Source organism: Nicotiana tabacum, chromosome 19 (genome assembly GCF_000715075.1).
Source record: "Nicotiana tabacum cultivar K326 chromosome 19, ASM71507v2, whole genome shotgun sequence".
Classification (NCBI taxonomy): Eukaryota; Viridiplantae; Streptophyta; class Magnoliopsida; order Solanales; family Solanaceae; genus Nicotiana; species Nicotiana tabacum.
In genome coordinates, this window is record NC_134098.1 from 78,967,564 (window position 1) to 79,039,652 (window position 72,089).

At 39.4% G+C, this 72,089-nt stretch overlaps 3 protein-coding genes across 6 annotated transcripts; 2 read left to right on the forward strand and 1 right to left on the reverse strand.

Annotated features, from left to right (window-relative positions):
• The first annotated feature begins 717 nt into the window (after positions 1–717).
• Positions 718–6,903, forward strand: LOC107765479 (tyrosine--tRNA ligase 1, cytoplasmic-like). 2 transcript variants are annotated; one of them, XR_012702643.1, is made up of 11 exons: positions 718–920; positions 1,001–1,087; positions 1,433–1,580; positions 2,794–3,083; positions 3,171–3,267; positions 4,223–4,328; positions 4,428–4,510; positions 4,676–4,821; positions 4,920–5,047; positions 5,543–5,636; positions 6,594–6,903. XR_012702643.1 is itself a non-coding variant. In NM_001324879.1 (11 exon segments), coding segments are annotated over 11 exon segments (1,227 nt in total). In that variant the 5' UTR covers positions 801–837; the 3' UTR covers positions 6,615–6,881.
• A 10,152-nt stretch (positions 6,904–17,055) lies between these two features.
• Positions 17,056–20,244, forward strand: LOC107765480 (putative 1-acyl-sn-glycerol-3-phosphate acyltransferase 5). The gene is made up of 4 exons (XM_016584134.2): positions 17,056–17,285; positions 17,674–18,366; positions 18,495–18,625; positions 19,785–20,244. The coding sequence occupies exons 2-4, from the start codon at positions 17,807–17,809 to the stop codon at positions 20,192–20,194; spliced, it is 1,101 nt and encodes a 366-aa protein (XP_016439620.1). The 5' UTR covers positions 17,056–17,285; positions 17,674–17,806; the 3' UTR covers positions 20,195–20,244.
• Positions 20,245–21,196: 952 nt separating this feature from the next.
• On the reverse strand, positions 21,197–26,078 carry LOC107765481 (UPF0496 protein At4g34320). Of its 3 annotated transcripts, none has more exons than XM_016584136.2 (2): positions 25,978–26,078; positions 21,197–22,499 (listed from the first exon to the last, which is right to left on the reverse strand). In XM_016584136.2, exon 2 carries the CDS (start codon positions 22,459–22,461, stop codon positions 21,349–21,351), a length of 1,113 nt encoding a protein of 370 aa, XP_016439622.1. In that variant the 5' UTR covers positions 22,462–22,499; positions 25,978–26,078; the 3' UTR covers positions 21,197–21,348. The 3 variants fall into 3 exon arrangements, with proteins under 3 accessions (XP_016439622.1, XP_016439623.1, XP_016439621.1); XM_016584137.2 differs by lacking the exon at positions 25,978–26,078 and adding an exon at positions 23,602–23,867; XM_016584135.2 differs by lacking the exon at positions 25,978–26,078 and adding an exon at positions 23,253–23,864.
• Between the last annotated feature and the right edge of the window lie 46,011 nt (positions 26,079–72,089).

The following is a 72,089-nucleotide window of genomic DNA, read 5'->3' on the forward strand; positions in this document are numbered from 1 at the left end:
TCATTTTTATTAAGATAGAATTAATTGCTAATAATTCTATGACAAGGAGTAATTTAAACCTACAACAAATAATAACTATACTTTTTACTCATTCTCGAGAAAAAGTCTTATGTAGTGATAAAAATAATTAGACGTCTAATATCAAACAAATGGATAATTTTGTTATCTATTATATCCTTGTTTGGATTAGAAATTGACAAATTAATTACCTATTTTTTTGTCTTAGTTTAATAAAAACTTTCAATATAAAAAATACGACTTTGAAAGTACATGTCTAGTTTGTGCATATTTAAATTTTATCGGATGCAAAATATAGTACCATATTTATAAGTAGAAATACATTGATTTTGAATTCCTAAATATTAAGATTTTCTATCTAGTTCAAATAAGGAAAAAATTATTAACAAAAAATTTCGTTGAAATCAAAGTCCTAAATATTAGAAAAATAATTAAATAATTATTCTTAAATATTAGATAATTAATGATATTTCGATAAGTCCCTTCCTGCGTTGTGAACTCTATTTTTAAAGTATAAAAAAGGCGAACGACATTTCTCTAAGATATATAAATATATATATAAATTAGACAAAATTAATATTCAACTCAAAAGATTGTATCATAAGGTAGAGTTAAAATTGGTAAAATAAAATACTTTTAGACAAAAAAATGAAAAAATATAATTAGACAAAATTTAGTTGTTGACCGATCCGCCATCGTTGCTGCGCATGAACGTGGCAAAATGCTATTTGTTCTATCCATCTTCTTCTTCTTCAGAACAGTTGTGCCACTCCTAAACCCTAATTCTTCCTCTCCGCAGAAAAATCCCAGTTTTGAAAGATGGATAACAAAGAAGCTTCAGAAGCCATTAATGCACTCTCCTCACCGCCTTCTTCAGCTGACACTCCTATTTCCACATCTCAGTAAGTCTCTCTCTCTCTTTATACTTATCACCAGCTAAATAAAGATCAGATAAAAGCCTAATTATATATCGTTGGCGCAGGAATATGGATAATCAAGAGACTTCAGAAGCCATTGATGCACTCTCATTGGCAGCTTCCTCATCCAACCCTTCCATTTCAACTTCGCAGTAAGTCTCTCTCTCAACATGCTCTCAGGGATGATGTAGTTTCTATTTGGAGTACTTTTGTCTAATTTAATTTCCGATGAGCATGTTAAATCTGTTAAAACATGTATTTATTTTTTGAGATGGTAACTCATGACGAATTATTGAGTATTGGAATGAATGACACCGAATAAACAGACATGGAAGATTCATATAGCTGCCCCAATTTACTCAATTAGTTTGGGATAGGGGATTAGTTGATTAATATAGCGAGATCTCTGAATTTTTTTTTTTTTCATTTATGAAAGCATTTTTTTTTTTTGTTTTGTTCGAATGTAAGATTAAATTTGTTGCATATTCTGATTTTAGGATGAGCTTGGAGGAGAAGTTCAAGATTGTTAGGAGTATTGGCGAGGAATGCATACAGGAGGATGAGTTGATGAATCTTTTGGCAAAGAAGCCACAACCGGTTTGCTATGATGGTTTTGAGCCTTCTGGTCGAATGCACATTGCTCAGGTACATAAACCTGAATTCCACCCACATTCTAACTTACAGGAACGAACATGATAAAAATTTGCCACTTGCCAAGTGTCTGGTTTGCACAATGGATGTGCTTATTTGCCTTTGAATTCTAATTGAACATGATTGTTTTTCCATTTTGTCGTGATTGGTAATGTACTTTGTTCAGATGCATCTTTGTACACTTGTAAATAAAAAATAACCGCCAACAGCACCCCCCCCACCCCACCCCACCCCACCCCATCCCAAATAAAAAACCATGGGTTGACTTAAATTGGTTGCTTCCAGCCCATTATTAGCTGAAAGCACTAGTCAATAAGAGACGGTGGAAAGTGGACAGTAGTAGCTTTAAACTTTTCTGGACACCAAAGTCTCGCACGTCTGGGATCTGTGATTGACAAATGAGGAAAAATGGGGGCTTGAGGAAAGGGAAGGTACAATATATAGAGGGTTTGTTCTTGAAATTCTATGATGCCATTACCAAAAGAATAACCAAAATTCTGATAACTGGACGATCAAATTTATTAACTAACTGTTTTGGCAATAAACTTTGGCCTGCATATGGAAGAAAATATAATAATGGAAAGGTATACAGAGGAAAATCTGGTAAATATTTGACAATTGTTTGGGAACCATTTCTCTTTGTTTTACCATGGAATAATGTCGAGAGATGCATCATTCTGCATGAAAGTTTCTGATATAAGCTAATACTTTGGAAATAAAAGTATATGCGTTAAAGGGGTATTTTCACCTTTGAGACTTAAATAAATCAAATTTAGGCATATCCATGACTAGATTCCAGGTATGTTCAAAATAATTATATCTGGATGCTGACCAGTTGTAATGTAGACCATTAGGGAAAACAACGGAGTTGGATCTTTTTCTGGTTAAGAAAAAGTGAAAAGAAGGGGAATAATTTCCCCATTTGTATGTCCTTGCAGGTATATGTGTGAGATCAGGAGAACCTCTAGTTTTAGATAACCCCCAATTGCTTTCATAAATTATTTATTATTTGCTGAAATAGACTTGAATTAAATTACCTAAGTGAAACATTGTTGAATAACTTGTCAGGAAAATTTATATTTTATGCCATTCTTTCATCTTACATTTGTACAGGTCAGATATAGTGGGGGGGCTTCTGTGCAGTTATATGTTCTTTTTAGCATCTCATGACTGGTTCGTTCTCTTTTACAATTTCTTTGCTAAACAGGGAGTTTTGAAGGCACTAAACGTCAACAAACTGACTTCGGCTGGCTGCAAGGTGAAGATCTGGATTGCAGATTGGTTTGCGCAGCTAAATAACAAGATGGGTGGTGATCTGAAGAAAATTGAGGTTGTTGGTCAGTATTTGATTGAGATATGGAAGGCTGTGGGAATGAATCTTGAAGGGGGTCATGTGGAATTTCTATGGTCTTCAAAAGAGATTAACTCTAGAGCTCATGAGTACTGGCCACTTGTTATGGACGTAGCTCGAAGGAACAAGCTTCCCCGGATTTTAAGGTAAAGGATAAAGCAAGTAAAACTCTCTTGCTTCTCCTGAAAAGGACAGTCAGTTATTGCTTACATGTTTTTTTTCTTCATTATAAGGTGCTGCCAAATTATGGGTCGGTCTGAGCAAGATGAGTTGACAGCGGCCCAGATTTTTTACCCATGCATGCAATGTGCTGACATATTCTTCCTTAAGGTAAGCTGTTTTATAACTAACTATTTGTAAATAATTTGTTGTTCAGTTAGCTGGATAACTTAAATATAAGCATCTTTTGTGAGACTTTATTAGGAATAATAGAGGCACCTTCACATGTTGTTGTAAGAAGTACTAGGGAGAGGTGATTAGGCAGGTAATGACGTTGCTTCAGCTCACCGAGGACATGACCCTAGATAGGAAAGTGTGGAGGTCGAGAATTAGGGTTGAAGGTTGATAGGGAGCCGAGGGTGTCTCTTAGTGTTACCAATAGTATTAAACTATTAATAATATTCTTATTTTCTGTTCCTAGACCTTTTTATTATATGTTGTTTCTTTCTTACTGATAGTATTAGTAATATTTTCTTATCTCTAGATATTTGTTAGTATACGTGAGTCCTTGTTTTCTTTTTTCTTCTTTTTTTGTTATTGTTATGGTTGGTTGCTTCCTTGTCACTGTTCCTTGAGCCGAGGGTCTATTGGAAACAACCTCTCTACCTTCACAAGATAGAGGTAAGGTCTGCGTACACACTACCCTCCCCGAACCCCAATTGTGGGATTACACTGGGTTTGTTGTTGTTGGTACCTTCACAGTTATTCTTGTTTTAGGCATGCAAGTTACCCCTATAATGTCACTGAACAATTTACTTCTTGCTTGTCTGGGTCAACATTGCAATGTCACTTGACAACCTAGTTCTTGCTTGTCTAGTTTACCAAATGAGTAAAACACGCATTTCAGTTGCTACTAGGCATATAGCTGGATTGCCTTGAGTTTCTAGTTTCAGTGGCATATGCTTCTTGATATGGACAGATATGAGAGCTGCATACATTTTGTTTCATTTGTAGCCTGTATTTTTATGTGTGCTTGTCTTCAATCTTCCATGGTCTGTGCCGGGAGTGGTAATTATTTGTTTAAATTATGATTCTACCAGCTAAATAAGAATTTTCTTGTTATTAGGCTGACATATGTCAACTAGGTATGGACCAGCGAAAGGTTAATGTACTTGCAAGAGAGTACTGTGATGACATCAGGAGGAAAAACAAGCCTATCATATTGTCCCATCGTACGATAATCTTTTTTGTATTCTAGAATTCAAATTCTCTTGTTTCTCAGCTAACTCTTTTGTTTGATATGTTTGTTCCCTTATGATTTTGGCGTGCAGATATGCTCCCTGGTTTGCAGGAAGGTCAAGAGAAGATGTCCAAGAGTGACCCCTCTTCTTCCATCTACATGGAGGATGAAGAGGTATATAGCTATATATATTAATCACCTGTAACATAGTGCTACATTTGTTTTTAGGTTGATGGTCAGTGTTCATAGTAGATTTCTTAACAGGTGGTTTTCTTGCCTATGAGGTTCTAGTGTAGTGACAGTATTTTTTTTTTCCTGTGCCATGCTTGAACATCAAAGGCAGAAGTAAATCTCAAGATAAAGAAGGCTTTTTGTCCACCAAAGGTCGTAGAAAAGAATCCATGTCTGGAGTACATCAAGTATATCGTCCTCCCTTGGTTTAATGAGTTCAAAATTGAGCGAAGTGCTGAGAATGGTGCGGACAAGTGAGTCATTTCATGCATTTCTCATATCCATTCAGCTGGTTTGTTAACACAGCACAATTTTTTAGCTCATCTTTTGGTTTGTTCTTTTTCCACACTAGGACCTATAAGAATTTTGAAGAATTAGCGGCTGACTATGAAAGTGGGAACTTGCATCCTGCAGATCTGAAACCTGCATTGTCAAAAGCAATCAATAAGATATTACAGGTAGATGACAACATCTTACTAAGCTGCTGGTAATTGGTGTTTGTGCTAATCTCTTATGTAGTCCTTGTTTTTAGTATTACATTGATGCATTTGCAAATTTGCCATTTTGTTTTGCATTGACTCTGCATTTTGATATTCTACTATTACTTTAGTAGCTTTAATGTGAGAAGTAGTCTTTTGATTGTTGGTCTTATTACCTGTAGTTCTTTGATATATACAACTAATTAGCCCCAACACCCTATAGAATAACTTCTTTGTTTGTAGCGTATTCTCATCTCTTTAGAGTATCTTTTACATTTCAAGGTTCTTATTTTAAAGACTCAGTGTAATCAATCATATATGCAATTTAATATCAACAAATAGTAAATTAAGTTATTGCACACTTGATGGCTAGTATCTGATGCACTTCAGGTTGTATAGTTAATATCGAATAGACTACTGTCACTCAAGATCAGGACATCACAAATTGTTTTTATTTTTTTATAGTTCAATATATTTGTGATTCCACCTTTTTTAGTTGTCCTCCTGACTTAGTTTTCAATGTGATGCAGCCAGTGCGTGATCATTTTAAGAATGATCAGAAAGCCAAAGACCTTATGAAAAGGGTGAAGGTATGTATTCTTGAATTGCCCAAATGTTATGTGTTGGATAAAATGTCTCATCGTATTAGCTAGACTTTGTCACTTGAGCTCAGGGTACAATCATTTACTTATCAAAAGAATTACAAAGGGGAATATATTTTCCTGATTCTAGAAAGGTCAACTACTGTTAGTTTGTTTAAGTTGCTCTATTTATCAAAATGAAGATTGTCAAAGTAGTTATTGTGATTGAAGAATAGATTCTCAAAGTTTTTCATGATTTTTGAGAAAAGTAATTCTACTTAGACCATCTTGAAGTTGCGGTTCGGGTTACAATGATCCCCTTGTATCATTCTTTCAATGCTTAAACCCACCTTAACCTGTACTAAGCCAGAAATGTTTTTTGTGTTTGTTGATGGAGTTAAACCAGAGCTGAAATTATGGTGCTCTTGCCTCTTATCTCAGTTTTCTCCATCCTCAAACAAGAAGTACCTTCATCTCTATCTTTTTCACCTTTTGCCTTTCCACTTGATTGCTTTGCTTACTGAATTAGTGAGGCTTCTTGATACAAGAAAAGAGAAATCTGAATTATGGGCTGAGTTGGAGTCAGGCTTTACCCCTTTTCCAAGAGGGATGATTGATTGTCTAATCATATGGCTCCAATTGAATATATCGTATCTCCTAGACTATTGGGGTTGCATTTCTTCCAGTGCAAAACATACTATTTCTAATGAAAAAATGAATGATAAAGCGTACAATTCACATCAACACTGTTCCACATAGTCAAATCCACTCAAACATTTTAGTATAGTGTAGATATTCTGTTAGCAAGCTTAAAGGATTATTTGAAAATTGGACATTCAGAAGTCAGAACAATATCATTAGCATATTCATTTTGTCGCTCGTCTTGACCATATTCAAGGGGCAAGTGTTCAAAACTAGTGTTATGGCAACTTTCTGATCTCAGTTTTGCTGTCTTCTGTTGTGCAGAGTTTCAAAGTAACGAGGTGAGGTCTAGCTGAATGAAGTGACGTGGATTAGGAGATGGTGATGGCTGTCTGGAAGTTCCATCCCATTTTTCTCCTGTTTCAAAACTTTACTACCTTGGTTTTCCAAGAGACGTTAACGTCATAGACATCCACCATTTTGATCGAATACTTCTTATTCTTGTGTTATTGAAATGTCCGAATCATAAGACTAGATTTTGTAAACCGTGATTTCACAGAGGAATTGCCTCTGATACATTTGTTAGAATTTAGCAACATGGTAATTTCCATATAGGAAGTAATGCCTTTATCAATTGCCTTGCCTATCTCTGCCAATTGTGCGCTAATTAATTTATGTGTGCACCTCTCTGGAGTAGGCTCATTTACATTAAATGATTAAAAATAAAAATAAACTAGAAGTGGCAGAAAAGGATGTAAGTTGCTTTGCAATTTGCATTCAGAAGAGAATGTGACATGTTGGTTCTTGCTGGAAAGCTTCGAGAGGCCAATATTGAGTTTATCCTTAATTTTTTGTCTAATAATTGAGTAACTTTTTCTAGTTAAATATGATCTACGGAAATTCTGAAATTAACATCATCAGCGGCAGCAGTTAATCTTTTTTTTTTTTTTTTTAAAAAAAAAAAAAAAAAACTATCAAATAAACACAATTTCGAAAAACAAAATCATCTTGTTTTCGAAACAAAAGGACTAGCAATTTGTGAGTGAGTGAAAACAAGTAATATTTCATCCGAGATATTCAGAAGTAACTTCAAGTTCAAATATTGAAGTACAATAATTGTAAATACTCATAATCGAAGTAGTATATGCAAATAATGAATTTCACAAGCCTTTAGTACACATTGGGAAATAAGTTGAGTGGAAGTTGAAAACAATAGCATTTGGTTCACGCTGAAAGCTGAGGCGGATGGATCTGAGGCTTATGAGTTTCTACCGTAATTTCAATGTAATATGCAATAAAAACCGGGTTCACTGTTAGATATTTACAAATGTTTAGTAATTTCTTAATATAAATGCAGAATCTACGCAAAAGTTACTGGGTTCCCGACAACCTGTATTCAATGCTCTAGGTCACGCTGAAAGTAACTTTTCGACTATTAACGTTATGCTGAAATGAATAGGATTTCTTTATTCTTAACTAGACATCCCATCTAGCCTTCGGTACTTTAGTCGCAGAATATAAATTTATGTGTAAAATTTATTACAATTGTAACAAATAGTAGATGTGAACTCACAACTTTAAAAATATACTAGATTAATTGCTAAAAATCTTAAAGGTTGAACCCGTAAAATTTAAATCCTGAATCCGCGTATGGATCCCAATACCAATAACTAATGAAAAAAAAGAACTTCAGGACACATGGAGTCACCGTCCGGAACCTAAATGTGGTCTTTTTAGACTCAAATGACCGAAATGAGTGGAAAAAAAATATTATGACCAAACTATATATAGCGCCCTTTTAAAAGACGTTATATATGAAGTTGATTAGACGTCTAGGTATAGCGTCGTTTATTAAGGCGCTATATGTATATCGCCTTAATAAACGACGCTATACCCCTTCAAATATCCGTCCCTTCCCTTTCCCCCGATACAGAAGCAAAACAACCCCCCCTCCCTCCCCTCCCCCTCCCACACACATTTTTAAATCAAACCAGCGGTCCCCCCATTAACGACCGAAAAACACTCGAGTGGACCCCCACCCGTCCCACAAAAAGTAAAGATTATTGGTCCAACATCCTAACTAAGCCTTCTCTCATTGTGGGTTGCTCGTTTCAGATTCAAATCTTCAACTTTCCAAAAAACATAAATCGAGGTATTCCGATTTAGTTTTTGTCGAAACTCGTATAAAAAATGCATATTAGTTGTTTTAAATGTGTTCTATGTTGTTTTGTATTTTTTTTGCGATTAAACTGGTATGTTATTTTTATCCGGACTAAGATATTAGTGTGCTAAAAAAATATATAAAAATTGAGAAATTATTATTATTTGTTAAAAAAAATGTTAATAAGTTACTTTTTACTGTTGTATATGTATTTTCGTAAATGTTTTGTGATTAAATGTATTTGTTATTTTTATCTGGTTTAAATTATTTATTTGATTAAAGACTAGTAATATAGTGTTATTTTAGCGTAGTAAAATATAGTGCATTTTAGCGTAGTATCCCTGTAGTTATTGAAATTAATCATTTAAGTATCTATTATACCCAAAAATACGTCAAAATAGCTGATAGATCAAACACAAACTCTGTCCAATTCTAGTCAACGATCGTAAGAAAATAACAAGAGAAAATAACAATATTTTCCAGATATCTTGGTGCTACTGGGCCTCAAATATCGAGCCCGGAACCTATTTGTGAATATTTAATAATTAAATCTTGTATAATTATAAAAATTAATTATTTAATTTTATTATAGTCAAAAATAAGTGAGTAACAAACAAACGTATAAAATAAAACATGCAAAATAATAAAACTATATATAAATTAATAAAACTAACACATACAAAAATTCAGGATATCTTGATACTATTGGGCCTCAAATATCGAGCCTGGAACCCATATGTGAATACTTAATATTAAATATAGTATAATTATAAAAATTAAGTATTTTAAAATAAAAGACATGTTGAGTGATAAATCGAGAAAATTTTCTCATCATGAACATAAGAATTCAGGATATCTTGGTGCTACTGGGCCTCAAATATCGAGCATGGAACCCATATGTGAATACTTAATAATTAAATATTGTATAATTATAAAAATTAAGTATTTTATTTACAAACAAATATATAAAATAATAAAACTAACATGTAAAATAATAAAACTAATACATACAAGAATTCAGGATATCTTGGTGCTACTGGGCCTCAAATATCAAGCGTGGAACCCATATGTGAATATTTAATAATTAAATCTTGTATAATTATAAAAATTAATTATTTAACTTACAAACAAACATATAAAATTATAAAACTAAAATGTAATTAATGTTGTTTAATTTACAGTAGACGACATGGAGGTTCCGCCTATGCATCCCGGACCTTCCAGCGATGAGGTACTGTCGTTACAGGGCGATCATAGGTCCTCCCACATATGGGAGGGAGAGTTACTGGCCCAGACTCTCCGCGTCAGGAGAGTAGATGACATGTGGGACTTTCTGAAGGGCAAATTTCTCCATCCTCATGTAGTCAGATGCCTGCAGGATACATGCTTCTATAGGATTTTGGAGATCGGGCGGCTGCAACTCGATTGGTCTTTGATCACGGCCCTAATAGAGTGGTGGCGACCGAAGACGCACATATTCCACTTGCCCATTGGCGAGGCCACCATCATACTGCAGGACGTGGAGGTTATATATGGGCTGCCCATTGATGGACACCTCGTTGCTCTGCCGCAGGCCATGAGAGAGCTGATAGGTGGGCAGTACCTAGACATGCTGCAGCAGCTCACTGGTTTCCGGCCAAAGGAGGAGACTGCACTGGCTAGGGCCAGTTGTCTGCAGCTGACGACTATCCGAGACCATTTGGAGGTATTGCACCCTGACATCACAGGCGATACACCAGAGCTGCATATTCACCGGTACATGAGGTTGTTGCTGCTCCGTATGTTTGGAGGGGTCTTGTTCCCGAACACTTCGGGGAACCTAGTCAGCTTGAGATTTCTTCATCATCTTGAGCGGCTAGATGATTTACCCCAATACAGCTGGGGTGCTGCTGTTCTCGCCTACTTGTATAGGCAGATGTGCCGGGCGACCATGGGCACCAGCGTGATGTTGCTGGATTTTTGCCGCTGCTACACGTGAAAACATATTCGAATACTCTATTCATTATAACATACCCGTAAAAATATATCTTAAATTTTACGTCCACTTTGTATGTTAGGTTTGGGCCTGGGAGCGGTTCATGCAGTTGTAGCCACCTCTACCACCATTAGCTCCGGGTGTACCACCTCCGTTTCTCCCTCTAGCTAGGAGGTGGGTTCTCCGGCGGGGATATGGACGAGAGTACGAGGCTCGACATAATCTCCCCTTGTGCAGGGATTTGTTAGATTTGCTGGAGGGCGCACAGGTAAATGTATACCTAAGTGTACTTAGCCTGGCTTCACATGTGTTGCATATACTCACGTTTTTTGTTGTTTACTTAATAGTTCATCTGGACGTCATACAGCGATGCGCTGATAGCTGGCTTGCCCGATTATTGCTCGGCCGGCCGACTTATTTGGAGCTCTTCCGTCCCGTTGATGTGCCTTGATATTGTGGAGCATCATGCCACCGAGCGGGTACTTCACTAGCAGACCACACATTTCTAGCTAGATGATCGTTCCAGGGTGGACCAGGCATATGTGGCATGGCTAGAGGCGCAGATCGATACTTGGGACCGACGACTTGACCTGATTCCTCCCCCCTCACCGCGCCGGATGGATACTAAACATGATTATATGGGCTGGTACCACGGCGTTACCCGACTTTTTGTCGGGAATCCCATTCATCGCGCTGGCGGTCGGTATGTTCCATACACCGGGAGGCACGAGGCACTGGTATGTTATTTGGTATTCTTACTTATAACTATAACCTAGCGTTCCGTAATTTATATTTTACATGTTGTGCAGGCTATTGGCCTACATTTGTTCCACCAGTTGGGACTTCAGATGCAACAGCATGCCGGCGAGGGAGCGGCCACTTTGCACGAGTATGGCCGGCAGGTTACAGAGTTGGCTGCCCGAACACTGCGGCGAGCCCGAGAGGATGAGCGCTTAGGACACGACCCTGCTTATGTGGCGCCAGAGCAGTACCATCGAGGTAGGGTTGTCCCATGAGGCAGGGCTGTCCCACGGGGTCGTGGGGGCCGACGAGGAGGTCGTCCCCAGCAAGGGGGCATTGAGGCACCTATTGAGGATGTTGGACCTGATCAGCCGGGTGACCTCCTTGAGCCAGACTACTATCACAGCAGCATGCCGTCATACAACCTTCAGCTTAAGCTCACTCCAGGGACTTCGCAGGTGACCCCGTCAGATCCATTGTTGATCACGGGTACGAGCATTACATGAGAGGATTGGGATCAGTACTTTCCAGGCCCATCGACCGCTGCTGATGATCGGCCGACCCGAGATGTGGATAGTGTGCGCCGACTGAGTTGTGGCTCCTCATCGAGGGGTGCTGGGGATCTTTCACAGGCGCAGGTATGCTTTTATTACTATTAAATTTAAATTTATTTTTATCTCATTAATTAGCCATAAATATCTTTATGTTTTTCTTACTAAGGCTTCATCCTCGCCCGTCACGGAGGTCACTCTGTGCGATGCTGACCTGACGGTGACGGATGATTATATTCAGGAGCTCGACGAGACCATGGTTAGACAATTTAAATTTTTTTGACTTAACACGTACATTATTAATATATATTTTCATATACTGAGCTGACTTATTCTTCTGTAGGTTACTGCTGGACCGACAGCCCGCTTTTACCGATCCTGCTAGCACTACTGACGATCATGCTGCAGCGCATCCTGCGATAAAGAGGCAACGTGATGAGGATGATCTTGATAGCGTAGCCGGGCGGGATGGGATGCGCCTCAGGCCAGCGGTTGCATTAAAGCACACAGGTTGTGGGATGCATTGAGTTTTGTTTTTGTATTTTATGTAAATAATAGCAACAATTTTTATTATTTACATTATATGCGCATTATATTTTTATTTTTTCGGTTCTTCGTTATTTTAATACTACAACACAAACACAAACATAATAACTTAACATAATTTAAATTCAGTACAACTAATGAAAATACATGACACGAAAAACATAAAGATAAAATACTACACTCAATACATACATGTCATTGTTTAGTCATTACCGCCTAGTATTCTCTGCTCCAACCACTTTAATTTCTCTTCCAGCCTATTTTTTTCTTTTTTCGCCACTTTTAGTTTCTCCTGCAATGCCGCAATTTCTCGTTTCATTTCAGACTCACGGCGTTGGTATTCACAGTTCATATCCCAAATATACTGCAAAGATCGTTTGTAGCATTCCTGCTTAATGGGTTAATCAAGCCATACCTAAAAATGCAATAATTTCCGTCATTGCCTCCAAACTTGTTTACACACATCTAGTATCTTCGCCCAACATGACCATCGGACCAACAATCCTTCACCATACAACGTTTGCCATAATAGCACATTGGTACATAATTGCGTCCAAACATTTGTTAATGCAAAAACAAAACCCTGCTTTTATGGAAAGTTTTGCTATTTGTTTTGGTTAAGTGCATATAATAACTAAATTGCGCTAGTTATTTATAGACAAGGCAACACATATAATGTATTTAACCGCGCTATGCTTCACGTGTTAAATATTTTTTTCGGTACAATAAAGCTTTTGCAGGTGGGCAGCTTTTCAGGTAGACAAGACAACACACATAACGTAGTATTTAACCGCGCTATGTTTCGCGCGTTAAAGATTCTTTCGGGTACAATACACCTTTCGCAGGCGAGCAACTTTTCAGGTCGACAAGACAACACACATAACGTAATATTTAACCGCGCTATCCTATTACATACGGGACTAGGACTAATTGTTTTATATATATGTATTCACAATATTATCAAACATCTTCCTCCTCCGACAGTGTAGTTTTCTAATAATTTTAGATTGAAATTCGAAAGTCAACTTAATAAGTTTGGTTTTTTAATCCAATATTATTTTTGATAACATGAACGGGAGGGAGAAATTCATTAATTTACTCCACTGATAAAGTTAAATATCAATAAGATTTAACAACAATGAAAACATAATTTTATTTGATACATTTTACAACATAAACAAATACATACACTTATTACAACCACATTACGGAAATAAAACACTACGTGTATCCTTGATAGTTGGGCACATTAGATGAACTTCCACCAGGAGCTGGATTACCACCGCCACCCAAACCAACTGAAGGAAATTTTTGACGGTCGTGTCCTGTTTGCGAGCATATACCACATTTGCGCGCATAAACGGTATCACCAACATTCATTTAGTTCCATATACGCGTTCTTTTTTCACACTTGTATTCGACGCAAAAACTCCTTGTTACACACCATTTTAAATGGTTCCGGCGGCCAATAATGCTCAACACCCACTGGCTGCAACTGTCCACTATAGGTGTTTCAGTATGCAATAACACTATATTGTTTATCAACGTAGTTGGTTGGCCCTAAACCTGTATATTGAAAGTACTTGATGGCATGTGAGCACGACATGTGGTAGATGGACCATTTCCCATAAGAGCATAACCTTCTAGATTCATTTATGGTATGTACACTATTCCCCCGATTTTGATGGATAGCGGCGCGAACTTCAAAATTATTTCGATCGTGATCATACTGTAAAAATGAATGCCAATGTGCTCGCTACCTGTATTTCTCAAATCTTTTCATTGGTAGTGGCATAAATTCAACACCCATTTCCATCAATGACGTTGCAGCAGTAGCCCTTTCAACAAACCTCTCTGCCATTTGCTTGAATGACATTCGGACCATGGCAGTGACAGGCAATCCCCGTGCAGACTTCAATAACCCGTTGAAAGACTCAGACACATTTGTAGTTAGAATTCCCCATCTTCTGCCACCATCTGCATGCAAAGTCCATTTTTCAGGCTTATGTCGTATCAATCAACGATAGGCTGCCTCGTCTTCCTGCCTGATAGATTTCATGTGCCTCCGGAATTTATGCTCTTGGTGATTTGTTGTAGTCATCCACATTAAATCATGCAAATCCTTGTCGGGATGTGTCTTCTGGCAATTGGCCTTCAGGTTCCTCACACAGTAACGGTGGTAGGCATACGGTTCTTGCCATGCAGGCAAATTCTCTACAGAACTTATAATACCACCATGCCAATAAGATATTAGACAAATACGTGAACGCTGTTTGACAACGTGCTCTTTTAAGTGGTTCAAAAATAGTGTCCACGTCTCTTGGATTTCATTGGCACAAATAGCAAAAGCTAAAGGAAATATACTTCCATTAGCATCTACTGCAACGGCGATCAACAACTTAATATCATACTTTCCATAGATATGAGTGTCGTTTATGGATGTTACCGGCCGGCAATGCAGAAAACCATCAATTGATGGTTTAAACGCCCAGAACATGTATTTGAATATATATTCTGGTATTTCCGGACTCCGCTCAAGTTTCCATTCAACAACGGTCCCGGGGGTAAAGTATTGCAATACAGCCATGTACTTGGGTAGAGATGAAAATGACTTATCCCAGTTACCATAAACAATTTCAAACGCACTTTTGCGCCCGAAAAATACCTTTCTTTTGGTAATGGTACAACCATATTCCTGGTGGACGGATGTAATGCACTCTTTGATCTTGTACCTTATAGACGCTTCAATGTGTGGAATCAGGACAAGAGAAATCAAGTCAACATCCAAGTTGAAGTGATTCCCACTGAATATGTCCATTTTACAAGTGTGGGCGCCAATGTATTTACCCATTTTCCACATACCTGTTTTCTTCTTGCTCGCATGCACCATCCAATAATAACCCACAAACCATCTACGACAAACAACCTTGTATACATCCGGAGTTGACTCTCATACCGTCATCTCACGATACTCTTTTACGCTGTATATTTTCGCCGCCCTGCTTAGGCGCGTTTTATCAGGAAAAAACATGCCCTTTGCTAGCACCGTTGGTCTAGACTCATCCCACATTGATGTCCGAATTTCGTCAGTATCCCTTGTGAGGGCATCCACATCCGGCATACTTGGCAAATGATCAAGGTAGGGAATCTCCCTTGAATGAAACGACACTTGGGACTCGTACACTCTTGGTTTAACGGGGGGTGGAGCATGCTCCCTCGTCAAATAAGGTCCAACATTCTCTTCCTCCTCATCACCACCCTCATCAGGGAAGGGTGTGTCATCTCCGGACTCTTCGACATTGTTGTCATAATCACTGTTCTCTTCCTGACTCTGTGCATCTGCCAGATCCCGATTAAATATGTCGTCTTCGGAAAATTGAGTCAGGACAAGAGGTTCAACTTGCTCGTTTTCACTGCACAAACAACAAAATAATGAGCTACTCAAATTGATAAATACTTTATATATAGCTATATCACTTCACTTATAAGTCGTAATGTGTTGACATCCCATGATGGACATTATCCTATCGGTGATGACTCCCGGATGGACCACCATGATCCAACACATCAGAACTACGCATATTTCAACTGGGCGTGGGTTCATAACTTGTAAAATTCATATCTGGCTGGTACCCCCTGTGGAATATATGAGTGTTAATACAAATTCGATATAATAAAAATAAACATCGTAACACAAAGGAAAATTGAAGTTTATCACTCGTCTTGTGGATTATGTAAAGAAGGAGAGAAATTTCCTCGCTCCTCATTCGCCCATGGAGATAAGTTTAAATCAGGCCAAACTCTTTCAGCCGGAACTTGTTCGGCAAAAACTGCTCCAGAATAACCACCCGATGACTGAGGGTTATCCCTGCTTTGCGCAACCTCATTATTGCGAACGTCTTCAATCTTCACGTACATTTCCAACATTTTTTATCAAAAGAAATTCCCGATATTCATTCGGAGTCCTCAAAAAATAACTCAAAGTTTCATCATCCTCGATGTTAAACTCAGTGTAACAAGCAACCCCCTGCGGAGTGACAAAATACAGATATCTTCCGGTTACTTTAAGGTTCACCGAACGTTTTCTCACACTCATTTTGTTACACAACAATGATACCAGTCTATCGTACTCTATTGTAAGTGGCAACTTAATATGACACTGTGGAGATAAAATATAGCTCACTGAGTTATTCGCCATCACAACCTCACCCCCCAATATAATGAAACCCTTACTTTTCGCTCTTCAAACATTATGACAAAATGCTTGAGAATTTAACAAGAAGAAAAATTTAACAGGAGTTGAGAATATTTCTGAATGGATTTTTGTAAAATCCTTAACGCCTTTAAATAAGTCAATGCCCAATCTCGGGGGTCGAATTTTTTGAGGAGGTATAACGCCTTTTTAAAGGGCGCTATACTCATTTGAATTATTGTTATGTGAGTTAAGCGCAGAAGAGTTATTGGTGGGCCTAAAAAATATGTATAGCGCCGTTTATAAAGGCGCTATACCTGACAGTCTTGTTAAAGTCAGACCATAGCGCCTTTATAAAAGGCGTTATACATATAGCGCCATTTTAAAGGGCGCTATACCTTAATATCCAAAACGGACGTTAAGGTTAAAGGGCGCTAAATATAGTTTGGTCACAATATTTTTTTTCACTCATTTTGGTCATTTGAGTTCAAAAAGACCACATTTAGGTTCCGGACTCGTCAAGAGAATTCGGTTGAAAAGAGAAGGTACCCACCCATCAACATCATTGATGACCACACAAGGACTAAATAAGAGCGCAATTATGAGACCTATGAAAAGCTGCTAGTAAATAGGGACATAATTTCCCCATTTACGGGCTGACCCGGCCCGAAACCCGAACCCCGAACCCCGTATACACTGTGCTTGCACGACCATTTTAGAAGTCTCTCCCTGTCTTAGCTAAATAAAAGTGTACGTTTCTGACAATTGAGACTTGAGCCACATTGGATCCTTCAACTCTAATGAAAGTTTTCAGCTAAATTTCTTAGCTCTTGTTGCTTCACTTCCTTAGGTATCCTCCCGATTTACATTTCTGAGTACTTGTTCAGTTCACGAATTTGTGTTTGTGTTCTTGAATTCGAGGTCAATGGGTCTCTTCTTTTAATATACAAGTGGACTGTTTGTTCAAGATTTTACCCTTAAGTTTAAGGTTGCTGAATTGTGTGTTTAAATTAGGAAAAAGAAGTAGCTTGTTTCTCATAGTAACTGTGTGTTGCTTGAACTGAATAATGTACCGTATTTGTTTCTTAAAGCCACATTGATCTAAAAAGCTTGAACTTTTTGTTTAAGTTCTAGCAGTATTTTACATCAAGGTTTAATTTCTGATGAGTTTATTGCAAGTGTTGAGCTGTCCCTTTTGGTTTTAGCTAACACAACAACTTTTTGTTCATGTTTTACAGGATAATAGAGGCAATTAGGTCTTTAATCCCATTTGGGTTGATTGCCATTTTGATGCCTAGTAATATTGGAGTTCTGTATTAATTATTGGATTGGTAATTGTACTCTGTTGCCTGCAACCTCATTAATGTTCAAATGGCTGATGATTCTGGAAAGCAACCAAGGCACCGAAATCTAACCCTGTTGAGGATAGTGAGGGGTATTTTCTGTCTAATTGTGTTAGTACTCTCTGCATTTGTGCTGTTAGTGTTCTTTGGCTTTTGGCCTGCTATTGGCATGCGAACTATCAGTGTCCATTATAGCAGAGTGGGAATATCCTTTGTTTTCGGATGTTGGTTAGCTTTGTGGCCCTTTTGGTTTGAAAAAATTAACAAAACCAAGGTGGTGATCTCTGGAGATTCTGTTCCATCAGCGAAGCGAGTCTTGGTTATTGCAAACCATCGAACTGAGGTTGATTGGATGTACTTGTGGGATCTTGCTTTGCGCAACGGATGTGTAGGTTCGCTAAGGTATATACTTAAGAGCAGTTTGATGAGATTGCCAGTGTTTGGATGGGTTTTTCATGTCATGGAGTTCATACCTGTTGAGAGGAAATGGGATGCTGATGCATTGAAGCTGCGTCAGATGCTCGGGACCTATCAAGATCCTCAAGATCCACTGTGGCTCGTTGTTTTCCCGGAAGGCACTGATTTCACGTATGTTTTTACTTTCGAATTCTATGTATATGTATTGTGGGTGTGTCCTTGTGGCATGATAATTAGTGATTTCCTCTTTATTACTAGCATTAATTAATTGAATTAGTGGCTTCATTGCTTTAATACAGAGAACAGAAGTGCATCCGTAGTCAAAAATATGCTTCTGAAAACAGATTGCCAATTCTGAAGAACGTACTTCTTCCAAAGACAAAAGGTTTTTGTGCTTGTTTGGAGGAACTGAGAGGTTCCCTGGATGCAGGTAGCACTTCTTTTACCTTCTTCCTTGTGTAATTATTTGGACGATGTTAGTAATTAGTTTTCCTATTTTTGACTTCCATAATGTAGGAATAATATTTTCTGATGCTAAATTGGATTACTTTAGTGGCCTATGTTCTCTATTTACTCTGAGTATGGATTCCATATCTTCAAGATCCAATATCGTTCCTCCATGTTCTCACCCAGATGATGCAACTTGCAAGTATTTGCTATTACTTCCTCATTTGTCTTGCCTAAACAATGAGATGCATTTAGATGGAGTCTGGTTGTGGACTAAATTTGATGGCAGTACAGTAATTAATTGCCTTAAGATATGGCTGTGTTTTGTTGCATTTGGTTATCAGTAGTATTATGAGGAGGAAAAGGAAAAAAGAAGGGGGGGGGGGGGGGTTCTTGATTGTTGTGGTTTCCAAGACATCTGATATTCTTTTAGCAAGCCAGATTGCATCTGCTACAGGTATAAATTTAGAGGTAGAATATGAGTCATGTTTTCCCCTTGTGAAGTTAGAATGTGCTCATCTTAATACATGGATATTCTTGGGATGTCTGGTGGACTCGTGTATTAGAGGCCTGTTAGTTGTCATGTCAAAGCGGACCGCAGTGGACAAGGATGTCTGATGTGGATAGATCTAGTCTTTGCTGTTTCCTTTTCCTCCTGATGTATGTGGCATTATTGCCTCACATATAAAAATAGAAGTTCTTTTCCTTTTAGATATGGATAGTCGCTGTCCAATTGAGTGGGAGCAGAGTACCGTCAAGCACAGATGCCTGTCTTATTATCTATACCAATATACCATTCTTATAGTTGCAGAAACATTAGAGTGAGAGCTTCACCGATATATGCTTTGTTCATTATGGTCATGCATTATTGATTTTATTATCATCATTAAAATTCAAATTAAATAGAGGTTCTTCATACAGTTCTTTCTCAATTATACTTTCATTTGGTTGCTAGTCCATGAATGGCCATTCAATGAAGCTACCTTGGTGTACCTCAAGTTATAACATCCTAGAAAGAAAATAACAGAGTAATGGCAAAGATTATCAGGACTTATTAAGTTTAGTTAGATGCTTAAAAGATGTCACAGTTTCGTAATTTTTCAATTAGGCTTCTTTTGACTGTCCATTTCGTGCTCTTTCAGTTTATGACATCACAATTGGCTACAAGCATCATTGCCCTTCTTTTTTGGACAATGCCTTTGGGGTTGATCCGGCTGAAGTTCATATGCACGTCCGCTGTATTTCTGTTGCCGAGATACCAGAATCTGAAAATGAGGCTGCTTCATGGTTGATGGATACATTCTGTGACAAGGATAAATTGTTGTCTGATTTTCATTCACAAGGTCATTTCCCTCGCGAAGGAATAGAAAGAGAGCTGTCTATGGCCAAGTGTTTAGCAAACTTCATCTTTGTGATGACATTGACTGCGATTTGTACTTATCTGACTCTATTTTCTTCAATTTGGTTCAAGATATATGTTTCCTCTGTCTGTGCATTCTTGGCAACAGCTACATATTTCAATTTTCGGCCTTCGCCCATTGTATCTTTATGAATGTAGTTGCCTTTCAAGATTTGTTATAAGCGAGCCTTAATTTGGCACAACTTTCCCTGTTCTTTAAATTTATTTTCTGTTGCGATCCCTTTAATTCCTTTTCTATATCATACATCTGGCTCTACTATTTTTGTGATTATGTCTTAATGTTCAGTTTAATGGTTCTCATAGAATTTGCCAAGGAATTATTCACATTTGGTAATGGTAGATATCTCCCCGCGCGCGCACACAAAAAAAAAAAAAAAAAAAGACCCCCCCTCATTTCTCAAGCAAAATTTTGATATTGTAAAGCTTAACGTGGAATTTTCTTTTTTTCCTTTTTGTGACCGAACCTTTGATTATTCCACTTGTCTTTTGACGTTAACTTTGACATTTTCTCTCATTTCTGGACCTCTTCCTGCTAGCAACTTTTATAATCGTGTTAGGTCATGAAATTTCCAAGAGTTTAGGACCAACACCAGACTCATACGCGTTAACAAGGGTCCTAGGAGGTTGATTCTGAAATGGTCTGAAAGGTACAACTGGAGGTCATTCAAGAGATTATTATTTTCAGCCAAATGAAGAGAGATAAGAGGGCAAGAAAGGAAAGTAGAGACTAGATACTCTTTAGTTTAATCATTTGGTATTAGAAGCTCATTGGTCCGACCAATCTGAATACTTACAGGGTAAGCCAATTAAAGGTTCTTTATTCTCAGGAAAGACCAGATTTTGTTGTTCCAACTGAGGTGTGGCTTTAGTCACCCCTGGACTTAGCCAACATTACTGAAGGGAAGCAAATATAGGCATATAGCAACTGAAAAGTAAAAATTTCTACTCTCCTATTATAACCTTGATGCCATAATGAAATTCAGAAAAGAAAGAAAAACATTGACAAAATCAGCCTCGGCATGTACCAGAAGATAAACTTACACGTAGAATTGGGAAAGTAATTTAATATATTTTTATTCACGTAAAAGAATAAACGAATAACAAATAAAAGAAGTACTTAATTGATATACCTTATAAAAGAATCCAATAAATTTATTCTTCATGGTGTAAAGGTTAAAGAGTCCTTTAACCATGATATATGTTTCAGATTAAGTTTCACATATTTAACATCACAAACTATGAAAAGCAGATAAATGTTCACTGCTGCTAAGGCAAATTTCAGCACTTTAGTGGTTTGGGGGTTTGATGATCCTTTGTAAGATAACAGTCCTCGCCCTACGAATATCCCTGCTACAAACATCAGCCTGCACTCCAAGATCTTCAACATTCTTCATAAAAACATCAAGTTTTTTCCTGATCTCTTCTATACCAATCTTAACTTCATTTTCATCAATAGCAAACTCAACTTTCTTCAAGAGGGACTCGATCTCGATTTCCAGTCGATCAATCAGCACCCTGATACTGTCCAAATCCTTAATTGTTATAAAAGTACCAACATGCATTGTGTTGATCAATTCTTTCTGCCCTTTGACAGCATTTTCATAGTTCTTGAGAAGGGAATCTATCCATTTGCCCATTGAGCCCAATGGAATCGATGTTGCAGCAGCCAGAGCAGATGCAACTGGAGGAGCAGCTATAGCAGCAGCCACTACTGAGCAAATCAAAACAGCTGCAAATGTAGCCACAAATATAATGTTTGACACTTTCCTCCAAGCATGAATGTACTTAAGCCTCTTATCAAGCTTGTTCTTTTTCAGCTGCAGCTTTTCGAGCATCAGCATTTGCTGTGTATAAACAGACTGGAATATTTGGAAAAACTCTTCTGTGAAAGGATCCCCTGCAGCTTTGAAATTCTTCAGTTCCTCTAAAGTTTTAGTGTATCTATTCCCTTCAACCCCACTCTCCTCTTCGAATTGTTGAAGTGCTACAAGAATCAGCAATTGGCTATCCCGAGCTCGTTTTAGGCATTTCTCTAAAGCAGCCAAGAAATCAAGAGTTTTGAGGCTATTGTCAAAATACTCCTCAACCAGCTCAAACAATTCTTGATTCTTCCATATGTCTTTCTTGCAATCCAATATCACCTTCACAACTTCCTGATTCATCTCCAAAAGGCAACCAGTGACTTCTTTCAAAGAATCAAAAGAAAGTGCTCTAACTTCAACCCCATCAGCAAGGGTATTGATAACATGACTGGTTCTAGCTTGTAGAGTTGTATCAAACGACTGTAAATCCGTGTCAGCCCTGCACGCGGCTTCATATGAATTCAGCTCGATTTTGTACTGCAGATTGTCGATTGCAGCTGAAGTCTCACCAGGCTTTTTGCTCAAATGTCCTCCCATATTGTTCTCAATATGAAACTCAATTCACTTATAAATCTCTACACAAGCATAAAAATTACAGCTTTAGAAATATTTCCAGAACTTAACTATGATGCTTTGCAAAGAAATCCCAAAACAAATAATCCTCTGATGCAAAGAGGATTGATTCAGTTCTTAAGGTTAGTCAACTAGAAGGGATAATTGATATTTGATGAGATGGGAACAAAATAATGAATGCCCAACAACAAAGTTCCTACAAAAATATCACTTTCATACGCATAACATCAAGCAAAACAAACAAGAAACTGCAACAACTTAACAAAATAGCCAAAAAATATGCAGCGCCCAAAAATAGAAAAAAATACAATTTTAATCCAGCAAAATAGTACTTCATAAATTCCCCATCTTTGTAGCAAGAGATTAGTCAATGTTGCAAATGGACAACAGATACATGTAAAAAATTGCAATTTCAGCTTTAGAAAAAAAGAAGCTTTTAAATTTAGTGAGATAGGAACAAAATAATGAATGTCCAAACAACAAGGTCCAACCAAAATATCACTTTCATACATTTAACATAAAAACAAAACCAGCAAGAAACTGCAACAACTAAACAAAAAAGCTCAAAATATGCAGTACCCAAAAGAAGAGAAAATCCAAGCTTTATCTAACAGAATCCTACTTCATAGATTCCCCAACGATGCACCAAAAGATTGATCAAATATTGCTAATGGGCAACTTATAAAAGTAATTTTCAGCTAAAAACATAAGTTTAACTTCAACAACTGAACAAATTAGCTGAAAATAAGCAGTACCCAGAAATAGAGAAGATCCAAGCTTTATCCAAGGAAATCGTACTTCATAAATACCCTCAACTTTGAAGCAAGAAATGGATCAAAGATTGCAAATAGGCAACTGATAAAATGTAATTTTCAGCTAAAAAAACAAGCTTTAAAACTGTTACGCTCTGATCAAGAATGGAGTTAGGAGAAAATCAAAGTGGGGTAAGCAGTGGGTATATAAAAAGGTAGGGGAGGTGATGATGATAAATTAAGATAAAGATTGAGGCTGAGGATAAAGGAAGAAGCTTAGAGAGAAATGAAACCGTTAAGAACCAAGAAAATTGTTTCGGTGGCGTTGGTATTGACACATTACAACAAATACCTTGCACGCATTAGTTAATTGAGATTTTTTTTGCAGATGGAAAACACGGGAAGCAATGTTCTTCTGGTTTGAGCTTAATTATGAGTTTTTTGGAATATATCTTCTTCTGATTCAGAGCTAATATTGTTCTGTAGATATAAAGAAAATTTTCTGGATATATAAAAGGGAGGTGTAAATGCTAAACAGTTTAACGCGGAAAGCAAGGAAAGAAACTGTGAAACTTCAGCTTAAAGAAAAGAAATGATTAAGTCAGAGCGCAGAGGAAAACATGGGTCTTTTCCATTGTGTTTCGATAATATTTTTCTATATAACGGTAAAGATTAAGGAAATCACCAAAACCTGCACAAAGATGCCGTCTTTTTTTTCTTCTGAAATGACCATAAACACCCTAGTTACAATTACTTCGTTTAATATTTATTTGACTATAAAAGTTATTACTAAAGATAAGATTAAATAAAAAATTTAAGTTAAATTATTTTTAAATAAAAATTTGGCATTCTTATCGCCATGGATTAAAAAGGAAAACGTACCAGGACATAGGAAGTACAGTAATTTTGTTGCGGGGTCCTTTAGTTTACATAGCTACACTTATTTGAGGATTATAATTCAGAAATATTTATGAGATTAGTAATATTGAAAAGATTGTTATACATGAATTACTTATTTTTTAAAATATATTTTTATCTTTAAATATGTTAATCTTTGTATTGCTAATACGTGAATTATTATTCTACATTTTGCCTCTCATAAAATAATAGATGTAGTTTTTGCATAACATAATGAAAGTAGTATTTAATATCACCAATCAAATAATGCATTACTTATGTGGTGATTTTTTTATGGACCAACCAAACACCTAAGCAAGATTTAGCTTGGATTAATTAAGTTAATACAAACAACCAAACGACAGCTAACCGTTATGCGTTTACTTTTTCTATTAATAAATACTCTTGTTTTGACAGATTATATATGGAATTAAGGTAGAAAACCAGAACAAACTTATACGTGGACAGGGTTTAAGTTAGAAAATGATTGATAGACTCAATCACGATGGACTTCTTGGCCGAGGATTGAAAAGTATAATTTGGACCATAGCTTTTTAATAATATCATCAAGTCTTTATTCAAGTGCGAGGGAAGAGTAAAAAGTTCTTTAAAATAGTAGAATGGAAATGAAGAAAACAAATTATAAAATTTCCTTGGGAGAAGTTGGTAAGTCGCTCTTTAATTTTTAAAAAAAGTGAAAATTGTATTTGAAAATTAGAGTTGTGTTTGACATGAATACAATTTTGGGTTGTTTTTGAATTTTGGTGGGGACCTGAAGTGAAAATTTTAAAAAATAATTTTTTGGAAATTTTCAAATTTTCGAAAAATTCTAAAATTCATCTTCAAGTGAAAATTGAAAATTTTATGATCAAACACTAATTTCGGAAAAAAATAAAATAAAAATCGAAAAAAATAAATTTTTTTTATGGCCATACGGCCCCTTAATAGATGCAAATGAGTGCCTAATTAATACAGCTGGTTATAACATACAGGTATAGCATATAAATCAGATAAAATGGAACGATCCTCAGAAGTTGAAGCAAGATTAAAAATGCAGTATCCCCTATGTGTACCTCTTCTCAATTAGACAAGGCCTAATCAAAATACCATTTATTGAGATAGGGATGACTCATCACTCATCCCTCATTTAATTAACACAAGCACTCCAGTTACATAGAATAAGCAATAAAGGCGTGTTAGCACGTATAGATGATTCGATTATTCTATCTAAAAATGTAGTTCTTTCGTTTCAATTTAGATGACACACTTTCTTTATTAGTCCATTCAAAAAAGAATGATATATTTTTATATTTAAAGACAAATTAACTTTAAAATTTTCATTGTACCCACGTTACCTTTAATGAGAAGCTTTTATAGTCATCGAAGAAAACTACATTTTCTGTCACAATCATTTTTTCTAAAGGCCTCGTTTCCACTAGTAAAATTGATGTGATTAATTAATTGAATGCTTCATTGCTTGCTGCTTAATTCAAACTAGTTTCTTGGTTAATCCTTTCAGCTTAGTATTCTCTAGTTGGTAAAACTTGGATAAATATCTTTTGTTAGGTCTCGGCATCTTTATTAGTATGATATTACCAAGGAGCAAAAGGTGAGAAAGAAGATGAGACGAAATCCTTTGAATTGTTGGTTCTCCCTATTCTTCAACTTTGATAATTAACTTTCGTCCACTAAGCAACTGAATAGTAATACTAATGCTGTATTAATGCATTTTGCTAATGGGAGATATCATTCATTAATTCATAACTTACTAAAGAATAGAGAAGTTAAATTATAAACCTACATTTCACAAAGAATGGAGAATTTAACTTACCGGTGATTTCAAAGTGTTGTTCACAAACTTGCAATCGTACTTGAGAAGTAGCTTAGTAGGAGAGCTTTAATTTGCTAGCTGTAGTTTCAGTTAGATTATAGCTTTGGGTAAATTGTGATGGTAGCAGTAATATTTATAGGCAAATTTGGACCAAGACAGTGACTTGCCATGAAAGTAATTGGTTGTTGCCTTCTTTCTTCTCTTTTTGGTCTTTCTGTTTAGATAACAGTTGTCATTTGTTACAAAGTGTGTTGAATGTGTCAAAGTAACTCTTCTTTATGTGTAGCTAGCGGTCACACACTCACACTAATCTCAACCTATGCTTCCTGTTCTGAACTGAAGTTACAATGCAAGGGCTTTAATAATTTAGGTAGAAAGGGTTTAATATATTGCATCATAATTGCCTCAATTATGCAAAATGAAAATTTGGTGTCACAAGATAAGAAGTTCTATTATAAAAAAGATTTAAGTTATATATGATGATATTGTATAAATTCTTTAAAAATAAAAATAATCAATGTAAAACAAGAAAGGACTGAAACAGATGAAACATCTAGATATTAAACGACTTGCCCCAATAAACTTACTAATTATAATACAAAATTTTAAAATTATTTAACACAATTAAAGAATCATTACTTCATTAATACCTTATATCGACTATATATTGAGTTATTTACCCCTCTTTTTATTTATTTACACTTATGGGAAATTTTGTTTGCATAAAAGGTCAAGAATGGTATATCCGTCATTTGGAGTAAAGTGGAGGGGTATTTGAATGGAGGAGAGTGGGTAATAGGAGCTAAAAAAGTGGATAAACGAGAAGCAAGTACGTTATCTTACAAAGCAGCTCCGCGTGCTTTAACATACTCCTGCGTTATTTTCGGAGTTATTAAACCGGCTTTCAGGAGGACACGTCATCTGGATTGACGCGTGTCACCAATTCAGTGGTTGCCGCCACTACGAGGATTCAAAAGGATTCCACGCTACGTCAAATACACAAAACCAATCTTTTGGATTATTTCTTATCCCTCACGTGCTTCGTTACGGTTCTTGGCTGCCCATTTTTCTCGTTATTTTTCCAACTAATTAAATCAATCTTCCAAATAGTGAGTAGGGAACAGTAGACATCCAACTGGATTGCATGTATTACTATACTAAGGTTAAATTGTCGACGTTACGTTGAAGAGCGAGGGGTATGAGTCAAAATCCGCTTTAAAATATTTGAAATAAGGTAATACATAAGAAAAGAGTTTTCGAGCCGCCGTTAATCGAGGTGGATCAGGAAGCAATAAAGCTCATAGCCGAAAAGTCAACATGAGTCGTGGTTGAGGTGCCAATTATGGTCGAGGTCGAGCACCAATAATGAAGCTGTAACGGCTAGTTTTCGAAATAGGGTTTTAAAGAGAATATTCTCTGGGCATGTACTATTAGGGTTTACTAAGAATATATCTCATCATTTTTCACTACGATTCTTGTAAGATCCAAGGAATCCTCAATCGTTTGAGGATCTATCGTTCAATCATTGTCAGTGGAAGGTTCTTTTGTTCCACCTCTTATTGATTAAATTATTTCTCTTAATTACATGAGCGTCATTATATTGTCATTTATTGAATATCACACACATTGCTGCTGTTCTTGATAGTAAAAGACATTTATTACATAGAATAATTATTGTCCTCATAAACGACATTCAACCACCTTTTCTGATTTACAAGATCCGAGGATATTATTCTTAACTAAAATTGACCTATGTTTAACTTAAATTAATTATTTGAACCAAGATTTACGTTTTTGGGTCAAACAATTTGGCGCCGTCTGTGGGCATTTCTTAGCTAAACTTTTAGTATCCTCTAGATCTATAACTAACATTGTTCACTAACGTCACAAAGCCCAAGATCTTTTCTCTTTCCTAGTGCAAAATCTAACATGGCAGGTAACCGAGAAGAAAGGGTGAGGATAACAAATGACTTACCTACCAACCTTATAATCGTCCTCAACGAGAGCTGCGAAACAGATGGTGAGGATACGACGCCGAGTGCGTCCCCTAGGCGAGATGTGTCGCCACCCCCGCACTGCAGTATAACAAAACCTCATGGCAAAGGAGTCTCTACATCTGCGGAGGAAGGTGCACCGCCAGCTGTCAAAAAGCTTCTCGAGGTGTGGTTGACCGACACGCTGACGAGCATCCTCAACAAACCCACCCAGGCTCAACTACAGGAACCGCAGGGGCTACTACGATCCAACGAACGAACGAGCAGGGCAATCAGCCACCCCGTCCAATGACAGGTACAACTCACAATGCATTGATAATGCAGGTGATAACGCCCTTACAACCATCCTAAAAAGGATGGAAGAAATGGAGAATGAAAATAAGGCGCTGCGAGATCAAATGAAAGAACATCAAGAGTGGGTCGATAAAATACCAGACGCCCATAAATTTCTACTGAAAAGAGACGCCGATTGTTTCATAGAGAAGTCGTACGGTGATGATGCAACTCCTTATGCCATACCAAAAACTTTCAAAAATGCCGCTCTACCTCAGGATATACGATGACACGACCGGCCCGGAAGATCATGTGACCCAGTATGTCACCGCTGTGAAAGGCAACGGCCTCTCCAAAGAGCAAGTGTCCTCCATTTTGATGAAAACATTCGGCGAAACCCTCACGGGAGGAGCATTAACATGGTATTCACAACTATTAGCACGCTTCATAGAAACTTTCGAAGAGATGGCCGACAAGTTCGTAGCGGCCCGTGCTAGGGCCAAGAAGGCCGAAGCGAGAGTGAACAACATATTTGCCATTAAACAGTCCGTAGGGGAAGGGCTGAGGGACTTCCTCGCCCGGTTCAATCGAGTGAGGATGACTTTACCGAACGTATCCGAAGGAATGGCGGTTGCAACCTTTCGGAACGGGCTGAGCAGGGATGGTTCGAGAGAAACCAGGAAATTATTGAGTCGGCTGATGAAGTATCCCCAACCACTTGGGATGAAACATACAACGCTTATTATGCCGAGGTTCAGGCAGATGAGGATGACCTCAATGGACCCACTCATCGACTGACCTCGATAAAGGACGAATCCAGAAAAGATTGAAGGAACTATGCCAGAAGAGATCTCGCAGCTCCGCGACCTAACAGGGAACAACATTAGCCATATGTCAGGATGGCCGTTGCGGCCTCCCCCCACGATGAAGAGGGCCCGTCCAGACCAAGGGCAGGGATTCACCGGAATAAAAGAGATATGCCCCCATTACTATCCGCTCATAATTTTTGTGTGTCACCTACAGAGATAGTCTATGCTTTGTAGAAACTCGGACCGAAGGTAAAGAGACTGCAGAAGATGAGGTCAAATCTGAGTACTAGAAAATACGACGTCCTCTGCGAGTTCCATCAAGAACGAGGGCACAAAATCGAGGATTGCATTGCCCTAAGGCAGGAGGTCATAAACATGTTGCGACAGGGACACATCAAAGAGTTGCTAAGTGACCGGGGTAGGACCAACTTTGCTAGAGGATACGACACCAAGGACCGCCAAATCCACCCTCGCCAGCCCGTACCATCCACATGATCATCAGCAACAGTGACGACTCATCCATCAACATCGTGAAATTCACCACAACCCATAAGCTCAAGCGATCAATCACCCGCGAAAGGTATGACAGACTCGAAGAAAGTATCATCTTTGATAAGTAAGACACCAATGGTTTGACCTTTCCTCACAATGATGCCCTCGTAATTACTTTACGAATTTTAGATACCGATATGGGACGCATTATGGTAGATGACGAGAGCGATGCGTGCATTATCCATCCTCTAGTACTTGCACAAATGAAACTCGAAGATTAGATAGTGTCGTGTTTCATCATGCTAACTGGTTTTGACAATGTAGTTGAGCGAACATTTGGAGAAATCACACTCCCCGTTCTGGCCGGTGGCATCACTCTGGAAACCACATTACACATCATGGACCAAGACACATCGTACAACGCCATAGTAGGGTGACCATGGATACACACCATAAGAGCCGTCCTTTCCAGCTTATACCAGGTCATCAAGTTCCCAACTCTGTGGGGAATATTCAGTATACGAGGGGAACAACACACATCCCGAGAATGCTACTTCATCGCCCTAGACAGATCGACCACCTAACAAAAGAGGGATAAAGAAAAAGAGGCATAGCAATCAGCAGAGTCGCGGTCGACACATGATGACAATGGGGATGACATCAGAGACCCAGATTTGGTCGAAGTTGCAGGATCGACCATATAAGACCTCGACCCCGTTCAATTAGACCTCAACGATCATAGCAAAAAGGCTTACATCGGCTGCAAACTTCAGGAACCAGGTAAATTTCGTCAATTCTTAGCAGCTAACGCAGATTTGTTTGCTATGAGCCATGCAGATATGCCAGGTATCCCAAAGGAAATCGCCACGCACAACCTGAATGTCGACCCATTCCACCCCAGTAAGACATGTCAGACGTAAGTTCAACTCCATAATTAATGATGCGGTACGTGAAGAGGTGGAAAAACTATTGGAAAATGGCTCCTTCAGGGAGTTAAAGTATCCCGAGTAGGTCGCCAACATGGTCATAGTGAAAAAGAAGAATGAGAAATGGCGGATGTGCGTGGATTTCACAGATTTGAACAAAGCATGTCCCAAGGATTCGTTTTCATTACCCCATATCGACCAACTCATCGATGCAACGGACCGGTGTGAACTACTGAGCTTCTTGGACGTTTATTCAGGTTATAATCAAATCCTCACGGAAGAAGAGGATCAGGAAAAAACCACATTCATCACCCATAAGGGGAAACTTACCAAAGGTTGGTGACGAGGATGTTCAAGGACCAGCTCAGCAAAATGATGGAAGTCTATATAGACGACATGTTGGTCAAGTCCAAAAGGAAAGAAGATCACATCGACCATCTTAGAGAAACATTCGACATACTTAGACAATACAGAATGAAACTGAACCCCGAAAAGTGTGCGTTCGGCGTGGCCTCAGGAAAGTTTCTAGGTTTCCTAGTATCACAACGAGGGATCGAGGTCAATCCTGACCAAATCAAAGCCATCGAGGGGATACTGGAACACTTGACCACCAAAAAGCAGGTTCAAAGGTTGAATGGCCGTATCGCCGCCCTATCAAGGTCCATTTCATGATTGTCGGATATGTGTCACAGATTATTTGGTGTACTTAAGAAGGATAACGACCTCCAATGAACTTCTGAGTGTGTCCAGTCCCTGAAGGAATTAAAATCATACTTGTCGCCGCCACCATTGCTTTCAAAACCAGAGCCAGGGGAACGTCTCCTCATTTACCTTGCTGTTTCCGAAGTGGCCGTGAGCGTAGTCCTAGTTCGAGAAAATAAAGGTACACAATCCCCCATTTATTATATTAGCAAAACATTAGTCGACGCCGAAACAAGGTACCCTCACCTTGAAAAACTGGCCCTTGCCTTAGTCGTAGCTTCGCGAAAGCTTAAACTGTATTTCCAATGCCACCCCATCTCGGTCGTCACGACTTCCCCCTAAGAAGTATTTTATATAAACTCGAGCTATCGGGAAGGCTGGCCAAATGGGCCATCGAGCTGAGCGAGCCCGATATCACGTACCAGCCACGAACAACAATAAAGTCACAAGTGCTCGCTGACTTCGTCACCGACTTCAGCGCAAGAGTAATGCCCAAAGTTGAAAGAGAAGCCGTCCAAACTTCTACCCAAACACAAGACCTCTGGGTCCTGTACACCGATGACGCGTCCAATGCGTCAAGGTCTGGATTGGGACTCGTACTCGAGGTCCCAACAGGCGAAGTAATTCGCCAGTCCATAAGGTGCCCGGATATGACTAACAATGAGGCCGAGTATGAGGCCGTAATTGCAGGATTTGAGGCTAGCACTCAAGTATGATGCTAAACTGTTAAAACTACGATGTGATTCCCAACTCGTAGTCAACCACGTCATAGGGACTTTCCAAATCAAGGAAAAAAGATTGCAAAAATATCAGACCGAAAGTTGCAAGTTGCTGCCCGAGTTCGACGAATGTCAGCTCGACCAAATTCCACGAGCACAAAACCCTGAGGCTGATGGCCTCGCTAAGCTAGCCGCAACCACCAAAAACATTATAGCCAGAAACAGAAATGTGGTCCACCTCCTCAACTCGTCGCTAGACCAAGTCGAGGTAAGAACTATAAACTTAACTTGGGACTGGTACAATCGTATTATTACATACTTGCAGGATGACATACTCCTAGATGATAAAAAAGAGGCCAAGAAATTGAGAATGCAAGCGGCCAGATACAGTATCATCCGCAATGACTTGTATAAGAGAACTTACGGTGGCCTTCTGGCAAAATGCTTGGGCCTAAATCAAACTCAACGCGTCCTTGAAGAGGTCCATGAGGGCCATTGTGGAGCTCACTCCGGCAATCGGGCTCTGGTCAGATGCCTCATACGGGCATGATACTACTGGCCCACCATAAAAAAAGAGGCCGCATACTTCGTAAAAATATGCGAGCAATGCCAAAAGTACGCCCTAATGATTCACCAGACAGGCGATCACCTCCACTCGGTCACCTCACCCTGGTCATTCATCAAATGGGGAATGGATATCGTGGGCCCCCTCCCGGCAAGGCGAGGTAACGTACGATTCCTTTTGGTTTTAACTGACTAGTTTTCTAAGTGGGTGGAAGCAGGAGCATTCGCCCAAATACGAGAACAGGAAGTAATCACCTTTATATTGAGAAATATTATATGTCGGTTCGGCCTCCCCAAAGAGATCAGCTGCGACAACGGACCCCAGTTCACGGGAAAGAAAACCACCGAGTTCTTTGAGAAATGACATATCAAAAGGATACACTCGACGCCATACCACCTGGCAGGCAACGAGCAAGCAGAGTCCTCCAATAAGTCGATACTGAATATCATGAAGAAAAAACTTGAAGACGCCAAGGGACTGTGGCCGGAGGTATTACCGAAAGTACTGTTGGCTTATCGAACAACTCCGAAAATGAGCACATGAGAGACGCCCTACTATTTGGTCTATGGGACAAATGTAGTAATACAAGTCGAGGTCGTAGAACCTAGCCTAAGGTACTCCCATGAGAGAGGTACGGGCAACGACGAAAGCAGAAAGTAGGAGCTCGACGAAGTCGAAGGACTAAGAGATTTGGCCTATATAAGAATGATCGCCCAGAAACAACAAGCAGAACGCTATTATACAAGAAAGCAAAGGTTAGACCACTCAAAGTCAGGGACTACGTGCTTAAAGCTAAAACACAAAGCGAGCTTTAAACAATGGAAGGAAATTTACTACCAAACAACTGGAATATCAGCCACCTCAAATACTTCAACTTTTAAAAGATAAAACGTCCCCCAAGTCGTACTCTTTTTCCCTCACTTGAGTTTTGTCCTAGTTGGGTTTTCTCAAGGAGGTTTTTAACGAGGCGATGAAGGGAGCACTTTAAGTCAATGTACGCGAGGACGACGCCGTGACTACTATTTCATTGCTCGACCTCTCAAATACTCTCCAAGTCAACCAATGAAGGGACTAGATAGACTGGGACTGGGACTGGAACGCCAGCCAGGGCCCGAAAAAATTCTAAATTTCTCCAAGTGTGTAACCAAAGCAACAATACCAAGGCAATAAACTTTACGGTTATCAGCACATCTTTCTAAATTCAGGTTATGTTCGACCTTGTTCGAACTAACACCTACTGGCCCTCGGCCATCATTAAATTCACGTTATGTTCGACCTTGTTCGAACTAACACCTTGTCACGACCCAAAATCCAACTAGTCGTGATGGCACCTAACCCAACCCGCTATGTAAGCAAACTTTCAACTATCCAATTCCAATAACAATTATTAAAGAAATTTAAGTAAATAATTATCTTAATCTTATACATTTCCTAAGAACTGGTAGTACAAATCATGAGCTTCTAAGAATAGAGTATACATGCGAAAATGAAACAAATACATAGTCTGTTTGAATAGTATATAAACAGAGCTTTTATAAATTTAAGGCTACCATGAACAAGAGGCAGCTACAACAGGAACGCATGTACATCTTCATATCCCGCAACCATCGAGCACAACAACAACAACAGTCAATATCTGCACGCAATGTGTAGAAGTGTAGTATTAGTACAACCGACCCCATGTACTGAGTAAGTAACAAACCTAGCCTTAGGTTGAAAGTAGTGACGAGCTTCTACCAAGGCCGGGTTCAAATCCACTAATCCACAACAGTTAATAACGACATAAAATAAATAATACCAGAAGTAACTCACAGATAAAATACTCAGTCACATCATGATTTAAGCAATAATAGTTCTTCCTTTCAAGTACATGAGTGAAAACCCAAATCTTTTGCCAAAGTTACCAAAAATGTGAATAAGTTTAAAAATAAATTTTCCAAAATCCTTTCAATAATAAATAAAATATCTCATTTTCTTTTCAGATAACCATTGTAAAATAAATGCATCACTATGCCCATCTATCAACATGTGTGAGAAATCATGAATAATGTGATACCGTACAGTATGAGGAAAATACATCTCTATGCATATATGTCATGTGTGCATGTCAATGCAATGTATCTCAGAGATTATACTCATGTACTCACACTCTTAGAGTACTCAATCTCACTATCTCGCATTCTCTCTCAATGTGCTCAGCACACTCAATCACTCAGCGCTATACAATACCTGCTGCGGCGTGCAGCCCGATCCCTGTTAATAGTCGACTGCGCTCACTAGGGGTGTGTACAGACTCATGAGGGGCTCCTACAGCCCAAGCACTATAAGCACGGACAAGTCACGTGCCATAATATAAATGTCTGGATCCGCACGGCCATCTCACGTGCTGCACGACCAACTCACATGCAATAGTATAATATATATAAAGCCAACATGGCCTGCTGCGGCGTGCAGCTCGATCCCCAAAATATCCTAACAATCAGGCTCTCGGCCTCCCTCAGTCATCAATCTCTCCAGTCTCTCTCTCATGGGCTCACAATGTCATGAGAACAACCCAAAATAATGATATGATGTATCAATAAATAATAACAGAGACTGAGATATGATATGTAATGACATGAATATAATTGAGTATAAATTTTCAATTTAAAATAAATAATTCACAACAATATGACCTCTATGGGTCCCAATAATACTGGCACATAGCCTCAATATGATTTTTAATATGCTTTTCAACTCAATTAACTACAAAATTCCACAAAAACAATTATGTCACAATTTCTATAGTGCTCGCCCACACGCCCGTCACCTAGCATGTGCGTCACCTCTCAACAATTCAAGAAATACATATATTCAGGGTTCAAACCCTCAACTCCAAGATTAGAAGAGTTACTTACCTCGAACAAGCCAAATCCAATGTCGAACTAGCTAAGCAATGCTCCAGAAATTCTATTCTGCGCGTATCAACTTCCAAACGGCTCGAATCTAGTCACAATTAATTTGATTCAGCCCACAAAAATTATAGGAATTAATTCCATATCAAAATACTAATATTTTCCAAAAATCTAAAATTACGCCCCGAAAATCACTTGTGGGGCCCACGTCGTGGAATCAATATTAACGCCATCCAACCATGAGTCCAACCATACAAATTTCACCAAATTCCGACATCAACTCGACCCTCAAATCTTCAATTGAAATCTTTGAAGATTTCTACCATTTTCAACCCAATCTTTACCCATTTGATCTCAACACTCTTTCCATAAACCTTATTGATACGTATAAATAATACTATTACACCCAAGAATCATACTCTTAATCACCCATCATTACCCAAACTCGAAATTGAAGATTAGGGGTTAGAACCTTACCTCATTGCTGAAGAACTTGAGGGATTTCTTATTGGATTTCAAGGCTTGGACAAGAATTTGATGAATAAGACACTTTATCTACTTCCTCTCTCTAGAACATTCTCACTTCTCTCTAAAATTATCAGATAATTGCCCCAAAATAAGCCCCAAAGCCTATTTATTAAAATGGGGTCGGGTTATGAAAATAAAAAAATTAACCCTCCGAAAGCAGGTCTGCGGTCACATAATGGACCGCAGAATGGGCATGCGGGCCGAAAAATTGATCGCAAAATTGGCGCCCAAAACTGGGCTCTTCTGGTCCATTCTGCGACTAGTTTTGCAGTCGCAGAAGCAGTTTTGCGATCGCATAACTATTTTGCGATCGCATAATTGGTCGCATAATTGTATTTTTCCAACCTTTGGTAATTTGGTCATAACTTCTTGTAGGAATGTCCAAATGGCGAACGGTTTGAAGCGTTAGAAACTAGACTCAAAGATATTTCATTTGATAGGTAATACAACATATAACACTTCGTATCATGAGAGTTATACTCATTTGAAGTTAAGTCTTGTGCGAACTCACTTGAAACTTTAGTCTTATGAAATTTCCAACTTTTACATTCGATGCCGAAACCTATCGAATCAAGTCCGATTGACCTCAAATTTTGCACACAAGTCATAAATGACATAATGAAGCTATTCCAATTTCCATAATCGAATTCTGACCTCGATATCAAAAAGTCAACCCCCCGGTCAAACTTCCCAAAATTTCAACTTTCGGCATTTCAAGCCTAATTCTACTACGGACATCCAAACAATTTTCCGGACACTCTCCTAAGTCCAAAATCACCATACGGAGCTATTGGAATTATCAGAATTAAATTCCGAGGTCGTTTACACATAAGTAAATATCCGGTCAACTTTTCCAACTTAAGTTTACAATTATGAGACTAAGTATCTCATTTCACTCCAAATTCCTTCCGGACCCGAACCAACTAACTCGATAAGTCATAAATATTGTGAGGCATAAATTGAGCAGTAAATGGAGGAACGGGGTTGTGATACTCAAAACGACCTGTCGGGTCGTTACATTCTCCCTCACTTAAACATACGTTCGTCCTCAAACGTGCCAAGAGTTATTCTTAACCTACAAATCTCTATTCCACCTTACAACGTACATACCTGGGGGTGATCTCACGTCACCCAATTTTATATAGGCATGACCACACAATATAACTGAAAATCATTAATTCAACCTTAGCCCAAAAACCATGGAGCCAAATTTCTAACATCCATAATTCTTTTCAAGACCCGAATCTCACATCTACACACTGTATAAGCCAGAACAAGTTGTATCCAGCCATAACCATAATCCCAGATATAATCACATAACATACTACACAACTCGCATACTCGTAGCACCATTTCTGATCACAGTAACTACTCAAAACCAACCAAGTACTAGTATAAAATTCCGCATTCAACAGGACCTCATTCCGAAACCTTCGTACACTGCCAATGATGAAAGAAATAATCAAAACTCATAACCACTCATCAGATAAACTAGCCATGGAGCTCTCTCATCCCAAACAGAACCATAATCCTCTCCTAAGCCGACTTTCAATTGTGAATACTTAATTTTTGTACTATTTTAACACCTCCTAAAGTCATTAGTGTTTTGTTGATTTAATTATATTTCTCAATTTTTGTGTCTTTGATTGCATATTTCCTATCATAAAAATACCAAAAAATAGTTCTTTCTTTATTTGTGTATTTTAGGAATTAACTAACTATTCAAATGGTGAATTAATATAGTTAATTAATCATTTGAATAAGTTACTTAATTAATTTATTTGTTTGTGTAAATTTAGTTTAATAAGTAGGATTAAGAAAGAAATTGGCCCAAATTTGAAAGAGAAAGTGGCCAAAAGTGCAAGATAAGGGGCTGCCCTTGAAAGGGTCCGAAACGACGTAGTTTTGCCTCAAAACTACGTCGTTTCATTAAGTGACCTAGGATCAAATCTCACCCATTGATCACCCCTTGATCTAATGGTCCATATTTGATCTCTCAAGAGGTATTTAAAGCCTCAAAAATCTGAAAAATTCCCTCATTTCCCCCATAACTCTTTTTCTCTTCTCTCCGCCGCCGCCGTCGGAAATCACCCACCGGCGGCGGCCAACCTCCAAACACCCCCAAATTCACACCATGTAATCTCTACAACCTCCTCTTTCCATATCTCCAAACCAAATCCTTCAAAACCCCCTCAAACGCCTTGAATTTTAGATCGAGGAAACTTTAGCCGCCACTTTTTTGCCCAAAATCTTGAAGTTCCGGCCACTACCACCCCACAATACCTACATCAACGGATAGAGCTCATCAAGACCTACTTATTTATGTCAATTCCATTCCGAAAATCCGGCAACTAAAAGTCCGGCCAAATTCCGGCGACCACCCCGAACACCCTCGTTTGGTATACCCCTATTCTCATTTCCTTTGTCTATTTTTTCTAATTGTATTGTATTTAGTTTATGTCTAGCATAATTTCTGATTTTTTTATTTATTTATTTTTATTATTATTATTATTTATATTTTTATTATTAGTTGTGTTTAATCTATGTTAGCTTAGTCATTCATAGTTATTAATCACTGATAATTAGTTATTTATTAGTTTTAAAATAGCTATTTTCTTAGTCATGATAGTCTATGATAGAAGTTTCAAGTGCTTAGTGAATTTGTTTTTATTGAATTTGAGTATTTGAATTTTTGTGTTGATAAAAGCTGAAATTAAAGAAGGAATAGTACAAGTTTGGTTGTTTTTACTGTGCAAAGACTTTGGAGTGCAAAACTCAAAAGTCATTGTGTGGTGACAAGTACAATACTTTTTGACAGCTTTTGAACAGTGTTTAGCACACAAAGTCAGTCTTTTGGACAGACTTTTGGTGAACCAAAATCTGTCCAAAAAATCTGATTATACTTAGAATGCAGAGGCTTACTCACTGAAAAGGAGGACACTCTATTACACACTCTATCTTATACTGAGACACATCTTGGAGAGTTGCTTAAAGACATATATCTTTGAGAAAAATCAGCAGCTTAATACATATAACAAGCTGAAATTTCAGAGTTTTGTGAGGATTATTTGAGTGCAAAAACCTCGAGAAAAATAGAAAGATCCCTTAGGCAATTTGTGAAGTTGATAGCTACCAGTTTCAAGCATCTTTGTTGAGTTTTCTGGGTTGTCTTAACACTTGAGTTGCTGCTGTTTCTACTTTATTTGCTGTGAGTTTTTTATTGCTGCACTGCTGTATTTTATTATTCCACAAACCAGGTAACTTTCAAATTCTTATATTGCAGATTCTTGATGATAATAAGAAGGATTTGATCCCGGTTTGGTTGATGGAACATATTAGATCTGATTTTGTTTCAAGATGAATGTTATATTAGTGTTATCATCATGTAAATCTGTTAAAAATTAGTTAAATTATCATTTTCTTCTTTATATATGTGATTGAAATTGCATTTTGTTAAGATTACTTGTTTAAGAAAAAGATAAAGACCCCACTTTTAACCATGTTTGTTTAGTTTGGGCTCTTTTCCGTGAGTTCCTTTCATGGTTCATGTATAATTATCTAAGAAAGACTTCTAGCTTCAAATGTTTTGATGCTTTGAATTATAGTCAACATAATGTTATACTTAATATAGTTCTTCTCTTTAGCATTGAAGTATTACCGTTTTTTGTAGTTTTTATATTTAGTCGTGGGTTTTTATGTTGTTAATGAGTGTAGTTTGATTAGTGCCATGATTGGTGTAGATGAGTAGAAATATTATGTTAGTCCTTAAGAAATAGTTGGTTAAGAAGATAAAAGATAATAATTAGCATGTAAGTTTCTTTTATGAAAAAAATAATTTTTAGTTTGGACATCAATGTAAGAAGCAATTTGGGCTTAGAAGAATAGTTGTTATTTTGTGTTGTCTTGGTCATCGAGGCTCTTAAGCAACATGGGCCAAATAAGCTAAAATTCGTAGGCCCAATGACAATAGAAAGTAAGATGGACATTTTCTTTAAAACCAATAAATTATCTTCTGTTAAATAAAATAAGTGGCCCAATACCATGATAGTTTAACATAAGCTTACCCGGGTTTAATGTATAGCATTAGTGATTTTTTTTTAATAATAATATTTTTTTTTCATTCGAACAAGTAATAAATAAAAAAGAAGCGCTTTTTAATTAATTTAAGCGATAGGCAATTTTAGGCACGTTTGAGATGTAGACCATGTGTTCATACACGGTCCTTGGTCGATGTTTTTTTTAATAAAGTAGTCATGTGTGCATTCCCGCTCCTTGACTTTTCAATATTAATTGTATTTAAACCATGTGTACCGATACGTTCTTTGTTTTAATACATATAATCAAGTAAGGACTTTGTGTGCTTGCACGCTCCTAGGCCAAAATTATTAATTATTAAGCAGCACTAGACAATAGTAACTTAAGGCAAATAATACACACTTTATCCAAAAATTATTCAAGCCAAATTTTAGTCAATAAAAGCGACCGTGCTAGAACCACGGGATTCGGGGAATGCCTTACACCTTCTCCCCGGTTAACAGAATTCCTTACCCGGACTTTATTTTTGCAGACCAATAATAATAGAGTCAAATCTTCCTTTGATTAGGGATTCAAATAAAAGGTGACTTGGAACACCAACAAAATCAATTCCAAGTGACGACTCTGTAAATAAAATAATCCCTACTCAATTTTGTCACTTTAATTGGAAAAATCTTTTAATCCACATAATGTTATTTTGCGGGTAGAAAAAGGGGTGTGACAGCTCTGGCGACTCTGCTGGGGACTTCAAGAATTCGAGCTTGTATATTGACTTTATTTGGCTTTATTAATTTTTGTATATATTGTGATTTATTTGGGCCTAATGTGTTACTTGTCGAGTTTTTACCGTTTTGATATTGTTGAACTGTACATATAAATTGTATCTTCTCTCGCATCCCTCTGAGTCTTCTGATAATTAGTTATGTTGTGTTTGCCTACCGGCATTACAAAATTTCTGTCTTGAGATAAAGCCAGTTAGCCTACCAACTTCTGGTGAAGGATTTAGTCACACATGTTTAGGCGGGAGAGCCGTTAGCTAGCCAGTGCTGTTCTACTACTGGTGACGCTTGACGCTCCTCGGTTCGGGTTGTCCGCCTGGGTAAGCCAGGTCTACATACCATCTCCTTTAGGATTTACAAACTTAGAATAACAAGCCACATGCAATGAATATCCTTAGTAAGCTACGCTTTATTTGTATTATGTGCATTTGACTTAGCATCGCTCGACGCAGGGGCCGAGTTCTGTTTTAGGACAGGTACCTTGTTGAGACCATTATGTCATGTTATGTGCTACTTATTGCATTATTTGGGAGGCTTGCATGTCGACCGACTTCAGCATAAATCAGTTTGAATGAACAGAGAAAAAATGATGTGGTCTAGTGCATATAGTTTTTAAAGATTAATTTTCATAAAAAGAAAAAAAAAAGTCGGTTTTGACCGAACTACGCGGGTCTGATTCTCACCGGATATGAGATACGTAGGCAAACCTCATCGGTTCCGGCCCCCAATTTTCAAAAATCCAAAAAGATATCTTCCTTTAATTGCTTCTTTAGAAGTTTCTTTTTTTGAGACCAAAAATCCAAAAATATTTTCTTCTTTTTTAAAAAAAAAAAAGTCTTTCTCCCAAAATCCAAATATATATATATATATATATATATATATATATATATATATATATATATATATATATATATATATATATATATATTTTCTTCTTTAGAAGTTTTTCTTTCACCAATTCAAAAAAAATAAAATTGAAAAAAAAATTGAAAATATTTTCTTTGGTAGGAGATTTTGTCGGATTAATTGTATATGAAAAAAAAGAGTTAGTTTACCTTTTTGATTTCTCATCCACCGAACTACGCGGGTCTGATTCTCACCGAATATGAGATACGTAGGCAAATCTCATCGGTTCCGGCCCCAATTTAAAAAAAAAAAATTCAAAAATAGTTTCCCTTTCCTTGATTCCCTCTCTAGAATTCTTTCCTTAGAAAATCCAAAAAAAAATTAAATCCAAAAATATTTTCCTTCTTTTCCGAAGCCTTTCATTCGAAAAAAAAAGAACAAAAAAAATCTTCAAATCAAAATCCAAAATATTTTCTTCCTTCTTTAGAATTCCTTTTTTTTTAAAAAAAATTTCAAAATTCCATAAAAAGAAAAAAAAAAACTCAAAAAATATATTTAAAAGTCTTTATAAATAAAAAAAAAAGAAAAGAAAATGAAAAATGGGGCAGTATATTCCTAATCTTCCTGAACTACGCAAGATCTGATTCATGCGGCGTCATGATACGTAGGCAATCCCTATCAGATTCGATTATTGCATCAAATAAACTGAAAAAAAGAGAGAAGAAAAAAAAAGAGTGACAAAAATAACAAAGAAAAAAAAAGAAAAGAAAACAAGAGTAAAAATCCAAAAAAAGAGAACTCTGTGTCCAGTTTGACAAAGAAAACGGCGAAAAGTTTTCGTGAATATGCTGTCAAATGGAGCGAACATGCCGCCATCGTAAAGACGTATATGGACGAAGCAGAAATGGTTACGGTCTTCCAATAGGCCCAAGAGGCGGACTACTTCCAGAACACGATGTCCGCTATGGGTAATCTGTTCGCCGAGGCTGTCAAATTTGGGGAGATGATCGAAAATGGTTTTAAAAAAACGGGTCGAATCTTGAGTTATGCTGCCTTTAAAGCCACATCACAGGTCGTTGCACTGCCTCCCTATGCAGTGATGAACGCGCAACCTTACATACGACCACTGCATTATACACAAAACCGAGATTCACTTTCCAGAAATGCCCGTTCTTACCAAGTTCCATATAATCCCCCAACCAAATGATCCCCAATACAATCCTTGCCCAAGAAAGCCTTTCAGAAAGAATCAGTTCACCCCTATTGGTGAATCATACTCGAACTTGTTCCAAAAGCTAGTCAGGCTAGGTCTGTTGCAGCCAGTGGCCCCGAACCGGCCAAGCCCAGAGTCCCCCTCGCACCGGGCTAATGCTAGATGTGAATACCACTCTAGAGCAGTGTGACATGATATGGAAGACTGTTGGAATCTTAAGAGAGCAGTGGAAGACCTCATTGAGGTCAAGGCAATAATGCTTAGGGATGAGGATGCCCTTAATATGATGAACAATCCTTTGCATGTTCACACCAATGAGCCAGTAGTTGGAATGATCCGTAAAGATGAGGAATTTGATCCGGCATTGAAATCCATTGCATGCATTGCCGAGACAGAAGAAAAGCAAAAAATGGTCGCCAAACCTGAAAGTCCCCATCAGACGGGAGACTCGGTAGCCAGTTTTGTTATCCTTTCTGCGTCCAGATTATTTCAGGGTGTAATCCGGATGTTTTACATTATTGTCTTACTTTTCGATGAAAACCCTTATATCTTTTAAATGAAAAAAAAATCAAATTAAAAAAAAATCAATTAAATGAAATTAATATTTCATTGTCTAGGAATGCTCTCTTTTCTTAATCTTGTCACCTTTCTTATTCTCTTTTTGAAGTTTTGTTAATGCAGATTTTAATAACATGATATGCTTGCGGACTTCATCAGACCTTGAAATAATGAATCAAGAAGCAGAATTTGTTAAAGATAAGGCTTGTGAGAAAATAAACAAAGAATTGGAACACTAGGCCTAAGCCAAGTCCAAATGAAATCAGAAGAAGTTGAAATTCCCTCTCTTCGGATCATTGTTGAAACCGAGATTAAGGATAAAGATTGGGTCAAGAACTGGCTTGGAACAATTGACTATGATTGATGAAAAACGTATGGCCGCAGTTTGCCACGGGCAGTTGTACCAACAAAGAATGGCCCGTGCCTACAACAAGAAAGTGCGGCCCGGAAAGTTCGAAGTGGGGCAACTCGTCCTAAGACGTATCCTCTAGCATCATGAAGAAGCCAAAGAAAAATTGGCTCCAGATTGGAATGGTTCATACATTGTAACAAGATTACTGCCAAAAGGGAGCATTGTATTTGGGAGATATCGAAGGAAATGTCTCCGAGACAACTGTCTATACAAACACTGCCAAAAGGTATTATGTTTGACCCTTTTTACGCATCTTTAATGTTCTCTGATTGGGATGACGAAGGCTTTCATTCTCGCTACCCAAACTCTATCAACCCTTTGCAAACCTTCTTGAGCCAGTTACTTTTCTTTGATTACCCTCTTTGGATCCTAGAAGTTTGTATGAAAAAAAGAGAGAAAAGAAAATGAAAAAAAAAGAAGACAACAACAACAAAAGAAAATCAAAACAAAGTGAATTGAACTACGTTCGACTTGATTCCAAAAGGATACGTAGGCATCCTCTCTCTGGGGTTTAGTCACACCAAAATAAAAATCAACATTTCCAAAAAAAAAAAGAAAAGAAAAGAAAAGAAAATGAAACTAGGGCAGTTGTTATAGATGGTCGAAGATGGTTTCGCTTTAAAGGTTCCAAAGTTGTAATTCAATCCAAATCTTTTTTACCCAAATCCTTTTCAAGTCTTTCCGATCAATCAACGAGAATGTTCAAGAATTGGAGGATACAGTTATTTGGATCTGATACAACCAAATGAGAGAAATAAAATAAAAGAGTCTTATTGGTGAAAATTCTCACGGGCATCGTAGGGCGTTGCAGAGCAGAGAAAATGTAAATGAGAGAATCTTGTTAGTGAAAACCCGCAAAGGGCACTATAAGGTGATGGTGAGAAGAGAAATGAGAGAGATTAGCTGGTGAAAACCCGCAAAGGGCACTACTGATCGAAAAGAGGATCTTCACAGCCATTGGTATTGACAGTCCTCGGCATTATTTCTCGGTTTCGAGGCAAAATTTTTGATGAATTTCTGAGAGTCAGACAGTTTACACAGATCATACATCCAATCCAAAAAGTATGTCATGTTCATTGAAATCTGCATGTACTCCAGATAAGTCCTTCTTTCCTTTCCTCGAAAGGGATACCTCTTGTCTAAATTCATTCTACATTCTACTGTTTGTTTTTCCTTGAATCCCTTTTGGTCTAACTCTGTTTTGAAACTAAGGCAAAGAATGGATAGCAAGACTGATTTACAGGACTCCGGTTTGATACAAGCTTATTTGCAAAAAAGCACCCAGACTCGGCATGAGCATCAAATTGACCTCGACTGGCCATGGCGGTCGATGCTTCAAAATCAAAAACTCTTGTAAGGATGAAATCAAATTGAAAGTGCCTACAAGGGCAAAATGAAGTTGAAAAGGTTAAGTCTCAAGTGACTAACCATTTTAGCAAAGTTTGAAAAGCCAAAGGATCCCCCAATGCTCTGAAATTGAAAGTGTTGAAGAAAGAAGTCGAAAGTGAAATGCCACAAAGTAAAAATAAAGTTGAGAAGGTTAAGTCCCACGCGACCAACCGTGGTATTCAGGAAGTCATCATAAAAAAGATGGGCATAAAGCCAATCTGCCGAAGACATCAAGGCCACAAATCGACCACCACTTTTTAAAACTCACATTTTTTCTTTGTTTGTAGCAGGAACAAAGCAGTGCAGAATGTCGATTCCTAAAGGACGAATTTCACCAAAGGTAAGTTTTCACAAAATCTCCATTTTCTTTTATTTTCAGCATGCATCACTATTGTTCATACAGATCATTTTGGTAGCTTAACCCAGGTAGAACCTTTTCGCCTTGGGTGATCCAGCTCACAGTTCCGGGTAGAAGTACTCTTCGCCCAGGTTATTTTTCGTAGCTTAACCCAGGTAGAGCATTTTCGCCTAGGGGGATCCAGCTCATAGTTCCGGGTAGAAGTACTCTTCACCCAAGCTTGTTTTTCGTAGCTTAACCCAGGTAGAACATTTTCGCCTAGGGGGATCTAGCTCATAGTTCCGGGTAGAAGTACTCTACGCCCAAGTTGTTTTTTTGTAGCTTAACCCAGGTAGAACCTTTTCGCCTAGGGGGATCCAGCTCATGGTTCCGGATAGAAGTACTCTTCGCTCAGGTTATTTTACGTAGCTTAACCCAGGTAGAACCTTTTCGCCTAGGGGGATCCAGCTCACAGTTCCGGGTAGAAGTACTCTTCGCTCAGGATATTTTATGTAGCTTAACCCAGGTAGAACCTTTTCGCCTAGGGGGATCCAACTCATAGTTTTCGGGTAGAAGTACTCTTCGCTCAAGTTATTTTACGTAGCTTAACCCAGGTAGAACCTTTTCGCCTAGGGGGATCCAGCTCACATATCCGGGTAAAAGTACTCTTTGCCCAGGTTGTTTTTTCGTAGCTTAACCCAGGTAGAACCTTTTCGCCTAGGGTCATGGTTCCGGGTAGAAGTACTCTTCGCTCAGGTTGTTTTACGTAGCTTAACCCAGGTAGAACCTTTTCGCCTAGGGTCATGGTTCTGGGTAGAAGTACTCTTCGCTCAGGATGTTTTACGTAGCTTAACCCAGGTAGAACTTTTTCGCATAGGGGGATCCAGCTCATGGTTCCGGGTAGAAGTACTCTTCGCTCAGTTTGTTTTACATAGCTTAACCCAGGTAGAACCTTTTCGCCTAGGGGGATCCAGCTCATGATTCCGGATAGAAGTACTCTTCGCTCAGGTTGTTTTACGTAGCTTAACCCAGGTAGAACCTTTTCGCCTAGGGGGATCCAGCTCACAGTTCCGGGTAGAAGTACTCTTCGCTCAGGATATTTTATGTAGCTTAACCCAAGTAGAGCTTTTTCGCCTAGGGGGATCCAGCTCATAGTTCCAGGTAGAAGTACTCTTCGCCCAGGCTTGTTTTTCGTAGCTTAACCCAGGTAGAACATTTTCGCCTAGGGGGATCCAACTCATAGTTCCCGGTAGAAGTACTCTTCGCTCAGGTTGTTTTACATAGCTTAACCCAGGTAGAACTTTTTCGCCTAGGGGGATCCACCTCATAGGTCCGGGTAGAAGTACTCTTCGCTCAGGATGTTTTACATAGCTTAACCCAGGTAGAACCTTTTCGCCTAGGGGGATCCATATCATAGTTCCGTGTAGAAGTACTTTTCGCTCAGGATGTTTTATGTAGCTTAACCCAGGTAGAACCTTTTCGCTTAGGGGGATCCAGCTCATATTTCCGGGTAGAAGTACTCTTCGCCTAAGCTTGCTTTTCATAGCTTAACCCAGGTAGAACCTTTTCACCTAGGGGGATCTAGCTCGTAGTTCCGGGTAGAAGTACTATTCGCTCAGGTTGCTTTTCGTAGCTTAACCTAGGTAGAGCCTTTTCGCCTAAGGGGATCCAGCTTATATTTTCGGGTAGAAGTACTCTTTGCCCAGACTTGCTTTTCGTCGCTTAACCCAGGTAGAACTTTTTCGCCTAGGGGGATCCAGCTTATAGTTCCGGGTAGAAGTACTTTTCGCTCAGGCTGTTTTTTGTAGCTTAACCTAGGTAGAACCTTTTCACCTAGGGGGATCCAGCTCATAGTTCCGGGTAGAAGTACTCTTCGCTCAGATGTTTTACAATAGCTTAACCCAGGTAGAACCTTTTCGCTTAGGGGGATCCAGCTCATATTTCCGGGTAGAAGTACTCTTCGCCTAAGTTTGCTTTTCGTAGCTTAACCCAGGTAGAGCATTTTCGCCTAGGGGGATCCAGCTCATATTTTCGGGTAGAAGTACTCTTCGCTCAGGCTGTTTTTTGTAGCTTAACCCAGGTAGAACATTTTCGCCTAGGGGGATCCAACTCATAGTTCCGGGTAGAAGTACTCTTCGCTCAAGTTGTTTTACATAGCTTAACCTAGGTAAAACTTTTTTGCCTAGGGGGATCCAGCTCATAGGTCCGGGTAGAAGTACTCTTCGCTTAGGATGTTTTACGTAGCTTAACCCAGGTAGAACCTTTTCGCCTAGGGGGATCCAGCTCATAGTTCCGGGTAGAAGTACTTTTCGCTCAGGATGTTTTATGTAGCTTAACCCAGGTAGAACCTTTTCGTTTAGGGGGATCCAGCTCATATTTCTGGGTAGAAGTACTCTTTGCCTAAGCTTGCTTTTCATAGCTTAACCCAGGTAGAACATTTTCTCCTAGGGGGATCCAGCCCATAGTTCCGGGTAGAAGTACAATTCGCTCAGGTTGCTTTTCGTAGCTTAACCTAGGTAGAACCTTTTTTTCTAAGGGGATCCAGCTTATATTTTCGGGTAGAAGTACTCTTTGCCCAGGCTTGCTTTTCGTCGCTTAACCCAGGATGAACTTTTTTGCTTAGTGGGATCCAGCACATAGTTCCGGGTAGAAGTACTTTTCGCTCAGGCGGTTTTTTATAGCTTAACCCAGGTAGAACCTTTTCACCTAGGGGGATCCAGCTCATAGTTCTGGGTAGAAGTACTCTTCGCTCAGATGTTTTACAATAGCTTAACCCAGGTAGAACCTTTTCGCTTAGGGGGATCCAGCTCATATTTCCGGGTAGAAGTACTCTTCGCCTAAGTTTGCTTTTCGAAGCTTAACCCAGGTAGAGCTTTTTCGCCTAGGGGGATCCAGCTCATAGTTCCGGGTAGAAGTACTCTTCGTCCAAGCTTATTTTTCATAGCTTAACCCAGGTAGAACATTTTCGCCTAGGGGGATCCAACTCATAGTTCCGGGTAGATGTACTCTTCGCTCAGGTTGTTTTACATAGCTTAACCTAGGTAAAACCTTTTTGCCTTGGGGGATCCAGCTCACAGTTCTGGGTAGAAGTACTCTTCGCTCAGGATGTTTTATGTAGCTTAACACAGGTAGAACCTTTTCGCCTAGGGGGATCCAGCTCACAGTTCCGGGTAGAAGTACTCTTCGCTCAGGATATTTTATGTAGCTTAACCCAGGTAGAACCTTTTCGCCTAGGGGGATCCAACTCATAGTTTTCGGGTAGAAGTACTCTTCGCTCAAGTTATTTTACGTAGCTTAACCCAGGTAGAACCTTTTCGCCTAGGGGGATCCAGCTCACATATCCGGGTAAAAGTACTCTTTGCCCAGGTTGTTTTTTCGTAGCTTAACCCAGGTAGAACCTTTTCGCCTAGGGTCATGGTTCCGGGTAGAAGTACTCTTCGCTCAGGTTGTTTTACGTAGCTTAACCCAGGTAGAACCTTTTCGCCTAGGGTCATGGTTCTGGGTAGAAGTACTCTTCGCTCAGGATGTTTTACGTAGCTTAACCCAGGTAGAACTTTTTCGCATAGGGGGATCCAGCTCATGGTTCCGGGTAGAAGTACTCTTCGCTCAGTTTGTTTTACATAGCTTAACCCAGGTAGAACCTTTTCGCCTAGGGGGATCCAGCTCATGATTCCGGATAGAAGTACTCTTCGCTCAGGTTGTTTTACGTAGCTTAACCCAGGTAGAACCTTTTCGCCTAGGGGGATCCAGCTCACAGTTCCGGGTAGAAGTACTCTTCGCTCAGGATATTTTATGTAGCTTAACCCAAGTAGAGCTTTTTCGCCTAGGGGGATCCAGCTCATAGTTCCAGGTAGAAGTACTCTTCGCCCAGGCTTGTTTTTCGTAGCTTAACCCAGGTAGAACATTTTCGCCTAGGGGGATCCAACTCATAGTTCCCGGTAGAAGTACTCTTCGCTCAGGTTGTTTTACATAGCTTAACCCAGGTAGAACTTTTTCGCCTAGGGGGATCCACCTCATAGGTCCGGGTAGAAGTACTCTTCGCTCAGGATGTTTTACATAGCTTAACCCAGGTAGAACCTTTTCGCCTAGGGGGATCCATATCATAGTTCCGTGTAGAAGTACTTTTCGCTCAGGATGTTTTATGTAGCTTAACCCAGGTAGAACCTTTTCGCTTAGGGGGATCCAGCTCATATTTCCGGGTAGAAGTACTCTTCGCCTAAGCTTGCTTTTCATAGCTTAACCCAGGTAGAACCTTTTCACCTAGGGGGATCTAGCTCGTAGTTCCGGGTAGAAGTACTATTCGCTCAGGTTGCTTTTCGTAGCTTAACCTAGGTAGAGCCTTTTCGCCTAAGGGGATCCAGCTTATATTTTCGGGTAGAAGTACTCTTTGCCCAGACTTGCTTTTCGTCGCTTAACCCAGGTAGAACTTTTTCGCCTAGGGGGATCCAGCTTATAGTTCCGGGTAGAAGTACTTTTCGCTCAGGCTGTTTTTTGTAGCTTAACCTAGGTAGAACCTTTTCACCTAGGGGGATCCAGCTCATAGTTCCGGGTAGAAGTACTCTTCGCTCAGATGTTTTACAATAGCTTAACCCAGGTAGAACCTTTTCGCTTAGGGGGATCCAGCTCATATTTCCGGGTAGAAGTACTCTTCGCCTAAGTTTGCTTTTCGTAGCTTAACCCAGGTAGAGCATTTTCGCCTAGGGGGATCCAGCTCATATTTTCGGGTAGAAGTACTCTTCGCTCAGGCTGTTTTTTGTAGCTTAACCCAGGTAGAACATTTTCGCCTAGGGGGATCCAACTCATAGTTCCGGGTAGAAGTACTCTTCGCTCAAGTTGTTTTACATAGCTTAACCTAGGTAAAACTTTTTTGCCTAGGGGGATCCAGCTCATAGGTCCGGGTAGAAGTACTCTTCGCTTAGGATGTTTTACGTAGCTTAACCCAGGTAGAACCTTTTCGCCTAGGGGGATCCAGCTCATAGTTCCGGGTAGAAGTACTTTTCGCTCAGGATGTTTTATGTAGCTTAACCCAGGTAGAACCTTTTCGTTTAGGGGGATCCAGCTCATATTTCTGGGTAGAAGTACTCTTTGCCTAAGCTTGCTTTTCATAGCTTAACCCAGGTAGAACATTTTCTCCTAGGGGGATCCAGCCCATAGTTCCGGGTAGAAGTACAATTCGCTCAGGTTGCTTTTCGTAGCTTAACCTAGGTAGAACCTTTTTTTCTAAGGGGATCCAGCTTATATTTTCGGGTAGAAGTACTCTTTGCCCAGGCTTGCTTTTCGTCGCTTAACCCAGGATGAACTTTTTTGCTTAGTGGGATCCAGCACATAGTTCCGGGTAGAAGTACTTTTCGCTCAGGCGGTTTTTTATAGCTTAACCCAGGTAGAACCTTTTCACCTAGGGGGATCCAGCTCATAGTTCTGGGTAGAAGTACTCTTCGCTCAGATGTTTTACAATAGCTTAACCCAGGTAGAACCTTTTCGCTTAGGGGGATCCAGCTCATATTTCCGGGTAGAAGTACTCTTCGCCTAAGTTTGCTTTTCGAAGCTTAACCCAGGTAGAGCTTTTTCGCCTAGGGGGATCCAGCTCATAGTTCCGGGTAGAAGTACTCTTCGTCCAAGCTTATTTTTCATAGCTTAACCCAGGTAGAACATTTTCGCCTAGGGGGATCCAACTCATAGTTCCGGGTAGATGTACTCTTCGCTCAGGTTGTTTTACATAGCTTAACCTAGGTAAAACCTTTTTGCCTTGGGGGATCCAGCTCACAGTTCTGGGTAGAAGTACTCTTCGCTCAGGATGTTTTATGTAGCTTAACACAGGTAGAACCTTTTCGCCTAGGGGGATCCAGCTCACAGTTCCGGGTAGAAGTACTCTTCGCTCAGGATATTTTACGTAGCTTAACCCAGGTAGAACCTTTTCGCCTAGGGGGATCCAACTCATAGTTTTCGGGTAGAAGTACTCTTCGCTCAAGTTATTTTACGTAGCTTAACCCAGGTAGAACCTTTTCGCCTAGGGGGATCCAGCTCACATATCCGGGTAAAAGTACTCTTTGCCCAGGTTGTTTTTTCGTAGCTTAACCCAGGTAGAACCTTTTCGCCTAGGGTCATGGTTCCGGGTAGAAGTACTCTTCGCTCAGGTTGTTTTACGTAGCTTAACCCAGGTAGAACCTTTTCGCCTAGGGTCATGGTTCTGGGTAGAAGTACTCTTCGCTCAGGATGTTTTACGTAGCTTAACCCAGGTAGAACTTTTTCGCATAGGGGGATCCAGCTCATGGTTCCGGGTAGAAGTACTCTTCGCTCAGTTTGTTTTACATAGCTTAACCCAGGTAGAACCTTTTCGCCTAGGGGGATCCAGCTCATGATTCCGGATAGAAGTACTCTTCGCTCAGGTTGTTTTACGTAGCTTAACCCAGGTAGAACCTTTTCGCCTAGGGGGATCCAGCTCACAGTTCCGGGTAGAAGTACTCTTCGCTCAGGATATTTTATGTAGCTTAACCCAAGTAGAGCTTTTTCGCCTAGGGGGATCCAGCTCATAGTTCCAGGTAGAAGTACTCTTCGCCCAGGCTTGTTTTTCGTAGCTTAACCCAGGTAGAACATTTTCGCCTAGGGGGATCCAACTCATAGTTCCCGGTAGAAGTACTCTTCGCTCAGGTTGTTTTACATAGCTTAACCCAGGTAGAACTTTTTCGCCTAGGGGGATCCACCTCATAGGTCCGGGTAGAAGTACTCTTCGCTCAGGATGTTTTACATAGCTTAACCCAGGTAGAACCTTTTCGCCTAGGGGGATCCATATCATAGTTCCGTGTAGAAGTACTTTTCGCTCAGGATGTTTTATGTAGCTTAACCCAGGTAGAACCTTTTCGCTTAGGGGGATCCAGCTCATATTTCCGGGTAGAAGTACTCTTCGCCTAAGCTTGCTTTTCATAGCTTAACCCAGGTAGAACCTTTTCACCTAGGGGGATCTAGCTCGTAGTTCCGGGTAGAAGTACTATTCGCTCAGGTTGCTTTTCGTAGCTTAACCTAGGTAGAGCCTTTTCGCCTAAGGGGATCCAGCTTATATTTTCGGGTAGAAGTACTCTTTGCCCAGACTTGCTTTTCGTCGCTTAACCCAGGTAGAACTTTTTCGCCTAGGGGGATCCAGCTTATAGTTCCGGGTAGAAGTACTTTTCGCTCAGGCTGTTTTTTGTAGCTTAACCTAGGTAGAACCTTTTCACCTAGGGGGATCCAGCTCATAGTTCCGGGTAGAAGTACTCTTCGCTCAGATGTTTTACAATAGCTTAACCCAGGTAGAACCTTTTCGCTTAGGGGGATCCAGCTCATATTTCCGGGTAGAAGTACTCTTCGCCTAAGTTTGCTTTTCGTAGCTTAACCCAGGTAGAGCATTTTCGCCTAGGGGGATCCAGCTCATATTTTCGGGTAGAAGTACTCTTCGCTCAGGCTGTTTTTTGTAGCTTAACCCAGGTAGAACATTTTCGCCTAGGGGGATCCAACTCATAGTTCCGGGTAGAAGTACTCTTCGCTCAAGTTGTTTTACATAGCTTAACCTAGGTAAAACTTTTTTGCCTAGGGGGATCCAGCTCATAGGTCCGGGTAGAAGTACTCTTCGCTTAGGATGTTTTACGTAGCTTAACCCAGGTAGAACCTTTTCGCCTAGGGGGATCCAGCTCATAGTTCCGGGTAGAAGTACTTTTCGCTCAGGATGTTTTATGTAGCTTAACCCAGGTAGAACCTTTTCGTTTAGGGGGATCCAGCTCATATTTCTGGGTAGAAGTACTCTTTGCCTAAGCTTGCTTTTCATAGCTTAACCCAGGTAGAACATTTTCTCCTAGGGGGATCCAGCCCATAGTTCCGGGTAGAAGTACAATTCGCTCAGGTTGCTTTTCGTAGCTTAACCTAGGTAGAACCTTTTTTTCTAAGGGGATCCAGCTTATATTTTCGGGTAGAAGTACTCTTTGCCCAGGCTTGCTTTTCGTCGCTTAACCCAGGATGAACTTTTTTGCTTAGTGGGATCCAGCACATAGTTCCGGGTAGAAGTACTTTTCGCTCAGGCGGTTTTTTATAGCTTAACCCAGGTAGAACCTTTTCACCTAGGGGGATCCAGCTCATAGTTCTGGGTAGAAGTACTCTTCGCTCAGATGTTTTACAATAGCTTAACCCAGGTAGAACCTTTTCGCTTAGGGGGATCCAGCTCATATTTCCGGGTAGAAGTACTCTTCGCCTAAGTTTGCTTTTCGAAGCTTAACCCAGGTAGAGCTTTTTCGCCTAGGGGGATCCAGCTCATAGTTCCGGGTAGAAGTACTCTTCGTCCAAGCTTATTTTTCATAGCTTAACCCAGGTAGAACATTTTCGCCTAGGGGGATCCAACTCATAGTTCCGGGTAGATGTACTCTTCGCTCAGGTTGTTTTACATAGCTTAACCTAGGTAAAACCTTTTTGCCTTGGGGGATCCAGCTCACAGTTCTGGGTAGAAGTACTCTTCGCTCAGGATGTTTTATGTAGCTTAACACAGGTAGAACCTTTTCGCCTAGGGGGATCCAACTCATAGTTTCCGGGTAGAAGTACTCTTCGCTCAAGTTGTTTTACGTAGCTTAACTCAGGTAGAACCTTTTCGCCTAGGGGGATCCAGCTCACAGTTCTGGGTAGAAGTACTCTTCGCCCAGGTTGTTTTTTCGTAGTTTAACCCAGGTAGAACCTTTTCGCCTAGGGGGATCCAGCTCATGGTTCCGGGTAGAAGTACTCTTCGCTCAGGTTGTTTTACATAGCTTAACCCAGGTAGAACCTTTTCACCTAGTGGGATCCAGCTCATAGTTTCGGGTAGAAGTACTCTTCGCTCAGGGTGTTTTACGTAGCTTAACCCAGGTAGAACTTTTTTGCATAGGGGGATCCAGCTCATGGTTCCGGGTAGAAGTACTCTTTGCTCAGGTTGTTTTACGTAGCTTAACCCAGGTAGAACCTTTTCGCCTAGGGGGATCCAGCTCATAGTTCCGGGTAAAAGTACTTTTTGCTCAGGATGTTTTATGTAACTTAACCCAGGTAGAACCTTTTCACTTAGGGGGATCCAGCTCTTATTTCCGGGTAGAAGTACTCTTCGCCCAGGTTGTTTTTCGTAGCTTAACCCAGGTAGAGCTTTTTTATCTAGGGGGATCCAGCTCATAGTTCCAGGTAGAAATACTCTTCGCCCAGGCTTATTTTTCGTAGCTTAACCCAGGTAGAACATTTTCGCCTAGGGGATCCAACTCATAGTTCCGGGTAGAAGTACTCTTCGCTCAGGTTGTTTTACGTTGCTTAACCCAGGTAGAACTTTTTCGTCTAGGGGGATCCTGCTCATAGGTCCGGGTAGAAGTACTCTTTGCTCAGGATGTTTTACGTAGCTTAACCCAGGTAGAACCTTTTCGCCTAGGGGGATCCAGCTCATAGTTCCGGGTAGAAGTACTTTTTGCTCAGGATGTTTTATGTAGCTTAACCCAGGTAGAACCTTTTCGCTTAGGGGGATCCAGCTCATATTTCCGGGTAGATGTACTCTTCGCCTAAGCTTGCTTTTCATAGCTTAACCCAGGTAGAACCTTTTCACCTATGGGGATCTAGCTCGTAGTTCCGGGTAGAAGTACTATTCGCTCAGGTTGCTTTTCGTAGCTTAACCTAGGTAGAGCCTTTTCGTCTAAGGGGATCCATCTTATATTTCCGGGTAGAAGTACTCTTTTCCCAGGCTTGCTTTTCGTCGCTTAACCCAGGTAGAACTTTTTCGCCTAGGGGGATCCAACGCATAGTTCCGGGTAGAAGTACTTTTCGCTCAGGCTGTTTTTTGTAGCTTAACCTAGGTAGAACCTTTTCACCTAGGGGGATCCAGCTCATAGTTTCGGGTAGAAGTACTCTTCGCTCAGATGTCTTACAATAGCTTAACCCAGGTAGAATCTTTTCGCTTAGGGGGATCCAGCTCATATTTCCGGGTAGAAGTACTCTTCGCCTAAGTTTGCTTTTCGTAGCTTAACCCAGGTAGAGCATTTTCGCCTAGGGGGATCCAGCTCATATTTTCGGGTAGAAGTACTCTTCGCCCAGGTTTTTTTTCGTAGCTTAACCCAGGTTGAACATTTTTGCCTAAGGGGATCCAACTCATAGTTCTAGGTAGAAGTACTCTTCGCTCAGGTTGTTTTACATAGCTTAACCTAGGTAAAACTTTTTTGCCTAGGGGGATCTAGCTCATAGGTCCGGGTAGAAGTACTCTTCGCTCAGGATGTTTTACGTAGCTTAACCCAGGTAGAACCTTTTTGCCTAGGGGGATCCAGCTCATAGTTCCGGGTAGAAGTACTTTTCGCTCAGGATGTTTTATATAGCTTAACCCAGGTAGAACCTTTTCGCTTAGGGGGATCCATCTCATATTTCTGGGTAGAAGTACTCTTCGCCTAAGCTTGCTTTTCATAGCTTAACCCAGGTAGAACATTTTTGCCCAGGGGGATCCAGCTCATAGTTCCGGGTAGAAGTACAATTCGCTCAGGTTGCTTTTCGTAGTTTAACCTAGGTAGAACCTTTTCGTCTAAGGGGATCCAGCTTATATTTCCGGGTAAAAGTACTTTTTGCCCAGGCTTGCTTTTCGTCGCTTAACCCAGGTAGAACTTTTTCGCCTAGGGGGATCCAGCACATAGTTCCGGGTAGAAGTACTTTTTGCTCAGGCTGTTTTTTATAGCTTAACCCAGGTAGAACCTTTTCACCTAGGGGGATCCAGCTCATAGTTCCGGGTAGAAGTACTCTTCGCTCAGATGTTTTACAATAGCTTAACCCAGGTAGAACCTTTTTGCTTAGGGGGATCCAGCTCATATTTCCGGGTAGAAGTACTTTTCGCCTAAGTTTGCTTTTCGTAGTTTAACCTAGGTAGAACCTTTTCGTCCAGGGGATTCAGCATCCTTTCAGTAATACAGGGTGCCAGCCTCTGGTTACACTCTTTTCTGTAATACAGGGTACCAACCCCCGTTTACGCTCCTTTCAGTAATACATGGTGCCAGCCCCTGGTTACACTCCTTTCAGTAATACAGGGTACCAACCCCTGGTTACACACCTTTCAGTAATACAGGGTGCCAACCCCTGGTTACACTCCTTTATGTAATACAGGGTACCATCCCCTGGCTACACTCCTTTCGGTAATACAGGGTACCAACCTCTGGTTACATTCCTTCTCAGTAATACAGGGTGCCAACCCCTGGTTACACTTCTTTCAGTAATACAGGGTACCAACCCCTGGTTACATTCCTTCCCAGTAATACAGGGTGCCAACCCCTGGTTACACTTCTTTCAGTAATACAGGGTGCCAGCCTCTGTTACACTCCATCCAGTAATACAGGGTGCCAACCCCTGGTTACATTCCTTTCGGTAATACAGGGTACCAACCCTTGGTTACACTAATTTCGATAATATAGGGTACCAACCCCTTGTTACATTTCCTTTCGATAATACAGGGTACCAACCCCTGGTTACATTCCCTTTTCCATAATACAGGGTACCATCCTCTAATTCCATTTCCTCTGGTAACATAAGTTACTTTCCCTCGTGGTTGCATATCCTCACATAGTTAGTTTATACTACTCCCGTTGTCTTCATTTCAACAAATTAAATACTTTAGCTTTCTCTAACTCACAAAATTTTCCTAGTGCCAAACTGGGGCAGAAAAATTTTGTTCGTTTTGTTCGTCTTTGATGGCTTTGCAGGCCCCGTCACATAGCACAAGTGACGATTAAAGCTTGCAGTTTCAGCTTTCTCATCAGAATAAAGAAGTTTTTCGGTCACAAGATTGTTGGAGTTAGCTTGGATAATGTGTCAGCAGCCCAGCTTCTCGAGTTTCATTTTCCCGAACTCTGATCCGGAAAGCAAGCAATCGAGAATGAGCCATGATCCTTTCCTCAAAGAGAATCAAGATCCAATCTAAGGTCAACACAAACGAGCAGGTCAAGAATCAAGATTTGACTCCACAAGACACATAGATTAGGAATTTTGTAACTCTTAGTTTCCAGACATATGTAGTTCTTTCTCTTTTCCTTTTGATGCAAGCAGCAAGTAACAATAACAACAACAACAGCAGCAATAACAGTCTTAAATCTACTGTTTGGTAGTCCCAGCTACCAAATTTTCCCATAACTATACTGACCTGATTCCTCTAAACAAGGATATGTAGGCTACCTCGGAAGCAGGGTTCGGTCACCATTGTTTTTTTTAAAAAAAATGCTTTCATTGGAGTGATATGTGAGCAAAAATTAGCCATGGCATTCACTTTTCTTTGCACGAAAACTCTTCATGTTCTCTAGCAAAGAGGGGCAACTGTGAATACCTAATTTTTGTACTGTTTTAACACCTCCTAAAGTCATTAGTGTTTTGTTGCTTTAATTATATTTCCCAATTTTTGTGTCTTTGATTGCATATTTCCTATCATAAAAATACCAAAAAATAGTTCTTTCTTTATTTGTGTATTTTAGGAATTAACTAACTATTCAATTGGTGAATTAATATAGTTAATTGATCATTTGAATAAGTTACTTAATTAATTTATTTGTTTGAATAGATTTAGTTTAATAAGTAGGATTAAGAAAGAAATTGGCCTAAATTTGAAAGAGAAAGTGGCCAAAAGTGCAAGATAAGGGGCTGCCCTTGAAAGGGTCCGAAACGACGTAGTTTTGCCTCAAAACTACGTCGTTTCATTAAGTGACCCAAGATCAAATCTCACCCATTGATCACCCCTTGATATAATGGTCCATATTTGATCTCTCAAGAGGTATTTAAAGCCTCAAAAATCTGAAAAATTCCCTCATTTCCCCCATAACTCTTTTTCTCTTCTCTCTCTCTCTCTTCTCTCTCTTCTCTCCGCCGCCGCCGCCGGAAATCACCCACCGGCGGCGGCCAACCTCCAAACACCCCCAAATTCACACTATGTAATCTCTACAACCTCCTCTTTCCATATCTCCAAACCAAATCCTTCAAAAACCCCTCAAACGCCTTGAATTTTTGATCTAGGAAACTTTAGCCGCCATTTTTTTGCCCAAAATCTTGAAGTTCCGGCCACTACCACCCCACAATACCTACATCAACGGATAGAGATCATCAAGACCTACCTATTGATGTCAATTCCATTCCGAAAATCCGGCAACTAAAAATTCAGCCAAATTCCGGCGACCACCCCGAACACCCTCGTTTGGTATACCCCTATTCTCATTTCCTTTTTCTATTTTTTCTAATTGTATTGTATTTAGTTTATGTCTAGAATAATTTCTAATTTTTTATTATTATTTATTTTTATTATTATTATTTATATTTTTATTATTAGTTGTGTTTAATCTATGTTAGCTATAGTTATTAATCACTGATAATTAGTTATTCATTAGTTTTGAAATAGCTATTTGCTTAGTCATGATAGTCTATGATAGAAGTTTCAAGTGCTTAGTGAATTTATTTTTATTGGATTTGAGTATTTGAATTTTTGTGTTGATAAAAGCTGAAATTAAAGAAGGAATAGTACACGTTTGGTTGTTTTTACTGTGCAAAGACTTTGGAGTGCAAAACTCAAAAGTCATTGTGTGGTGACAAGTACAATACTTTTTGACAGCTTTTGAACAGTGTTTAGCACACAAAGTCAGTCTTTGGGACAGACTTTTGGTGAACCAAAATCTGTCCAAAAAATCTGATTTATTTGCCTATTTAAAGGGATCTTTACTCACTGAAAAGGGGGGACACTCTATTACACACTCTATCTTATACTGAGACACATCTTGGAGAGTTGCTTAAAGACATATATCTTTGAGAGAAATCAACAGCTTAATACATATAACAAGCTGAAATTTCAGAGTTTTGTGAGGATTATTTGAGTGCAAAAACCTCGAGAAAAATAGAAAGATCCCTTAGGCAATTTGTGAAGTTGATAGCTACCAGTTTCAAGTATCTTTGTTGAGTTTTCTGGATTGTCTTAACGCTTGAGTTGCTGATGTTTCTACTGTATTTGCTGCTGAGTTTTTTGTTGCTGCACTGCTGTATTTTATTATTCTACAAACCAAGTAACTTTCAAATTCTTATATTGCAGATTCTTGATGATAATAAGAAGGATTTGATCCCGGTTTAGTTGATGGAACATATTAGATCTGATTTTGTTTCAAGATGAATGTTATATTAGTGTTATCATCATGTAAATCTGTTAAAAATTAGTTAAATTATCATTTTCTTCTTTATATATGTGATTGAAATTGCATTTTGTTAAGATTACTTAGTTTAAGGAAAAGATAAAGACCCCACTTTTAACCATGTTTGTTTAGTTTGGGCTCTTTTTCGTGAGTTACTTTCATGGTTCATGTATAATTATCTAAGAAAGACTTCTAGCTTCAAATGTTTTGATGCTTTGAATTATAGTCAACATAATGCTATACTTAATATAGTTCTTCTCTTTAGCATTGAAGTATTACCGTTTTTTGTAGTTTTTATATTTAGTCATGGTTTTTTATGTTGTTAATGAGTGTAGTTTGATTAGTGCCATGATTGGTGTAGATTAGTAGAAATATTATGTTAGTCCTTAAGAAATAGTTGGTTAAGAAGATAAAAGATAATAATTAGCATGTAAGTTTCTTTTATGAAATTTTTTTTTTTTAGTTTGGACATCAATGTAAGAAGCAATTTGGGCTTAGAAGAATAGTTGTTATTTTGTGTTGTCTTGGTTATCAAGGCTCTCAAGCAACATGGGCCAAATAAGCTAAAATTTGTAGGCCCAATGATAGTAGAAAGTAAGATGGACATTTTCTTTAAAACTAATAAATTATCTTTTATTAAATAAAATAAGTGGCCCAATACCATGAAAGTTTAACATAAGCTTACCCGGGTTTAATGTCTTGCATTAGTGAAAATTATTTTTAATAATAATATTTTTTTTTCAGTCGAACAAGTAATAAATAAAAAAGAAGCGCTTTTTAATTAATTTAAGCGATAGGCAATTTTAGGCACGTTTGAGATGTAGACCATGTGTTCATACACGGTCCTTGGTCAATTTTTTTTTAATAAAGTAGTCATGTGTGCATCCCGCTCCTTGACTTTTCAATATTAATTGTATTTAAACCATGTGTACCGACACGTTCTTTGTTTTAATACATATAATCAAGTAAAGACTTTGTGTGCTTGCACGCTCCTAGGCCAAAATTATTAATTATTAAGCAGCACTAGACAATAGTAACTTAAGGCAAATAATATACACTTTATCCAAAAATAATTCAAGCCAAATTTTAGTCAATAAAAGCGACAGTGCTAGAACCACGAGATTCGGGGAATGCCTTACACCTTCTCCTCGGTTAATAGAATTCCTTACCCGGACTTTGTTTTTGCAGACCAATAATAATAGAGTCAAATCTTCCTTTGATTAGGGATTCAAATAAAAGGTGACTTGGAACACCAACAAAATCAATTCCAAGTGACGACTCTGTAACTAAAATAATCCCTACTCAATTTTGTCACTTTAATTGAAAAAACCCTTTAATCCACATAATATTATTTTGCGGGTAGAAAAAGGGGTGTGACTTCCAATATTATCCTCCCGAATATACCATAATCAAGCCTGATAATACCCATTCTAGGTCCAATGACCTTATATTATTAAACACAACTATCCCACAGACCCGCCACATCAATATAACTCATGCCACAACTGCGCTATCTGTGTACCCAAATATGGGAGATGTCTCAAGGAAGAGAACCGTATTGCAAATTCAACAAGCACCACCACAACCGCAATGTTACAACCAACTTCTCAAATTTCATGAAGAGGATAATCATAGGTGCATGTGTACAATTGTAGAGGAAGGAAATTAATGAATCAGATAAATTATCATAGAAATAAAATTCCCACACACGGTACGGACAACTCACGTGCCAATAATATGAATCATCCGGCATGGTCACAGACCTCCAATCCCAGCATATCATACATGAACAGTTAAACAAGTACACTTGTATATATGATAATGAAATAAGATTCTCATGCTCCTCGACTGGTAAAAAAAAAACACGCCATAGTGTATGCATGTGCAAAGTCTTCTATCACACTTCAAATCGGCGATTTAATGCAGAAATAGTAACTACCCCGTTTATTCGGGGGAATTAGCCTTTTTGTAACCTCAAATGTAGCCCATATAGTTTTCAACAAAGGTACGAACATAAGAAATTCTATAACTGTAAACTTAACAGTCAACTCTAGGCATATCATAGCCTAAGCATTCTTTCGAGTAGGAATACTTGCCCCGATACCCACACATGGGCTCAACCTCACATATATGTGCATTCATAGCGTGTATCTATCACAAATAATTAACACAACTAGTGCTTCCACTGGGCTTTAAATAAAATAGTCACCTCAAATAGGTCGCAACCCCGAAACAATATACTTATGAGAACTCCCAGTCTCCAAATTCATCGAACACATGAATCACCGTAACTGATCCCAACTCCAGCACTAAAATGACTAACACATCTTCCATTCACGATAATCCCATGGGGAATACTTTCATAATTCTTCCGTTCCATATAGAAATAATTTGAATATCAGCAGTCTATCAACCAGGTGAGTACTGCAATACCGATGAACATCCGTAAGTCAAAATACAACGCGCCTTCTGAAATTCGAACCCTTCTCAGGAATTACCAAGCAGTTATAACACCCATCGAAATATCTGAAACTGACTACGCTGTCCAATATTCGTTACCTTCTCTTCAAGACTGAACTGTCACCCTGTACATGTAAATCCTAATCCCGCACAACACACCACATCTATTATGCCATCATGTGAAAAACACAAGAGTCTTATTATCAACTTTTAGTCCCCAACAATTTACATACTCTATTAGTTTGAAACCGTTCTCTTGCTCCTTTCCATGAGGAAATCACAATAGACAACACGTCTCCATACCGGTACAAAAGTATCCGATTCAAACCATGGTAGAAACCATCATGAACACTTTGAAATCCATCTGCACATAACCAAGCTATTAGAATTAAATTCCTCTAACTCGACCAAACTCGACCAAACCACGTAGGTCACAAAAACCCAAGGATATTTCCACCAAAACATCTGTAAAGTCTTACCACGTCGTAATTACCTAAAAGACCGATCCTACCATTACCACACCGGTCTAGCCTACTACCCAGTTGTCCTATTTCTCTGAGTCCCTTCCGAATTTGACATCAAATTGATACTTCTCCTTGCTAAACACCACGATATTTAACCACAACTCACCCCACAAACCTTAGCATAGAACCACAACCCCCTACGGCCCTTAAGAAATCGTATTCTTCTTAAGCACCTCCATAAATACCACAACTGTAACACTCACTCTGAAAATATCTTATGTGAGTCTAAAGCCGTTTCATTCACCTTCCTGATACCTAAATATAAAATCCATAATGATATACAAAAATGCCACAAGTCTCGACTCCTTCCAACTTAAATCTCAGATTTTAGCTGCAAACAAATCCGCCAAATATTTTCAATTGTTACATATAAATCTCGAATCCATTAGAACTTTCTCGAGAATCACCCCCTTTGTTCAAATCCACATTACTCCGCCCAAATGGGCCAAAGGACACGTGCCCCATTAGCACAACAACTCTCAAAGAAGTAACTTTACTTTAATACCACCTATAAAATTCATACTCCGTGCGCACTACATCATTCACAAATAACATCTCACTCATCCCATGATTTTCATATACTCGTAAGTGCAATATAACCCGTATCCAGGAATTTCCTTACTAGAGTCATTCTCGAACTCCACCTCTGTAAGTCATCTCTGATTCCCAAGTAAACCTCGGATCAAAACAAAATTTTAACACAGAGCCATGAATTAATTTGCCGATAGCAGACTCCCCCACTTGGCTCAAAGCCATAAATTAAAACATTCGATAACTCACAATAACCATACTCTCTTACTGCCATAATGCTGCAGTCAGTTCAATGGAAATTCTTCTCAAGCTCATGTGACACCAACCATAAAATACCTCGATCATCCTCTAAGCTCGCAATCATTCTCTTGTCACTCAAGTCAAGTTTCTCAGCCAGATTCAATTTCAAATCTCCACACATACGCCTTGCTGGCAGAAAAGAAACTCTCCACTCCCATATAAGGAACATTACCGAACATATGAATCCAAAAGCACAATTTACAACTGAAGCTACCGAGCTTAAGCTGCGGTCTAACCATGGCCTCAAGTCCTCCAGACTGGCCCATCACCAAAACATAGAATACACATTTCGAACCTCGTTTATGGAATCACAAGCCGGTGATGCACAACTGATACAGAGTGCTCATGTGCGCATACGAATGCGTGGAAGGAATTCAAAGAGTTATATTTCAAGCTGAATCAATTCCGTACGATAAAGAAAGAAAGATGGGAAGTATATATCCTAAATGCCCTGTAGCCTCTCGAAGATAAGTATGGACATCATCATACTGATCCGCAAGACTCTACAAGACACTTGCTCATGACTTGTAGAACCTATGAACCTAGAGCTCTAATACCACCTTGTCATGACCCAAAATCCAACTAGTCATGATGGCACCTAACCCAACCCGCTAGGTAAGCCAACTTTCAACTATCCAATTCCAATAATAATTATTAAAGAAATTTAAATAAATAATTATCTTAACCTTATACATTCCCTAAGAACTGGTAGTACAAATCATGAGCTTCTAAGAATAGAGTATACAAAGCGGAAATGAAATAAATACATAGTCTGTTTGAATAGTACATAAACAGAGCTTTTATAAATTTAAGGCTACCATGAACAAGAGGTAGCTACAACAGGAACGCAGGTACATCTTCAAATTCCGCAACCATCGAGCACAACAATAACAGCAGTCAACATCTACACGCAATGTGCAGAAGTGTAGTATTAGTACAACCGACCCCATGTACTGAGTAAGTTACAAACCTAGCCATAGGTTGAAAGTAGTGACGAGCTTCTACCAAGGCCGGGTCCAAATCCACTAATCCACAACAGTTAATAACGACATAAAGCAAATAATACCAGAAGTAACTCAGAGATAAAATGCTCAATCACATCATGATTTTAGCAATAATAGTTCTTCCTTTCAAGTACATGAGTGAAAACCCAAATCTTTTGCCAAAGTTACCAAAAATGTGAATAAGTTTGAAAATAGAATTTTTTCCAAAATCCTTTCAATAATAAATAAAATATCTCATTTTCTTTTCAAATAACCATTGTAAAAACAAATGCATCACTATGCTCATCTGTCAACATGTGTGAGAAATCATGAATAATGTGATACCGTACAGCATGAGAAAAACACATCTCTATGCATATATGTCATGTGTGCATGTCAATGCAATGTATCTCAGAGATTGTACTCATGTACTCACACTCAGAGTACTCAATCTCACTGTCTCGCATTCTCTCTCACTATGCTCAGCACAGTAAATCACTCAGCGCTACACAATACCTGCTGCGGCGTGCAGTCCGATCCTTGTTTATAGTCGACAACGCTCACTGGGGGTGTGTACAGACTCATGAAGGGCTCCTACAGCCCAAGCGCTATAAGCACGGACAACTCACGTGCTGCACGGATAACTCACGTGCCATAATATAAATGTCTAGATCCGCACGGCCAACTCACGTACTGCACGACCAACTCAAGTGCAATAGTATAATATATATAATGCCAACATGGCCTACTGCGGCGTGCAGCCCGATCCCAAAAATATCCTCACAATCAGGCCCTCGGCCTCCCTCAGTCATCAATCTCTCCATTCTCTCTCTCATGGGCTCACAATGTCATGAGAACAACCCAAAATGATGATATGATATATCAATAAATAATAACAGAGACTGAAATATGATATGTAATGATATGAATATGACTGAGTATAAATTTTCAATTTAAAATAAATAATTCACAATAATATGACCTCTGTGGGTCCCAATAATACTGGCACATAGCCTCAACATAATTTTTAATATGCTTTTCAGCTCAATTTCTTTAACTCATAAAACCGCATGGAAAATGCCAAGATCATTTAACTACAAAATTCCACAGAAATAATTATGTCACAATTTCTATAGTGCTCGCCCACACGCCCGTCACCTAGCATGTGCGTCACCTCCCAACAATTCACGAAATATATATATTCAGGGTTCATACCCTCAACTCCAAGATTAGAAGAGTTACTTACCTCGAACAAGCCAAATCCAATGTCGAGCAAGCTAAGCAATGCTCCAGAAATTCCATTCTGCGCGTATAAACTTCCAAACGGCTCGAATCTAGTCACAATTAATTTGATTCAGCCCACAAAAATTATAAGAATTAATTCCATATCAAAATACTAATATTTTTCAAAAATCCGAAATTACACTAAAAAATTGTCCGTGGGGTCCACGTCTTGGAACCCGACAAAAGTTACAAAATATTAACTTCCATCCAACCATGAGTCCAACCATACAAATTTCACCAAATTCCGACATCAACTCGACCCTCAAATCTTCAATTGAAGTCTTTGAAGATTTCTACCATTTTCAACCCAATCTTTACCCATTTGATCTCAACACTCTTTCCATAAACCTTATTGATACGTATAAATAATACTATTACACCCAAGAATCATACTCTTAATCACCCATCATTATCCAAACTCTCGAAATTGAAGATTAGGGGTTAGAACCTTACCTCTTTGATGAAGAACTTGAGGGATTTCTTATTGAATTTCAAGGCTTGGACAAGAATTTGATGAACAAGACACTTCATCTACTTCCTCTCTCTAGAACACTCTCACTTCTCTCTAAAATCATCAGATAATTGCCCCCAAATAAGCCCCAAAGCCTATTTATCAAAATGGGGTCGGGTTATGAAAATAGAAAAATTAACCCTCCGAAAGCAGGTATGCAGTCGCATAATGGACCGCAAAATGGGTATGCGGGCCGCAAAATTGATCACAAAATCGGCGCCCAAAATTGGGCTCTTCTGGTCCATTCTACGATCAGTTTTGCGGTCGTAGAAATAGTTTTGCGATCGCATAATTGTATTTTTCCAGCCTTTGGTAATTTGGTCATAACTTCTTGTAGGAATGTCCAAATGACGAACGGTTTGAAGCGTTAGAAACTAGACTTAAAGATATTTCATTTGATTGGTAATAAACCATATAAAACTTCGTATCATGAGAGTTATACTCATTTGAAGTTATATCTTGTGCGAACTCACTTGAAACTTTAGTCTTATGAAATTTCCAACTTCTACATTCGATGCCGAAACCTATCGAATCAAGCCCGATTGAACTCAAATTTTGCACACAAGTCATAAATGACATAATGAAGCTATTCCAATTTCCATAATCAGATTCCGACCTCGATATCAAAAAGTCAACTCCCCGGTCAAACTTCCAAAAAATTTAACTTTCGGTATTTCAAGCCTAATTCCACTACGGACCTCCAAATAATTTTTTGGACACGCTCCTAAGTCCAAAATCAACATACAGAGCTATTGGAATCATCAGAATTAAATTCTGAGGTCGTTTACACATAAGTGAATATCCGGTAAACTTTTTTAACTTATGTTTTTAATTATGAGACTAAGTGTCTCATTTCACTCCGAAATCCTTCCGGACCCGAACCAACTAACCCGATAAGTTATAAATCAACTGTGAGGCATAAATTGAGCAGTAAATGGGGGAATAGGGTTGTGATACTCAAAATGACCTGTCGGGTCATTACACACCTACTGGCCCTCGACCATAATTAAATGCATGTTATGTTCGACCTTGTTCGAACTAACACCTACTGACCCTTGGCCATAATTAAATGCAGGCTATGTTTGACCCTATTCGAACTAACACCTACTGGCCCTCGTCTATAACTAAATTCAGGCTTAGTCGACCTAGTTCGAACTAGCATATACCGGCCCTCGGCCATAGTGTTGACAAAAGATCATGTTCGACCTTGCTCGAACAAACGCCTATCAACCTTCGGCCGCAACTCGCTATTAAGTGATCAAGACCAATAAAAAACCAAGACAACCAAGCAACAAAATTTAAAAACATACAAATACAAAACAAACCACAGGAAGAGAAGCAAACGCAAAAAACGAAGTTGGCATGTCATACTTGAAACATTTTTTTACAAAGGATCATGAAGACGCCACAAACTACACACAAAAGTTAACAAAAAAAAGAAGAAGAAAATCTACCGGTCACCACCATCAGGGTCTTCCACACCTTCACCGCCCTAACTACCGACATCCTCGCCACCTTGGCCACTGCCGCTTACACTGCCCACACCATCGGGATAAGCGGTATCATATCAAGCATCCTCTTCAAGACGGTCCATGACTTCATCACCTCCGTCTTCATCGCCCTCGGGAGTAGCGAGATCATACTCGTAAGTGACTCGAGCTTCACGGGCTTTAATACGAACATCCTAGAGAGCGGCCTCAGAAACGGATCCCGCCCTGTACAAATCTCGGTATATATCCAATTAAGCTTTGGCATGAATCCATTCCTCATACGATGCTCGAGGAATGTGAGAAATTTCGAAGTATGGGAAGAAGAGGGTTGTGCAAATAGTTGAGCCTTCTCAGCTTCCAATGCGACCACTTTACCACAAAGGAAGGCATTATCTTTCTCTAGCTCTACGACCCTCCCCTGTAGTCGCTGCTCCTTTGCTTTCTCCGCAGATTGGTCGTTCTCCCGCTCAGCCTGAAAGGTGCTATTCTCTAGCTCAAGCACCTCCAATCTCCTTTGAGCATCCACGCGAAAAGATTCCGCCTTCTCAAGTTCGCTTTGCTTCTCAGCAACTTCACCCATAAGGCCCTGCGACTAAAGACGACATTCTTCCAATTGCGTATGCATCTCAACCACTTGCGCTTGAAGATCGCTACACTGGGCCTCCACGCCCTTGCCGATTTCAAGCTCATCTTCATTACTCCTCAACGTCCCCTCGAGGACGCTGAACTTCTCGATGGACTTTACCAATTCATCATCTTTCTCCTTTAACTCGTCTCGATGGGCCTGCATGTCGCCCCCTCATTAAGTCGCCGACGAAGTTCTCGGTGCTTGCATCGGTACTCAAAGTATTTATTTTGCAATCTCACAAAAATTGCCCTGCGCCTCGCCACCCTTCGGGCGCTCTCGATCTCCAATATCATCGCCTGCAACCAGAAAAAGAAAAGAAATATGTCAAAAACCAAAGCAAGGGTAAAACGAAGAGAAAGCAGAATGCCAGAAACTCACTCTAAGGGCTAGACCTGCAATGCTCCTTAACAGAGTAAAGTCAATCAACTCTTTAAAGGTCTTGCCCTCCGTATCAGAACAAAGGGGGCCGTGGCTGGGGACCACGTCCTCCGTGTTCTTTAACAAGTCCCGATCCATAGGGATCGCGATGGTCCTCATAGACCCCTCCAACCTTACCTCAAGTTGGGTGAAACCTTCCTCCATCATTCGTAGATCGTCTGCATCAATATTCGAGCCGGTCTCTTAGCCTTCCTCAGCAACACCTTTACCCCTTTGAGAGGTCGACAAAGAAGTATCATCAATCGGTTGCGAAGCCGATGTCTTATCTTGTCGCAAAGTGTCTGAGACCCCAGTGGCCGGCCTTTCTGTCTCCATCATCATGGGGGGGGGGGTCGACATCGGCCTCCACCAACCTCAAAATCTTCGACACCGGTTCAACCTCGTCTTCAATGACGATAGTCTCCGTCTCGTGCAGCGAAAAATCACCCCCACCACATCGACGACGTGAGCGACCCCATCACCAATATCCACTTGCCTCCTCTTGCGAGGCATCAAATCTTCCTCGCCAGGTTCTGACTCCTCCTCGTCTAAGTCTATAAGACAGTATAATGAAGAGGTTGAAGAAGGATCAGACCGAGACATACCAACATAAGGAGCCGAGGCACAAGCAATGACAACAATAATCAAAGGAGGGACCGGGGCACGAGCCAAAGACGACACTGTCGAGGAAAGAGCATAAGCGGTGTCATTGACGTTCTTACTCTTTCTGAACGCGGGGGCTGGAGCTCTCGATCTCGTCAAAGACCTCATCGCTGAAATTAAGGAAAATACAGAAAATAGCGAAAATGAGCCAAAGAGAACCCAAAAAGGAAAATAACGAAGAAGCTCATAATAAAGATAACTTACCAGACGGGGATGGATAGGGGCCAAACCTTTTGACAAAGCCCAGCCACTCGCATATCCCCACGATGTGAGGTAGAAGCCGTCCTACCCAGTCAGAAATATCGTCGACCAAGGGAGAAGGCAAACACGTAGCTGCACAAAAAGGATGGAGGGTTAGAACCACGACCAAGCATGACGGGAAATTAGATACTTACAAACGTGGAAGTCGTGTACTTACGAGTACAATTCAAAACCTCAGGAAAACCCTCCGGATTGGCCACCACGTTCTCAGTTCTGACAAAGAAGAAGTTGAGCCAGAATTGGCGGTTAGCCTTATCATCTATCTTCACCACCAAATACTTGCCTCCTCGGTGACGGAGATTCAACAACGCCCCCTTGTAAAAACTGGGAGCGAATAGGTGTGTCAAATATCGATGTGAGAGTTCGACCCCGGCCAGCTCCGCAAACTTGGTGAGCATCTTCAAGAGTTTGTAAATGTACGACACAAGCTGAGCTGGGCAAACATCGTAATAGCGACAAAATTCCTCCGCTAGCAGAAGAAGAGGAAAAGTATAACCGACGTGGAATGGGTAAGCGTAAAAGGCGCAGTACCAGGGCGGTAAACCTACACCGCATCCCACCCGGCATGGATCAGCTCGATATGGTTAGGGAGACCATATTTCGCATTAAGCTTCATCAAATCAACCTCCATCGTCGCTAGTTTAAAATTTTCGGGGTCGATTTCAGGCAGTTTTGAGAAGTCAGACCTGATATCGAGGTTACGAGAAACTATCTCTTCCACCGTTGGGAAGCCTCCATCCTCGGTGATCGCAAAAATGTCCTCCGCATGAGGGGGAAACACCATTGCTAATGGGATCGCGTCGCCCCCCTCGTTGGACTCAGATGGTACATTAGACATATTTCCAACGAGATAGGGAAAGGTAGTGAACAATAGAGGATTAAAAATGATAAGGATCGCTGGAGTGAAGGGGAAAGATGCGTAACAATGGAAGAAGAAGAAGAAGATATGGGGTTTCGATGAAGGAAATCTGTAAAGTTTGGGATTGCATCCTCACATCCCTATTTATAGAAATTCGGGCATCAAAAACAAAAATTGCCTCATCATTGTCTGGCATCAGAATCAAAGCGGCAGGACCAACCAGGATTCCCACACAAAACGAAGCGACGCATCGGGAATGTGCGCCATGATGACGTGTAAGGTCGTGACGTCATATGGATTCATGGACAGCACAACCCCAAAATTTGCGGCTCATGAAGGGCCACATTGCCAATTCGCCCCAATCCTCACGACTCGATTAGTTCGTGCAAACGTTCCAACCGCAACGAACATAATCCGCTCATCAAGCCCGCCCGAGGCCGTCCTCAATAAGCAGAGGGACTAACTGTATGGGTCAAAATCCACTCTAGAATATTTGAAATAAGGTAATACTAAGAAAAGGGTTTTCGAGTCGCCGTTAGTCGAGGTGGATCAGGAAGTATTAAAGCTCATAGCCGAAGAATCAACACGAGTCGTGGTCGATGTGTCAATCATGGTCGAGGTCGAGCACCGTCAATGAAGATGTAACAACTAGTTTTCGAAATAGGGTATTAAAGAGAATATTCTGTGAATATTCCCTATGCATGTACTATTAGGGTTTACTAGGAATATGTCTCATATAAATAGGAAAAAGAGTGAGAATAGAGATACGTGAGACTCAATTGTGAGAACAACACTTTGAAAAAGATTCATTATTCACTACAAGGTTTCACTTTTCACTAAGATTCTTGTCAGATCCGAGGAATCCTCAATCGTTTGAGGATCTATCGTTCAATCATTGTCAGGTAGAAGGTTCTTTTGTTCCACCTTTTAATAATTAAATTATTCCTCTTAATTACATGAGTGACATTATATTGTCATTTATTGAATATCACACACACTGATGTTGTTCTTGATAGTAAAAGGCATTTATTACATAGAATCATTATTTTCCTCATAAACGCCATTCAATCACCTTTTTTGATTTACAAGTATGTTTAAATGAAATTAATTATTTGAACCAAGATTTACGTTTTTGGGTCAAACATGAGGAATGCCTAAAAATTTATCATTCCCATTTTACGTGGCGATGTTTGATTATATACAAAATTTGAATCATGCTATAATACTTGAATTAATAGTAATCCTTTGTCCAATTTCCAAATGTGCATTTGAACAATGTAATAATGAATTTTACAGCTTAATTGTTCCAAAACAATTACTAATATGGAGTGAATGATTTTAATTGCATTATAGAATTGTTGAGCATAGATGAAATTAAATGGGTGTAACTTCCTTGTGCTTTTGACAGTCGAGAAAGTCGGACTCAGTAGAAAGTTGTAAATTGTAATGAAGACTAAACGCGCATTCAAAGTACTCATCGAGAAATAAACTTCTCAGCAGATTTTCTTTCTCACTTCGCCTTACTCCTTTTGCCCTGATGTCCAACTTCCTTGTTGAACCTCCTGATGGCTTAGGCTCCTGGC

Bases quoted from the DNA above. Each gene is read 5' to 3' on its own strand.
- LOC107765481 (XM_016584136.2), bottom strand. From the start codon at position 22,461: ATGGGAGGACATTTGAGCAAAAAGCCTGGTGAGACTTCAGCTGCAATC.
- LOC107765480 (XM_016584134.2), top strand. From the start codon at position 17,807: ATGGCTGATGATTCTGGAAAGCAACCAAGGCACCGAAATCTAACCCTG. The intron at 18,367-18,494 runs GTATGTTTTTAC...GCTTTAATACAG, and splicing joins CCGGAAGGCACTGATTTCAC to AGAACAGAAGTGCATCCGTA. The intron at 18,626-19,784 runs GTAGCACTTCTT...GTGCTCTTTCAG, and splicing joins GAGAGGTTCCCTGGATGCAG to TTTATGACATCACAATTGGC.